Here is a 72,089-nt window from a genome sequence, read left to right as displayed (position 1 = left end):
TTCCCCACCACCACTGGTTTGGTTGACATTAGGCATAAAGGTCGTCTCCTTTATTTCTTAACTCTCCTATTAATCACTCATTCATTGCAGCTTTAGTTTTTGTTGCATATATGAACACTCATTGACTCCACCGGGTTCTAAGGAAAAGAGAAAAGAAAACACATGCATATATGTATATATATACACAACCAACAGTACTACCCAATTCAGTATCTTGTTTGTGGTTTAACCTTCGGTCAATACAATGTACCAAGATTGCAAAATCTCTGAAAAATGAAGATTATATAACAATACATCCCTCCCTGACTCCCTGCAAAACCACAACAAAATTTCCTTACATTCTTGTTTCTAACAACAATGAGAATCACCCATCTTTATAAATGATGAAGCTAAGTGGTTAGGAAGGGTGGAGTCTTAATTAGGATTAAAATAAATCAAGGCTAGCTTCAATTTCATCCAATGTAATAAACAAATGAAAAAGTAAAGAAGATATTAAAAACATATGAAGTAACTTTTCTCATTTTAATGTTGATCAACTCAATTTTATAGCTAGCTAAAAGCTAAAAGCCACAGATTACATGCATTTACAATAAATTAAGCAGATCGCGCGAGCTGATCATCCGCTAGTATTGCATGCATTATTTATAACATTCTCCTTCGAATGCCCATCCACACTATGGCATGTTTACTTATCTATACATTTCAGTAATACCTACAATTATTAAGGAATTACTAGAAATGTGAAGTTTAGGAATAGGATCTTATAGGAGACATAAAAATCCCACCATTAATGTACATTTTTTTTTTCTTATAATACAAGAGTTCACATATTAATTACTTTCTATAGTACCAATTCCATGGCGATTCTTTTTTCTTTCAACCCAATTAAGTAATTAAATATGCCATGATAAAAGAGGATACAACTCATATGAATCATAGAGTGGTATTTTTAGGATTGTGTCGTTATCTCCTTGAACAATTTAATTAGAATGCATCATTTCGATTCCTCTTCATTTTCAGTGAGAGTGTGAGACTTGCACCCTCTCTTCTCATAATCTCAATTGCCTTTTGTTGGCCGAAGGTGGCGAATGTCATGGCCATAATTTGGTCACGATCTTGCTATTAGCCTATAACTATAAGCGTCTGCATTAGGTTATCGTCTATATGTTTTATCCTTTTTAAGTAATTTTATGGAAATATTAGTAATGCTAGGTGGATTCCAATTGTCTATTGTCCTTGTTTTTACTTGTTTTAATAATAATAGTTTAATATAACCCCACTTATACAAAGGGTGCTACGAATTAATTTTATATTCTATTCTCTACCTTGATTATAAATATATGGCTAAAAGTAAAACTCACACAGATAACATGGATTTTAAAAAATAAGCTCCTTTAGCTATTGATCATTTCGATGTTAATCTTGTATTTATGTTCAAAACTATGCCATTTTGAAAATTTAGGATTAAGCATTTTGAGTTTAGAATTTAATATTCAAAAATTTATATTAAAATATAATCGGATGGAGGTTTAAAAGGATGTGTTTTCAGACATAAATACAAGAGGGCAGCGATAACGGAACAGCTTTATGCACTCCATTAAGTGCAATTTAAAAAAAAAAAATATATATATATATATATATTAAGCTTGGGATGCAAAAGGCTAAAATGGGATTACCATTGAATATTAAAACTATACTTACAAAATCAGTACCAAAAAAATCAGCAAAAAATTGTAACACATGTGATCTTAAGAAACATACATGCATGTAAGTTGTAACATGTACGTATGCATAGAAGAGCATTTATTAGAATTTGAAATGTTGTTCCATGTGAGTGATGTAGGCACCAAAAAGAGTTGTGGGTTGGGGAAAATGTTAATGGGCATATGAGGCCAAAAGATGACTACTGATTTTTCTTATTCTTGTAAATTTTTAGGGAGATAAAGCCTAAAAGAAATCAATCACCATGCTATATTTGGGCTGACAATGTCAAATGCGTCCTCCACTAGCATCCAGCTTTGCACCTAAACGTAGTAGATATTCAAATATCTCTCCTTCTCACTACGATTCTCAGTGAGTGAGTGACTATTCGATCAGCAGGCAATTGTTGGTTTGTTGCGTGCAGTTGAGCACCCTACTACCCATCCCTCCCTCTTTCATTATAATGAGTAACCTTATGACATTTGCATGACCCCCTTGTGCTTGAAGCTCTCTCTCTCTCTCTCTCTCTCTCTCTCTCTCTCTCTCTCTCTCTCTCACACACACACACCCTCTACTTTTCTTCTATGTCATTGCTTTGTCCTACAAGTTATCATAGTTTATAGAAACAAACAAGTTATCATGAGAGTTGAAAATGAATTATTATACTATGATAAATATTAATTCTTTAAATGCATAACTTTCTTTTTACCTTTCACAAATTATGGTCATAACTCATATGCTGTGCAACCAAACCAATTTACTTTTTTCTTTTGGGTAATAAGGAAAACATAGATCCACATTTTCAACTCTAACATTAGGTATAAAATCTTTAAGTAAATCAGGTATACGTCTGCAAATCACATATATTATGTAAATTAAATGTTTTTCTGAGAGTCTGAATTTAGGACATTTGTATTTAGGACTCGTCCTATGTTCACCCTTTATCATTGAATCGAATGGGATTGAATATCTTGAATCGTTGGTAATATGCAATCAAGACACAAAGGAAGATGCCAAGTTCTTCAAAAATTGAAAAGTATGACCCTAGCTAGCTAGTACTAATTTAATTAGTGGGTGTTGTGGGATTCTTTTGTCAAGCAACACAGGATCATTGAGTACTGAGAGCTTCTAGTGGCCAAGTCATAAAAGTGGCCTACTAAAATAACTTGTGAAAGGGCCAAAGGGGAGAACATCTTGGAACAAAAATAAAGGCGGCAGCTGGGAAGATAAGTATTTAGACCCATGATTGCCTACATAAGTGAGGCCATGGCCACCGACATGATGGCTAGCTAGCTTAATTTTTGTGCTATGCCTTTGATAAATTGAGGAACAAGTAACTAATTAAATAAATGAGCTACTTAGATTAAAAAACATGATGATGACTGATCATCACTGATGAGTGATGATCATAGAGTTGTCATGGATCACAAACAATGAGTTTTTTAATGGAATAGTAGAATTGCATACTTTGAAAAAAGGGTTATGAATGCATGCCATGAAGGCTTCCAAAATGTGCAGTACTGCAGGGTTAATAGGTTACATGAATATGGGCAATCGGACATAATGAGTTTTCAAATTAATTATGGTAAAGGCACATATAGGAATAGGGTCAGTGAAATCAGTGGCCAATAAACTATTTCAAAATTCACATAACCCAACTCTAGGAAGACAAAGATCATTGCTAATCCCTTTGGCCTAGCCCCACACGCATTGCTCATTTCAACCCATGAATCATCCACTAGCTATTTTAACTGGAAACTAAAGGGTCAGTACGTGCCAATTGACCTAGTGATCAATGGGGATCAAGAACATTGGATTTGATGTAGCCAACATGTGGCCCCACCTTGCTAGAGTTATGAATCTTGAAGCTCTTATGAACCTATATTTGTTTAAAGGAAAATAGCCTTTTTTTTTGGTTTTCTCTTGACAAAAGAACCTGCAAACTAAAAGTCTAAAACCACTGTGCTCCTATCACAACCCAGACCCCACAAATCAAATTTAAGGAGATGCTAACGAGTATCAAACTTTTTTTTTTTTTATTTGGTTACATAGGAGGTAATTGAACCATGTTGTTATCCTAATCTTAATCCTAATCCTAATTTATTACTCCATCCATCTTTACTACATTGATTAATCTTAAGAGTTTAAGAATGACTAATATTAACTAAAGTATCCTCTAAAAAAACAGATAGTGCGTTATGTGTGATTTTCTAGTAGTTTGCCATACGTACATGTGAATGAGTAAAGTGCTCTACCATTAGGATTATAGGTCCTAGTTAATTAGTATACTCAGATTAAAGATTTGGGTGGTTAACCGTGAAGCAGACAGGATGACTTTTCCAATTTCTCTAACATAATTGCATTGCTTTAATCTCACTTTTAACATCCAATTATAGGGTGAAATCCTAAGATAAGACAGTTGCGCGTGCAAATGAAAGATGTGGTAATCAAATCTAAATATCTAATATTCTAATCAAATCTAAGCATGGTTGTAAACAGTCTTGTGTTGAAGATGCTTTGATTTGGACATTATAGAGCAAATAATTAGAACCATCAAACTAGGATTTCTGCAAATCATTATTGCCGAAAGAGAGAAAACCATGCCCCACCACATGATCCCACATCAAAACCACGTTTTTGGGCCTCTAATTTACTTTACCTGGTTTGTGTTTAAACTTTAAACCAAGATTATGCACAAGCCCAAATATGTATATTAGGCCCAAATGGGGCTATGACCATAGAAGGCCCAAACACTTTTAATAAACAGGCTGATAATTTGGGCCAAAGTTTTCATAAATGCCCAAAGCCCAGGCCAACAAATGCCCTCCAGGTTTATTAAGAAGATTTGAAGTACCCAAAATACAGATAATTTTGGAATTGGCTGACGTCTTAGGCAGAATCTAAGGTCCTGTTTGTAGGTGCAAAACCGTTTAAATATATTTTTGGTAAATTCGCATTTGATCTAATATAAATTGGATTATAGATTTTGCAATTCAAGCCAATCCAATTCTATTAACATTGGATTAGATTGGATGGCCAGTTTTGTATGAAAAAAAAATTATTGAAACATAACAAGTTATCATCATATCAAATATAATGAAATTGACAATACTTCTTAGAAGCGCTAATAATCAGTAGTGCTTTTGTTAGAAGCACTTCTGCTCATAAGTACATATAAATTTTTATAAAAAATTCAAGTGTTTTTTACAAAAGCACTTGAAAGTGTTTCTTGAGGAAGCACCTGACATGTGTTTCTCAAAAAATCACTTAAAAACGCTTTTATAATCCAGAAACACTTTATTTATTTCTGTCAAACGCAATTAAAAGTGCTTTTGCCAATTTTAAAAACAGTATCAAACGGGTATATGTGAATAAAGATGAGTGCTAAAGAAAAATGTTTTAGTAGTTAATACAGCAAACAAAATCTTACCAAATGATAAAATTACCTATTATTTTATAGATATATAGTTTTATATCTGTAAGACCAAAAAAATCAAATGATGTCGGTTTTTGAGCTTAGAGATCCTATCCAATCCAAAATTATTGAAACCAAAAAAATTGAATTGGACGGATTGGATTGAATCTTGATCACCCTTAATCTAATCCCCTGAAATCAAGGAGAGCGTGACACATGTCCAATGACAATTTCCATCTCTTTCCTTTTCTATAAATAAGCTCACAGTCGAAGAGTTCATTGATGCCTTCATCAACTCTCAACTATACTGAAACTCTGCCCAATTCAATACTCAAAGCTTTCTAGCTAATTTCCTTTATTTCCAGACCTCCTGAAGATTGATTGTGCCAAATTTGTGGTTGTGACTCCAAGTTTTGGTTCTATTGTAAGGTTGGTTTCAACCTGTTCTTGATTTAATGTAGCCCAATAAATGAGTTTCTTCTACTCGCGTTCAAGTTAATATAACCTGCTTTTCTTGCATTATTTCAATTTATTGTTTGGCAATCCATTTGCATTGTTGTTTTAAGAGGAAATTATAGTCCTAAACTAGTTTTAGGCAATCCATTTCCCCACTTGGTTCACAATTTGCTTGAATTAAGTTAGATTAAAGACCATTCCATTTTACCACACACATCACATACACTTTGCAAGTCTCTTGTTGCTTGAATTAGGTGTTAGTGATGGTAAGTTTACTTAATGTCTATTTTTTTTTTTTTTATACACCCACACCACCACAATACAAAGTACAAATAGGCGAGGACCATCAGCAAACTCCCATTAATTTGGGGTTGTAATGTGTTAGAATCTCATGGGCTTAACTCAATCCCAAAAGCATAGTGAGGATTGCAGAATTTAAAATTGAGAAAGAGGTGTACCGTGAGCAAATTATAGGGTATCACTGGACCAGAATTTCCCAATCCCAAATACTTTATTGGCATCAGACACCAAGCAAACAAAGATCTTATTTAACTACAACACTGTTAATATATAGGACCGGGCAAGAAAACTATTGGGAAATAATGATCACTGGAGAACATATGAAATGACCTTAGTACCACCACCATGAAGAAAGACATAACTAAACCTTCAGCAGATACTATACAATTTCAATTTTGCAAGTCTGAAATAATCTCCATTCCAAAATGCCTATAAGAGTATAACCATATGGAAATTCTTAAATTACTTTCATCTCATTTTTCACAGGGATTTCAAAGAATTGCTAAAGTGTGGCATAAATTATCAAATGGTGAAAGATCGCACAATGTTACATAACTTTTTATCTATATAGTTCTGAGTAACATAACATCTTACGATGAACAAAAAGCAAAAAGTATTCTGCGCCACAAAAAAAATATCACACAGCTAAGCTCCGGGTTTGCATAGCTTCTTGGAGGCATTGCACAGCACCATCATAATTTAAGAATCCCATAAACCAAAACTCATGATTATCAATGGAGATAACCTGTATGTACTTTTCAGCAGGGTTGGATCTGCTTGATGAAGGATTCACTGCTTTAAGCTGATGTAATGGGATGACCACCTATCAATGGTGGAGTATATAAAGAAATGAGTAAAAAATTCTGCCAAATGTCATAGAAATAGCCAATTACAAAAGATCAAGAAGTATTAAGTAAAGAACAATAAACAAGTTACAAACTAGCTCACTCAGTGAAATAGATTAGCTATCTCAAGTGCTAAATAAGTTTATAACAATATGAGAGCATCACTCTTTGCAAAATGTCTCCCCCAAAATTGACCCCACTCCCCAATTCCCTTCTGCTCTTGTTCTCAAAAGGACTCAACTCCATATGATGAACAAATGATGTAAAATTAGCCTGCAGAAAAAGTCTGGTTTTATTTGAATATAATGTTAGTTGTTTAACTTACCTATCAGCATCTAAAAGCATGACAATGTAACTTGGAAAAGTTATTCCTCATCATTTTTTCACAACACCATGTGTATACACAATCTAAAGAAATCATATTAGCTCCAGCTCTTGTGCGGTATTACGGTATACTAATACATCTTCATCAAAAGGAAGGCAAAATATGAAAGGAAGATGAAACAAAAGTAAACACCGTAGACTTTTTTATTTTAAAAATAAAAAAAATAAAAAAAGTAAACTCTAGGCTCAGCAGTAACCTTGGAGAGATGCGATAAAAAATATTCATTATTATTACTGATCAAATAATAGCAGGCTACACAAAAAGGTTAGCCGGCAGCCTCCCCCATACACTAAAACATCCAACCCCACATTCAAAGTGGATTTATTTCTAGGTCTCATTTACAATACCAAGAGACTTTATTAGCTAAGCTAGCAAGCAACTTTAACAAGGTTCATTAGTAAGGAAGACCACAAGAGAACAAGTCCACTGACGATAACAAAAAATAAACCATCAAACAATGGATGCCCGAAATTCCACATGAAAATTGATTTTGAAAATTAACTTTCTTGCAAAATTTTTGGGACAAAAAATTGTTTCTTATCCATTGGGATCTAGCATAATACTCTTGTCAAAGCTTAGGTTGAACAGGCTAATTAAAATTTCACGCGAGCTTGAACCAAGCATGAACACTTTTCATCCATATCTGAGCTGAGACCAAAAAGGCCAATACTCAGCTCAGCACTTGCCCAACTCTATGGCACGTCATTTTAAGCCCCAACCATATTTAGAAAGAAAGACAGCTAGAGTTTTTCATAGGCACAATTTAATAGTAACATGGGTCCAAAGCAAAAAAGATGCAAAGCAACTTCTATTCACAAAACATAGACTTTTCAGCCCACTAGTAGAGCTGTAGTAGATTAGTACCCGCAGTAGCTCTATTTCAAAATAACCCCGCCATTCAAAACAATAAAAAACAGCCCTAATATGTTATCCCGAGACAAATTCTTTGACTCTCAAAAACTTTATTTTGACAAGAGCCTCAAATACTTGAATGTAAACTAAGTTGAAATTGAAGGTTCACAAGCTCTGAGTTATGAGAATTAAATCAGAATATATTATATATTCTCCCATTGCAAGATGACAAACAATAATAATCATACCAAATAGACATCAAGTATCACACATCAAATGCTTTTAATAACATGATATAACCCAATCACTGTCAAATTTGTATACCCTTGCAATACTTAAATGGAGAGTCACCATCAAATTGGAAGAAGAGGGGAAACTTTCGTCAAATGTCTTACACAAATCCTGATTCTTTATCTCGATTTTCTACTATATAATACTATAATGCAACCATAATAAAAAACAAAAAAACACACACTCAGATGCTTAAGAAATTGAAATTCCATATTTCAAACAACTTCAAAAGGCACAATAATAAGTGCACATGCAAACTTACCTTGTAATAGGTCCATTCAGTTTTGTCATCAGATTTATATGAAATGGGATTATCACTACAATAAGCAAGCTTTGCAGTCGATACATATAAAATTCCCATGACTGGACCTGCCGATGTAGATAGGTAACATGCAAACGAATTTTGAAGTTCCTCCTCAGGAACTGTCTCAAAGGTTGATTGAAAGATCTTCTCATAACCGCCTTCTGCTAGAACCTTTGTTCCTTGTGCAATTCTTCCCATGGCAGCATCAGCAAAACTAGGGCTTGTTTTCACTAATTTGAATGAAAAAGGGGGTCTCATTAGTCACTTGACCCATAAAAAATGTGATAAATTCAAGATTAACAAAAGGCACAAACTAAAACATAGAAAAAGCTAACATAAGAATAAGAAAAGCAAAACTGGCGAGATCAAGAGAGATCGCACTCCAATTTTTTACTTAAGAAAAACTATCAGGCAGACCGTACGGAACAACTTTAAGCATCTGTCTAGGCATTTTACAAGAGGGAGCTTGGAAAATCGTCCGCACAAATTTCAAACTTGCCCATTCTCATGTTCATAAAGAATGTACTAAATAAGATTAGCAAATCAATTCATGAACAATCCTACACCATTCTCTGAAACAGGCATTGATCAAAATATACACCAAAGAAAAAGACTTCTATAGCTACCAAATCAATTCATGAACATTTGATGATACTAGTCAACCAATATCTACAAGCAAAGAAATCAAAACTAACAAAATGACAAATTCAGAATTTAATCTCAGTACAATTGCTAAGACTAATCCTTCTGAATTGAAGCACATAATCAGAGATAAGAAACAAAGAATCCGAAACTCACGGTGCTGCCACGTGTTTCCGGCGAGATCCTCAGCCTTCTTCGTAGTTTCAGCCACCGTCTTTCTCCACTTCCCAAACACGTGCCGTACACCCTCCATCGAATCTGATACGCATTCACGCAAGCATAAACAAAAAATACGTATCGTACGCATAAATATACGAATGCAAATACACAAAAAAAACGTATTCATACGCATGATATACGGTAACTACTGACCTTTGAAGGAGAAAGAGGGGGAGAGCACAGGGGAAGGAGCGACGTAGGGATTGGGTCTCTGATGCGCATCGGGCACGGCGGTGTTGCTGTTGTTGGAAGAAGAAAGCGATTCGGACACCAATTCAGGGCTCCAGTGAACCGATTTCTTCGAGCCGGACCCGGTGCGGGTCGGGGACGCCTCGGGGTGGGGCTGAGCGCCGGGCTCCGATCCCATGACGAAGCTGTCCCATTTCCCGTCCCCGTTGGGAGGAGGAACATCGCCTACTGCTACGACCGGCTTCGGATTCGGGTCCTGATTCGGAGTAAGCGTCTTGATCTCGGTCTCGGCGGGCTTGGGCGGGTCCATGGTAGCTTCTGGAAGGTTTGGATGCGGATGATGGAAGATCAGGGTAGCGCGTGAGGCGGCGCGTGGGGGATTGGTTTTTTGGTATATTTTAGTTTGTTTGTTTTATTATGTGAGTTTTAATTTGAAAATTGTAGTTTTTGAAGTACGGGTTTGCCGAGAAGGACGGTACCATTTTCGCGTTAAAATTTAACATGAGGAAATTTTCCGCCCACAACTGCCACATTTATTTATTTCATTCACTTTCGATTTTTAAATTTTATTATTTATTTTTTTGTGACAAGGGGCCTAAAGGCCCAAATCAGAAAATGCTGGGCCTGTAACCTTCACTAAAGCTTTCTCAACTTGAGCTGGAAATTGAAAAAGAAGCGAGTCCAATAACCCAGCTCTGGATCCAGTCCGTACCTTGCAAGGCCGTCAACCATTCTATTTCTATCTAGCATGCAAGAAATAAAATTTCGAATTTTAAAGAAATTTCGATAAAAATTTCAACGAAAATTTTGAAGATTTTTAAATTTCGACAGAAATTAGATGAAAATTGCTATCAAAATACGGAAATTTTGAATGAAACTTTACCATATGTTTATTTAACATATTATTTACTACATTGATAAAAAACATTGAAAAAACTAAATTATACAGCAAGTTTTATGTAATATAAGATAAATATAATATGCGCTGGAGGTAAATATTGTTGAAAAAATAGTTCACTAATTAATAATTACATAAATTTGATTGAACAGACACCTCAGAGCTTATGTAATTTATTTCCAATTTTTTATAAATAAAAAGAACTTTTCAGAGTTTTGGATTATTGTTATTGTGCTTGTTTGAAGTTGTTCAATTATTACTTTCCTTGGGAATTTCAAGGACGAAATTCTTTTAAGGGGGATAGATTGTGAGATCCCGTATTTTTTTAAGTTTTATTTTAAAAAATATTTTAAATATTTTAAAAATTTATTTGAGAAATAAAATATTTTGAGTTAATTTTATAATTTTTGTTTTAAATTAGTTTGACCCGTTATTTGACTTTTCAAACTATTGGATTTTTTACTTCGATTTGTGGCTTGTTGGAAAGGTCTCGAACACACGAACACGTGAGCGCAAATTGTGTATTGATTGAAGCAATAGTTTAAGAGATATGAACATTTGAAACGAGGGATATTTTTGTAAATTTATAAACATGAGTTTTAAAAACTCAAAATCAAATTTTTTATGTTAGTTTCTCTCTCCTCATTACATCATTCACGCAACAAGTCAACAAACCACTACTCTCATTCTATCTCTTTTCTCTCCTCCCTCTTTTCTCTTTCTTTTCTTCTCTTTTCTCTTTCTTTTTTCTCTTCTTTTCCTTTCTCTCATTTCCTCCATCTGTAAGCTCAGTAGCCCACCGGCGGTTCGTGCTCCTTGGAGGTTCGTGCTCTCTCTCATTCATCTTTCTCTCTCTCTGCATCCCCATCCCCTCACCGGCGTCGGCCACTAGCCCACACTCATCTCTTTCTCCCTGCTCTTGCCCTCTGTCGCCGCCCCCTGCCGCCGAAACCCACCAAAACCCAACCTCCCTAAAACCTAGCCTCCCAAAACCCAGAAATCTCACCTAGTCGAAAACTTCGCCGAAATTCTCGTCGAAATTGAGACGAAATTTTGTTGGTTTAGTTTTAAAATTTTCATACCTGAAAAAATCGAAAATTTCGGCGAAAATTTCGAAATTTAAATCCTTGATAGCATGTGATTAAGGCCCCGTTTGGAATTACGGTGAAGAACTCAAAAGCTGCTGTGGATGATAATTCTCAATCACCTACAATAGTTTTGGTGTTTGGTAAAAAAAATAAAAAACTGTTTTTCCCCACAATTCTCAACTCCCTACAGTAAAAACAGAAAACAGGTTTCTAGGTACTTTTGAAAGCTGCAGTGACTCACAGCAACAATGAATATTTTATTTTACCCATAATACCTTCATTGAATTCTATAATTTTTATTTGTTTATTTTAAATTAAAAAATATGTTCATTGTTAGTTAAATTTTATATTATGATATTTTATTTATACGATTAAAATTATAATATACTTAAAAAAATAATAGGCATACTTATTTAATAATGTTGTTCTTAGAAAAATTAATGCTAATAAAAATTTGTAGTCAAAAATTTAAAAAACAAGTAAAAAAAACATTTTATTTTTACCAAACAAATAAGTGAAATGCACTTTCAGCATCATGTCCATTTTAGTAATTATATACAGTCACAACATTTTTATATTAATATTTACTAAACACTTTGATACTATTTTTTGCACTCACAACACTTTTGAAAACATAGTTTACCAAACATTCAACTGCTTTACTTTACAACTGACTTTACTTCACAGTTGTTTTTTCTCACAACAATACCAAACTGGCCCTAAGGTAGCAAAGTCCATTTTTGCTCATACGTGAAATTGCAGGCCTTCAAGGGTGTGATTTGGATTGGAAAATCCGAATCTGACCAATTTTGATCCGAAAATTTCTAATTTTAGAATATCCGAATCAAATCTAAAATCCAAAATTTTTTTAAAAAATTGGACTGGAATTGGAATGTTTCTATAAATTCCGATCCAATCTAAAAACTTCCAAAATTTTTCAAAGACATTCCGATCTGATATTTTTAAAATTATACCAATTGATTCCGTATTTATATTTATATTATATATTTTAACATTTATTTAGTTTATAAAAAGCAAATGCAAACATTACCTCCTTGTTTTCCATTCAATGAAAACTTGCTTGATTATTTTTATGGTATGGTATGGTTCTAAATGTTATTTAAATTAATATTTTGTATATTCTTTTTAAATTGGACATATAGTTTAATTACATTTTAATATGAACATTGAAATGCATAAGAATCTATTGTCTTTTGATTTTTTTTTGTTAATTTCATCATTATTCACACAAAAAAAAAAAAAATCTTAAGTTGCTCTAAAAAATAATCCAAAAATAAGAAAATGTGAAAATTTCGATTTTTTTCCAAAAGTTCCAAAAATGTGATATTCCGAAAAAAAAAAAAAATCCAAAAATTTAGAGAAATCCAAAAATTCCGAATCGGAATGAATTGTTGAAATTCCATTTTGAAATTTTTTTGATTGGAATTGAAACACCCTATTTCCGATCCAATCCGTCTCAAACACACTCCTACTTACAACCCATAGTTTACTTTTGAGAAGAAGTTCTCTCGATTTTATACTCATTACTAAACTGATGGAGAAAGACTTCAAATACATATATTTGTAGGGTTTAGAAATCTTGAGAACCAAGAATATCTTTTCTTTTTAAGGCCCTCAACACAAAACGGCCCACACAAAGTTGTCAACAATATCAATCCAACCTTTGAAACTGTTATTTACACAATGGTTTTGTGTCTTTTGTTACATAAAAATGTGAAAAATGAATAAACCAATATAAAAGTATAATCATTTGGAATCATATTCACACTAATATTATTAGTTATTGCTAGTTAGTTACAATCATTAACATTATTCCGTCTAAGAATGTAGCGGAAAACTACGTCTAGAACAACAATTAGTTAGTCCATTCTTTATATTTTAAGTTACTTTTTGTATGTATTAAATTAGGGAGACAAAAAAAAAACTTATTTAAAGTGCAAATAATTAAAATTTTTGTCTAAAAAATGAATGAACTTTACAAGGAATCGACCTTTTTAAAGAACAAATAAAGAGGTGGTTATAGAGAGGAAATATTTGAGTTCAGATTGCCCAATCATTCAGCATGTGTAACCATTACTAAAAATTTCATTAAAAAACCAATTAAGAATTATTTTTGGTGGGTGATCTGTTGAGGACGAAAAGACTAATTCCTAATCACTGAATTTGGAATCCAATTTACTAAGTCTAACAGTAGTTGGGAATGTTTCCACTTCAAATGGGAGAAAGGCATCAAGCCGGCCTTTTTATGTTGGATTGGGACATCTTTGGCGCCACATCAATTCCCACAATACATCTTTGATTGTTTGATTAATTCACAGAATCACAGATGAGAGAGGCATTATCTCCAAATTGTTTTTGATCATTAAGAAAAATATATAACATTAACTAAGGCCCTCTTCTTTTTCTCACCAATAATCATGTAGGGGTGCACATGAACATCCATCTCTTTCCTGCCAGCTTCTGCCAGCTCCTATTCATCATACAAGTAACATATGCTTGTAAGTTTCCAAATAAAATAAGACCAAATCAATTCAACTCGACTGGACCCCATGATAGGCCACCATACAAGCACCTAGTAACATGCTCTGCTCCACATATATAGAATGACTACCATGGCCTTACAAGCCTCTCGTGATGTTTTTCTTGATGATATTGTTCCCATGTCCAAAACGCCTACTTTTGAATTTGTTAGACATTTTGGGTTTAGGTTTGTTGATTCATATTAAATAAATAATTAGATGAAATTTTGAAACGATATAGTTTTAGACAAGTTATAAATTAAGAAGGAAACGAATGATGTAGTTTTGAATATAAACACGTACTACATCAATACACAATTTTTTATAGGTCCATTAACTTTAGGTACCAAATTATAATGTTTTTTTATTTCAACTACTAAAACATTTATGTTATTTTACTTTAGGTACTAAATTTCAGTTTATGTACCAACTTTAAAAAACATGGTTATATCGAACTGTGACTGTTTAACAGTCATAACTTTTTTATTGATTTATTGTTTTTTCAATATTTGTAAGGCTTAAACTTTAATATTTAGTCTTTGGGTTATATGACTTTATCCTCCAAATCTAAATCAAAAGTATGAAACCTTTAAAATTTTTGATTTTTTATAAATTTTAAATAGTCACAACTGTGATTGTTCGACAATTACAACTGTAACTGTTCGACAGTCACAACTGTATAACAAATTGATTTGTGACTTAATTCAAAATGTTTTACTCTAGGTTAGTACCTAAACTAAAAAAAATTAGTATCTTGCTACTTTGTTAAAAAACTAATGATATTTGGTATTTAATCCTAATTTTCTAATCTTTTATTATATTTATAATCACATTATTTAATTGTTAGTATATTTATTAACAGCTGAAGTTTCAACATTTGTCTTTTGTTTTCAATTGAAGTTTGAACTAATTTGCCCGTATTTCTTCCCAATCTTCCATGCTCGAAGTCAAAGGACGACAAAAGGACAAGAAAAGTGTGGAGGCCAATGAATTTTTTATTTTTGATGGTTGAAAGGAACATGTTAGTTGTTTTCCATTTGCAACGCATCAACGGTAACATTATTAAAAAATATTATATACCCTGAAAAAAACAATATTTATTATATCCATTTCTTATCAATAATTATCCCACAGACCGGCTAATCACACAGCTCACATAAACCAAAAATTAAATTAAACAGAAGGAAGCCTCTTGCATACAACAAAAGTCTTCAACCGAATGACAATAGACCGACACCGTATTCCAATTTTTTATTAGACCATTTTGATCACCTCATGGGTATTCACCACGGAGATTATTTTTGCTCACTACAAATACAAATGGGTGGTGGTAATGCTCACTATGCTGAACAAAAATGAATATATTCACCACGTGTACAATTAATGTTAGGTGGTTTATGGTAAATTTTAATCATGGTTATGGTATAATACATATTCTAAATCACATCTCTATTAGAAGACTTAATTGTATTTTTATCACCTATAGTTTTAGATGATTCTCATTTTACCATATAGATATTTATTTGTCTTATTTTATTTTTTACAATTATTTTCTATGTCTCATTTTACCGTCAGCATGACTGCATGACATGTTGTGTTTTATATGTTAGCAGTTAACATGATGATGATGATGATGATGTTGAACATTACATTGTAAGCACGGATGTAGTTACGTTACTTACGTACGTATAATGAGTCAAAGGGTCATTTCGGTAAAAGCACCGACCACGTTTTGGAGTTGTTGAAAAGGAAAACACTGGAACGCTGAATAGTGAATACATTAATACAGAGTGTTAAAAGCTAAGGTCCGCAATATTGTATTCCCAAAATGTGAATGCGCGAAGCTCACAATTGGTGATTTGGTGTGGTCGAAATAGACATTTTACTAACCTTGAGCAAACCCAACACATGTGACCTGTCCTCCAGCCCACAAAATCATGTTTATAACACTGTAATCAAATTACGAATAGGACCCCAATTAAGACACGCGTCGAAATGTAAAGATTTATGTTGGATTATTAGGTGGTTCTTGACCGTATCTGATCCTTAAAGAAAGTTCAAAGAAAGGAAGAGTGAGAAAGGCTGACCAATTATTCACACCGCCCTCGCTGGCTTAACCACATTATGTTATACATGGTGGGTGCATATGGCATATGCATATATACTGATAATTGTATAACATCCCTGTATATATATAATTCATATAACCCCTGTCCCTCATAACCCTCCACTTTTTATATTCTCCTCTTGAAACCCTTCATCTCACTCGCTCTCAAACTCTCAAACTCTCTCTCTCCCTCCCTCCTGTCTTTTTGAAACCCATCAAGGCATCAACCTCTCTCTCTCTCTCTCTCTCTCAGATTACTTTTTGTGAAGATGGGTTTTGCTAGACTCCAAGTGTTGTTGATTTTGGGCCTGTTGGCCGTCTCATGCATGGCCCAAGCACCAGGCGCCGCGCCTAAAGCCGCACCAGTACCCACAGCCTCACCACCCACCGCCACACCAACACCGGCCCCAACCACCAGTGCGCCCGTCCCATCACCAACCACTGCCCCAACACCTGCCCCCACTCCCAGCCCTACCACCTCAGCCGCACCCGGGTCCTCACCGACCGAGTCACCCACCGGGTCACCACCCGCACCCACACCTGGGTCACTACCCGCACCCACACCCACACCCACACCCAGCACCTCGGAGCCACCCTCATCTGATACCCCAAGTGCTGCCGTCAGCTTCAGCCGGGTTGCTATTGCTGGAACCGCTCTCGCTGGAGCTTTCTTCGCTGTCGTGTTGGCGTAGATTCATTCGTCCACGTGGAGACTCGGTGGCTCTAGATCTGGATTTTGATGGACGGACGAGATGGATCTATTCTCTTTAATTAATTCTGTTGTTTCTTTTTTTATTTTATTGTTTTTGCTGTGTTTTCTTTGATTCTATATGATTGGGTTTGAGTTTTGACTCATGGAGGACTTGGATTGGGCGGTGATTATGATGATGATGATGATGATGATGTGATTAGTTGTTAATTATTTGGTGATTCATATTGTTTCGGAGTTCGACACGTGCACCCATTTGTAGATGAGTCGTCTATGTACATCTTCTATAATTAGTTGAATAAAACAGTTTGTCATTCTTTTTCTTCTCAAATCTAATCTCTCTATTTTTTACGTTAATGTTCTTTAATTAATCTCTCCATTGCTAAAAGGATTGAATTCGAACCCTTAATTTGTCTAGTATACTTTCAAGCCTTGACGTTGACCCAACCATTTAAAAGTTGCCACCACTCTTGAAAGTGCTCCATTAAACTTTCTTTTCTGTGATTCCATAGAGTTTCACCCATGTGTAGTCCATTTGGATGAAAGATTATCAAAACAAATGAACTATTAGCTATTTATTTAGTTATAATATTTCTCTCCACTTTATTTAGATGAGGAGATCCCAACTTCAAATCTTACTAGATACAATGTATGAGAAATGCTTACTTATAATATAACATGTTTCAATATGAAATGAGTAAATACAATGAATCATTTGAAATTTTCATACAATATATTTAATGTTTATAAACACTAATTAAAATCCCTTGTTATGAAATTAATTAAAATCCTTACATGTAAAATCCCTTCAGTTTTGTGGAAGGGTACACCTTCGAATGAGTTGCTTCCAGCTTCTTGATGTTATTTGTCATGAATTAGTCTTGTATAGGGACAGCTAGTGATTCTTGTTGCTTACGAATACAAGTTGAAAGTGATTCTTCTGAGGCGGTTCATGAATCGTGAGGGAGAGCTAGTGCTTATCTTCACTACAAGAAATGTGAGTAAAACACACCCTCATATATTAGTGGCATAGAATGAGGTGACAATTAGGCAATAAGAACTGAAGTGCTTCGATTTTAATAAAAATATGTGTCAATTGGACAATAGGGACTAAAGTTTCCAATTACCACCCCATTTTGTGCCACCAATGAGGGGTGTGTTTTGCTCACATTTCTTGTAGTGCTTGCTATGGTGCTTTGCTGGTAGAGACTCAATCATTAATGCGTCTTTATTTCTCTCTTTCTCTATTTGTTTTCAGCCTCGGGTATGTAAAAGTGTTGCGCATAAGGTAGCACCTTACCTACAATTTAATTAGAATGTCATGAACTTGTGGTTTGGCTATAGGAGAGGTCGGCTTGGCTTCTCCCTACCTTACATCATGATGTAACATTTGGATGAATAATAATGTTTAAGTGGCCATGGGCCGTTTTCAAATTTCAAATGCATCTTAACTATGTATCATAACTAGAGGAAGCTTTCAAGTAATTTTTTTTTTTTTTGGGTCTAAAGAGATTCATTAAAGAGGCACCAAGCCAGGAAAATACAACAAAAGGGCAAGGCTCAAAGAAAAAACAAGAGAAAACAGCCCAAATCTGCAGCCCAACTCAAGAAGAGAAGGTGCAGGCTGAGCTTATAGATAGGAAAGAAAAGAAAAACAATAACCCTAATCCTGAAGCAGGGAGGAGCAGCCGCCGCCAAGACTGGATGCTCCTCCAAGACAGAACTCTGTCACCAACCACGAGGGTTCACTGCGAGATGAGCCACAACCACACGTGCACTCCAACAACAAAAATAGCATCCAAAACCCAAACATAAACCCCGACAAAAGCGCAAAGCCCAAACCGAAACTCACTAAGCAAACACCAAGATCCAAACATCACCTTCCAGAATGGCAAACATGGCCACTGCAAAATGGAGCAACATAGAGAGATGGGTATGTAATGGGGTGACGGGGACGTACCGCACGACACCCATTGAGACAACTCGTCGGAAAGGCGGGTAAGACAGGAGGAAGGCCCATTCAGATTTGGGGTTTGAGGAGTGAGATGGTTGAAGGAGAAAGTGGTAATGGAGGTGAGGTATTGAGGAGGAGAGAGAGGGATGAAGGTGTAGGCATGGAAATCTAGGGTTTCAAATTGAGGGTAGCAGGAGAAAGTATTAGGAGATAAAAGAGAAAAGGTAAAGGGTAAATTAGCTTCCATGGAAGGGAGAAAAGCTCTCATGGAAGGGAGATGAGCTCCTATTGAAGGGGGATGTGCTCTCATTAAAGGGAGAGTAGCTGAGACAGAGCTCAGGGAAGGAACACCCATTACGGGTGGAAAAGAAGAGGAGAAAGGGAAAGGGTAGGAGGGAGAGGGACGGAGGAGCACCCATCTCCCTCATAGAAGCTTGCTGATGTATGAAGGAGAGAGAACATAGGTTTTCTTTCTCTGGCAGCTAGCTAGGGTTTTCTTGATCACCAAGTTGTTTGATACATGAACCTTTCAAGTGAGGAAGTTATTACTTTCAGAAAAGTAAGAACATTCTTTATGGGTACTACCAATCAATGAAGTTTAATTATCAGAACCATCCATTTTTTAGGTCTCTCCTCAAAGATTGTTTCTGTAAAAAATCAGCTAAATCGGTAATGTTTGGTCATATAAACTATACACACAAATACAGTCCGTTAGATAAAATTGAAATGATATTGACACTAATAAATTGGCTAAACAGTTTTTTATTTGGCTAATTTTTTAAAAGTTTGAATGATGCCCTAAAATATAGACGATTTCGATAAATAATCTCAGCCCGCTCAACTTTAATGAGAAGTGCGCGACACGGAAGTCACGGAATTGCCACTGTGCCACAGTAGCAATTTGAATTGCAAAAAACACATGTGTTACTGTTATTAATTGCCACCGTTTGACAGTGGCACTTTGCCCAGTTAAAAAAAAAAAAAAAAAACCCCACCGAGCGCTTAGTGCAAAAAACACGAAAAAAACATAACGTGGGCTTTATTTGTACAGAGTGGACCTATTTATCATTGTAACTTTTTAGGTGAGTTTGTTTATCATTAAGAATGGACTTTAAAGTAATTTAATTTTTAATTTATCTATTTTAGTTTAAATTTTAAACCGTACAAATATTCAGTAAAAAACAGTAATAAGAAATTATACTTAAATTACCGACTCTTTGTGAATTGGAAAAAACTTATTTATAATAGGAATAGGAGTTGACTTAGCATTTTATGAGATATGTTTTATCTTGAAATTGAAAAAAAATTTATGTAATAAAATATAAAATTATATGTGTCATTATATTATTGGGTTGAGATACCAAATCAGTCATATATGTGTTAGAGAAGTTTTTCTCTTGTGAACTACCAGCTGAGGACGAAAGAAGTATGATATTGGTGTCATTGTTGAGCGTTGCCTTAAAAATGATAGATAAAGGTTTAGTACTTGATTGGATCTGTTCTATGATGAAGCAAAATGCCTTTGATGTGGAAGTAGAGATAGTGAGATATCCTTTTGCCAGGAGATTCCATATCCACGTCTTATGGGCCATGGCACATGGCTTATCACATTCTCACCATCATGTTTTTGGTTTTTAAATGTTTTCTTTCTTCTTGACATGTGTTTTTCTTCAATAGCATTTTATGTAATTTATTACACATATTAGATATAGAGCTAAATGACACTTTTGGTCCATGTAATTTTAGTCATTTTTCATTTTCATTCTATAGTTTCAATTTTGAGTTAGTCATGTACTTTCATAACAAGTCCAAAAATTTTAATACAGTTTACTTTGAAGATAGTAATTCAACGTGGTAAGCACCTATTTGACTTGTATATGAGTATTTTGGACATTTTTATCTTGAATAATTAGAGTTAATGTGCGTGTCATGTTGGATTTTTGTCAATAGACAATGTGAACATTTTGGACTTAATTGCTATCTTTATGATTGAAATTAAAACTAAAGAACGAAAGTAAAAAATAATTGTAATTACATGGACCAAAAATGCAATTTGACTTATAATATAAATTTGGGTAGACCTGAGCCAGATCCATGGATCAGTATGCCACGGTTGGATATGGCCATGAACTCGAATGGGTATGTAGAGCCTTAAGCTGAGATCAGATTTAGAGCTGAGCCGACCTGGGCCGGATCCCTAGTCCAGTTCTTTTCAGCATAATAACACATATTCTCTTATAGATGTAATGCATATCGAGTTTTGGCCCTGAATTCCACGGCTATATACCGAGTTTGACTTGTGGGCTAAATGGTGAAACCTACTTCCATTCCCGACATTCAATTTTAATCGGTTGGGCAATGGGATACAGGTTTTGACAATTTTCATTCATCATGAGGCATACAGGCCCAATTCAGAGAAAACTGGGCTTTACCCAAACACACTGAACAAGACCCACAAAACGATTACAAGAAATAATATAGTTCCAGACTAGTAGATGTAATGGATGAAACATATGAGCTCCCCAAAGTTGCTACAATATTGCATACTTGTATCACAAATTGATCATTAATTAACTTATCTACTTTTCTGCTAAATATGAACTTCATTTGAAATATGAGGTAGTTTTAAATATAGGAGGGGATTTTAGTTTATGTTTTATAAAATTATAATTAAATTGCTTGAATAGAATGTTTTATAAAATTATAATTAAATTGCTTCCATTCTCATCTAACAGATGGTTACTTACCTCAGGCTCACAAACAACATGTTTCTGTGGACTGCTAGGCCAATCAATTTTGGCATCATATTAAATGCACTCATATAAGGATATATTGGAAGCAATATATGGCAATTAAAATGAGGCATTAAAAAGTCATTCAAAATGCTTTGAATCCTTATATGCAAAGAGTCATGTCCATATCGGGCTGAAATCTATCGATAAGGAGAAATGATATCTCGTTACATGTAAAGAGCCAAGCAGCATTCTTTATTTGATAAACTCACATTAGCAGCATTCTCAGAAAAACTCACATTAGCTGGCTGGCCTGATGTGATTCTTCCATGCATGTGGATGGTTGGTGAAATAGTTATGCATAACCAAATTCAATAACTGAAAAGGTACATATCAATATCATACCTACTTTCTGTTCCATGGCCATTGTTTTTTTTTTTTTTTTGGCCAGGTTCCATGGCCATTGTTGAATAGACAATTTTGTCTTTATGCTATTCTTGTTCTTTTGGTTTTCTTCATGAATTAACAACATTATCGCTAGAAGTCTTTTGTTCGTTGTATTCTTAATTTATCGAGATTCAATAAGATTTAAAGGTAGGTCGTGCTTTGATTTTCCTTGTAGAAACTATTATTTTGCTCTTCAAAAGTAGTCTTTTACATAGAGCAATAATGTGAGATATTGCTTTCGACACCTTGAAGTCAAAAGTCTTGAAATGATCTCCACTTGATTAATTCCTATACAGTGGTATGAGCCATGAGCCAAACGTGTTCTCTTCACCCATAATTGAAGTTATTGGATACTCAGTTTTATGCTATATAAAATCTCAAATATTTTATCTGTCAGAAATGAATTAACAATACATATTAAGTTATCTAACAACTCACACCCAAACAAAAAAAAAAATATTGTGATAATAAATATACAGAGGTTATGGTGTGAAAATGTTGAGTGTGTGTTGCACATTGAAAATTTATAACCTTGTAAAAGTGCATTTAACGGTTTTGTGTCTCTCCTAATTATAGTCAGTTGATTTTGAATTGAATGCTTTGATTTCTTTTATAGTATCAAAGCATATTCACCTATATGTATTAGGCTGAGTAGCCACATGTGCTCTATATCACATTTGTAGGGTTATAAGATCTTGGACCTCTCCTTTTATAGTCAATTAATTTTGGATTAGAAACACTAATTTTTTTCTTATGGTATTGTTGAATGAGACTAGTCGATCTTGCATACGTTGGTTTTAGCTGATGTATGTATAAATGAAAAAGGCAGCCGGAGGTTGATTAATTGTCTCTCCATGGAAGGTGATTAATTTTGTGAAGGAAAGCTCACATGATTAATCAATGGCTACATTGATTTACTTTTTTATATATATGTAATTGACATGCCAGTATAGACCACAAGGATGGCTGATATAGATTTGCTCAGAGCTCGCTAAATATATATATATATATATATATATGCAGTGTCTTGTCTATTCAAGATGATTGGACTCTATATATATATATATATATATAAGTTATAACCCAGTATTGAATATTTATTCTGTTTAATCTATGAATTTTTTTTTTCTTTTTTTGTTGAAATCTATGAATTTCTTTCTTTTCTCATAAAAATTAGGAAAAAGCTGCAATAGCTTAGCCTGTATAAATGACATGTTATATCCTTTGTAAATAAAACAAATTAACCATGTGACTATGAAGCTGGATTTTCTATTTTTCTTGTTATAATTTGGCTTTTTAAACCTAAATCTGTTATATTACAAATCTAAGAATAATCTTTCATTACAAAGCTTTTTATATCCCAAAAAAAAAAAAAAAAACTGTTAGATTCAAGATACAAACAACTTTAATTGTCCATTCATATTTGAATTATTGATATGTTTGTTTTTACTTGTTTCAATTCTAGTCATGCATTGCAAATGCAAAAACTATAAATATCTAAATATAAGGAAAATTTTAGCTAAACGACTCCAATTATACCTCATGTTCATATTCATGATTTAAAGTTCACTTTATATCAACTGAGAACTCAAACTTTCATTTTGTTTCAACTAATGACTTTTTGCTAACAGTGTTACATTTTCCGTCCCTTTCAAGGGCAAAATCGTCACTTCTCCCCAATTGTCCTCCATCTCCAATATAGTTGTAAAAAAACTAAAAAAAAAAAAGTTTTTTAGAAACCCCTCCTAACAGGGAAATGAGGAAGGGAAGGGAAGGGAATGGAAGGAAAGGGAGGGGTCGGGTAGGTTGGTGTTGGGAGGGATTTTTGAATCCTTTTGTTTTTTTACAACTATATTGGAGATGGAGGGCAATTAGGGAGAAATGACGATTTTGCCCTTGAAATGGACGGAAAATGTAACACTGTTAGCAAATAGTACGTTCTTATTTGACATAAAATGAAAGTTTGATTCCTCAATTGACTCAAAGTAAAATTCATATCTTGAATAGTTGAATAGAAACATGGTGTATACTTGGAGTCCTTTAGTTAAAATTTTCCCTAAATATAATACCAATTATGCTCAATAGATAATATGAATTTGTTTAATTTGCTCACAAACTTAAATTTATAATATACAATTGAGTAAATTAAAAACAAACAGAGAAAAAATAGAAACCAAGAATCTAGATTCAAATTAAGGAGCATATGGACAAATTAAGCACACCTTTTTTTATAAATATTTTGGACCTTTGGCTGTCTACTTGGGTGAGAGGAAAGAGGGAAGGAGAGAGAGAGAGAGAGAGAGAGAGAGAGAGAGAGAGAGAGAGAGAGAGAGAGGAAGAAAGTGGTGGTGGCTGGTGCATGCGGGGAGGAGGGGGATGAGGGATTGGGAAGTGGCAAGGAGAGAGGAGTCGGAGAGGAGAGGAGGGGAGGGCTCTCGAGGGGAGGCGGTTGGGGTGGGGGAAGAAGAAGAAGAGAAAGGGTGAGGGTGAGCTTCGACGGTGAAGAAGAAAAAAAAAAAAGATGGGGATGGGAATGTTAGGGGGGAGATGGGGATGGGGTGTGTGGGTGATGAAAGGTGAAAGAGAGGCAAAGAGGGGAGGGCCAAAGTAATCTTTTCTCTTGAGTTTTTTTTTTTTTTTTTCTTCAAAAAAGGTGTGAAAAAAAAAAGAGTGCAAATAGCAGGCTCTTGTTAAAACAATGAGGTGCGTAAGCAGTGACTATATATATATGTATATATATCAGTAAGTACAGTTTTTTTGTCTTTTAAGTTTTACCCCTACATAGTACAAAGTACAAACTCTGCCTGCTAGTGAAGCAATATATTCATAGCCGACCCGGACCCGCCCCAAGCCCGACACAGACTTCACCCGCCGCCCTCGAAATTATATATACAGGACAAAACATGCAATTACACTTACATTCATATATTAACAGCCAAAACAATTGCTCTCTCTCTCTCTCTCTGCCCATTTCAGCCCAGAAAATTACAGACTAGTGTAGCAAAATTAAAAGAAGATGCCAAGTACGAACGGTTCACTGCTAGAGGAAGCAGAGGTTCCATTGTTGGGTGACTTAGCTTCGACAACAGTTGGATTAATAAAACAACAACAGAGTCATGATGAAGAAGAAGAAGAAGAAGATCAACGTCTTGCAAGGAGAGTCTGGATTGAATCACAGAAGCTGTGGCACATAGTTGGCCCTGCAATCTTCAGCCGTGTTGCCTCCTATTCCATGTTGGTCATCACCCAAGCCTTTGCTGGCCACCTTGGTGACCTTGAGCTCGCCGCAATCTCCATTGCCAACAATGTCATCGTTGGTTTCGACTTCGGTCTCTTGGTACGTCTTTATTTGCTTCTGTAACCTTGTCTTTCATTTACAAAAGCTCTTTTTGTAACAAACCCTTTTGTCATTAGCTTTTAGTTCTTACCTCTAATATGTTATGTTATCTGATTTTGATTTTGAATCGATAGTCTTAATTCATAGTCTGGTAACGTAATATGTTAGACTATTTCGTCTGACATGGTCATGACCTTTTACTAGAGAATTTCTTGTAAGTTATGTTATCCGACCATAAAGAATCATGATATTCTATTCTAATCAACATGGTCTTAATTCGTAGTTTGTTAGAATAACATGTCAAATTGTCCCTCTTTTGAACTTTTGCTAAGTTTTGTTATGGATTTTTGTTCAGTTGGGGATGGCAAGTGCTTTGGAAACACTATGTGGGCAAGCTTTTGGGGCCAAGAAGTACTACATGCTAGGAGTGTACATGCAACGTTCATGGATAGTGTTGTTCTTGTGCTGTGTTTTGCTTCTGCCACTCTATCTCTTTGCCTCCCCTATGCTAAAGCTCCTGGGACAGCCCACAGATGTAGCAGAGCTATCTGGGTTGGTGTCTATGTCCATGATACCCCTTCACTTCAGCTTTGCTTTTCAGTTTCCTCTGCAGAGGTTCTTGCAGAGCCAGCTGAAGACTGGTGTGATTGCTTGGGTGTCTCTGGTTGCTCTGGGGGTGCATGTGTTTGTGAGTTGGTTTTTTGTGTACAGGCTTCATCTTGGAGTGGTTGGCACTGCCCTTACCATAAACTTTTCTTGGTGGGTTTTGGTGTTTGGGCTTCTGGGTTACACTGTTTGGGGTGGTTGTCCCTTGACTTGGGCTGGTTTCTCCATGGAAGCATTTTCTGGTCTCTGGGAATTCACCAAACTCTCTGCTGCTTCTGGGGTCATGCTCTGGTATGGTATCTCTCTCTCTCTCTCGTTTTTTCTTCTTTTCCATGTTGATTAGTCTAACAGTTATGTTTTGTAATTGATTTACAGCCTGGAGAATTGGTACTATAGAATACTAATACTAATGACTGGAAATCTAAAAAATGCAACCATTGCTGTGGATGCTTTGTCAATATGGTACGCAAACTTGTACATTTTGTTACTATATCTATCGCTCTTTCTTGATTCAATTTATTATTTTTAGCTAATCTCATTAGTATCTTAAGGATATAAGAGTAATGCTAAAGGGAATCGACTACCATTTCTATTTATATTTAGTAGACTTCATGTCCTACATAATGTGGTCCAACAAAACTATGGGACCACATTAATTTATATATCAAATTTCTAATAGAAAATAGACTTACTTATACACCAACTCATTACGACGGCGTATAAATATAATTCACCTAATATTATTTTTAATGCGGTTTTAGAAACGTGTCTTTTTTCATGGGTATTTTACTTAGAAAACCAAAATAAGAAAGCGGCTTAATCCACAGTGCACTCGGTCCTACTTAACTTTTCGGACAAAATTCTTACCGAACGCTTGACAGTTCTTGCTAAGCACTAAAAGGTTGCAGATATAACTTACATCTGCAACTTAAATACGTGCATCTGCATCCTAAAAACTGCATATACAAACTTAAAATATTCTAAAAAGTGTATATGCAACTTCAAAATTAACCCCAAATGCTCAAAAAAACTACATTTGCAATTGTTGAGCGCTCGTCAGCTTTTTTACATTGCTGACTGCGCGCGCGCACGCAAAATAGAATATCCTTTAACTTAATTTTTTTTAAATGAATTTTCACTTAATAATCTTGCTCAATTTTTTCTAACATTACTACAAAGATTAATGCCCCTTTCACTCTCAAGATGGAAAGAAGGCAAGAAATTGGTTGGTTCCGTCCTCCAGATGAGTAGATGCACACAAATTAAAATTGTTGCATAGAATTCAATGCACTGAGGTTTGTCTTATTGTTGCTTGGCAGCATGACCATAAACGGCTGGGAGCTGATGATTCCTCTCGCATTCTTTGCAGCAACTGGGTAAGACCTCTTCACCACCTCGCTCTTCTTTTGTTCTTTTACAAATTATTACGTGAATTAAACATACCGTGGGGCCGACACATACCATTGGTGCCTGCAATATCTCAGAATTAACAATTCCTCACCTTAAATACACAAGAAAATTATTGTATGAACATGCAAAGTGGGTCTTGAGTTCAGAACTCATATACTATTGTTGTTAATTAAAAAAATATACATTTGATGTGATGTAGTTTATAAATTTATTTAGATTATAATATGTGTATAATTATTAATTTTTTTATCGCATATAATTATTAATTAATAATTAAATACAACATAATAGGATTAAAGTTTATCATCAAGGATATAAATATGAATAATTATATATGTGTTATTATTTGAATGAATTTATAAATATCATCAAGGACATACATATGTTTGCATACAAATTTTTTTCAAATATATACAAAATGTTGTTAAGTGGGGCCTGGAAGGGTCCAATTTCAGTTCAAGAATCATTCACGTACGTGGAGGGGTGGTCCATAGAAACAACACAACAGCTACTTATATATATATAGCAGCCACTCAAGTGTTTTAAGAATTTAGAGCCAAGGCCTCGTGACAAATATATAGAACAAAACAATGGTCCATAATTGTGAAGTACTTAATTGCGTCAATACACTCAGCATTACCAAATACCAAGTAGACAATTTCAACTTTGCCTTCGCAAATTGGCCCTATCTGTCAGATTGTGTGTCACAGCTTACATGACCCCCCATTTGTTTTGATGTCTTTTGGATTGGTATTCCAAGTAAGCATCAAATCCATTGGCACTGTTCCACCGCATATATGCTCAGGTTGTTCTTCAATAAGTTGTTATCCGAATTTCATATATTATTTTTGTTTTTTGGGTAGAAAACATGAAATAGCTCCACTTATATATATATATATATATATATATATATATATTCCTTCCTAATTTGTTTTGTATTCTACGTAAAATGATGTCCTTTTAGTTTTAGTGGTTAACAATATTTATTCTTAAATTCTAAGAAAATTAAAATGTAAAGTCAAAAAGAGATTTGCAACTAAAGAAACGTTAAATTTAAAATAATAAAAAATTAATCAAGGAGTGCAATCAATCAATGTTATGACACTTAATAACTTGTCCCTTTATAATAAAGTTTAGGCAACCTTTGTTGAATGTGTGGCTGTCTGCTCCAGCTCCTTTTTGACGGATTAGCTTGGGGACCAAGGATTGATTGGTTAATGCTTAATTAATACTTATGCATGAAGCATGAAGCTCAAGCACATAACTATACAAATGGGTTCTGCTTACGTTTGTTTGCTTAACTTGAGCTGTGAATTACAAGTGCAAAGGTTCCCATTTGATTTTACACACACACACACACACAAAAGAGTCCTGAATTCACACCTACATCATCTGCCCATTTGTGATAGGTCGACCCTGTGCTGTGTTTGTCTTCCATTATGCTCTTTAGGATTTTTGTGTAGCCATTTTCCATGCATAATATGGATAAGTATTATATCATTGGAGTCAGAACACATTGGATTTCAGACGCATTCAAAGATTGATCTTGATGATGTATGCTTCTGGTATTTTCTTTATAGTCGACTAGAAATATAATTTAGTGGGCTATATTGTATATGAATTTTACAAATTTTTTATGAAGTTTAAAAATTATGTGGTATTTAATTAAGATTTTTAAAGGCCTTTTAAAAATTCAGTAAAAGTCTCTGTGTATTAAAAAAGTCATTGATTTTTATGAAATTTATTTAATGATAGATTTTTAAAGACTTTAAAAGACTTTTATACGTAATTTCAAAGTTATTATAAATCTGACCTCTCCCTTGCAGATTTTTAAAGATTTCTATAGATTTTGTAGAATTTCGTAGAATTTTGTGAAAATCTTCAAATTCTGAAAAAGTCTATAGCTTAAAAAAAAACCTTTAAAAATCTATATACACTACACCCCTTAATTTGTGTGTACATCGTTATCTTGATATATGTTGTTGGTTTATATTTTAACAATTTGAGTTTTTGAGATAGAGTAGTCAATTAATATGGTATCATAACCATATTTTTATGAATGTCAATATGTATGTGCTCTCCGCATGTAGATTGAAGGTACACGTGAATGAAGATATTAGTTCAATATACATTGACCAAACATACAAGACAAACAATTACAACAGAAAGTTGGGAGCAAAAAGATAAAAATAATATCTATACCTTTATGGCATTTTTAGCCAATAGAGATCTTTGTAAACAATTATTTTAGACCTCTTCTATGATGTTCCTTTTTGGGTACAATTTCTGTTGCTAAAAATATTTTTGTTGACAATTGACAGAGTGAGGGTGGCAAATGAGCTTGGAGCTGGTAATGGCAAGGGAGCCAAGTTTGCCACTACAGTGGCAGTTGTGACCTCTGTTATAATTGGCCTCTTCTTCTGGCTCTTGATTATGATGTTCCACGGTGAGATCGGCTATATATTTACTAACAGTGAAGCTGTCCTTACTGAAGTAAACAAGCTCTCCCTCCTCTTAGCCTTCACAATTCTCCTCAATAGTGTTCAACCTGTTCTCTCTGGTAATCCCCCCCTCCTATTAGCTATTAATAACCCACATTTTTCATTTACATTTTTCTAAAAAGAATAAATTAAGTTACTTAATTATACCGAAAATTTGACATGTTATATTGTGAAACTGTTAATGTAAATACTAAATATATGATATATGAATGTACAATCTTGATATACAGTTGACAACATAAGATGTTTGATATTTAGGAAAACAAAATATTACTCTGCAATGCAGTATCCCAATTAAATTTTGAGACAATTAATGTTTTATTTATTTATTTTTTTAACAGGGGTGGCTGTGGGATCTGGGTGGCAATCTTATGTGGCATACATAAACTTGGGTTGCTATTATCTGATTGGGGTGCCTCTTGGGTTTGTCATGGGATGGTATTTCCACCAAGGAGTAATGGTACGTATTGTTGATTAAAACTCGCACATAAAATTTCCCAAAAACCAAAAAAAGAAGAGAGTATTTATTGAACCAGTGAAGCTATACTACAGCTTTTTTTTTTTTTTTTTTTTTCCACACATGCTATTATGCTAATCTCATTGCATTGCTAAAACTAGTAACTACATTAATATATGCTTATTATTTGCATACCATATTTACTGTGGACTCACATCAATTTGGTGATAAAATGAACTCAATTAGGGAATTTGGGCTGGAATGATCTTTGGTGGGACAGCAGTCCAAACCTTGATATTGTCCATCATTACCATTCGATGTGACTGGGAAAAAGAGGTAGAGATGGTTTAAGGAATTCTAATACATTTAGTTACTTTTTGTTTCTCTTTTGTATATACAAATTTGATAATTAATTTGATTTCTATCTGTTTTGCGCTAAAATTGCAGGCAGAGAAAGCAAGCATTCATATACGGAGGTGGGCAGAAACAAAATAAGAACATTAATTAACTTCTTTTGGAATATGAGAAGTTAAATATAGGGGATTTAGATGATGTTTTATAATTAAATTGCTTCAATAGAATGTTAACAAGACAAATATATGTTTAGATTGTATGGGATGAAAGAAAATAAAGAGAATTTATTTTCTCCAACAAATATAATTTTAAATGATATATTTATACCTCAATGGTTTTTTCCCCTTTCTTCGTCATTGCCATCATAGCATCCCTATGTCTTAATTGGTTGACTAATCCTAAATTTTCTTGTAAGTACAAAAAAAGTTTCTAAAAGAAAAAAAAAAAAAAAGTTGGATAAATGAGAAAAGAAAAAGGGAAGCTTGTGAGTAAAGGGAGTGAAAAATATTTGTTTTCCTGATGCAAATAGAACTACCCTGTGATTATTGAAGTCTAAAATGACCAAAAACAAGAAAGAAAAAAATAGCTCTAAATGGGGAAACAATATAATTGAAGTGTAATTACAGGCATAGAGACACTGCCCACATAGATGTGAAGTGGGCTTGTGTTTTGGAAAGAGGGGAGATCCAGGCCCTGCCTAGTCTCCGGCCATTTTGGCCCATAGAAGTGACCGTGTAAGGCCTTGCTCAATTTTATTTGACCCAAGCCCTGTCCCTAGGCCAAATAATATGTTGACAAAATGTAGCAAGGTCACATTGTGTGTTACCGTAATACCATGTGTTATAATTTAAGTAGATTGATAAATATCACGGTAGCACACTATGTGATGTTACAGTTATACAAAAATTTCTCATACACTAGTTAGAAAATTGCGCATGTTTGAAAATATGGACACTCAAGCCCCTAACATATAAGCAACATCAATCCACCCAATCAATCAAGCCATAATTGTTTATGCAACTACTCGGTAAGCACAGTCCAAATGTGATATAATTTCATAATTTGAACCATCTCTTTAAAAAAAAAAATTCATCCTTGCTAAAAAAATTGTTTAGTTATTACATCTTTCAATAATGTAAACGAGATATCACTAAATCAATAGCTAATTGCTTTATTATTACCTATATTGGTTTCAAGCTAAATTTTAGCCTTTGCATGATGACTTTAGCCTACTTGGACTTTTGTTGTTAATATTGAGTCTTTTACATGTTAAAAAGAGCGAAATGCATCATTGGTCAACTTATTATGCGATTTTTTCATGTTAATCCATGAACTAATTTTCGTTTCATGTTGGTCCATAAATTTATTAAAATGCCCCAAATTGGTCTGATCCATCAAATATGTGTCAACGTCTGTCTACCCCATGATGTGGGTTTTTGAGAGGGCAAATAAGGGTTTTCACACAAATAAGGGAGTACAAAAAAAACCTAAAAGAAAAAAAAATTGAAGGATTCAGATTTCCCTGCACACACTCACCAGTGACCCGACCCTTCCCCTCCCACCTTCCTCCTACCTCCCTCCCCCTCTCCGGCCATCTACCCTTTCCCTCTCCGCATTGGAAACAACTCTCCCTGGTCGCATCGCTCAGTACGACACCGTTTCAGCAACCTATCTCTCTCTACCGAAAGTCAAAAAGCATAATACCCCTCTTTGTTCCTATTTTGTTTCACATAACACAACAACACCACATCGATACCTTCCCTCGTCTCCTTCTCAATTTTCCCCTTCGTAAAAACCTCTGTCAAGGTACGATTTCTCATCATCTTCTTTTCATTTTTCTTATAATTTATGGGTTTAGAATTCGCGCCATTGAAGAATGTATTGTATTTTCCAGAGCTATTGGTTTAGAATACGACGTTTTCTCCCTCATACCCCTCTTCTCACGTGATTTCTTACTCTTAAAACCTTCAAAGATTGAAAAAAAGCCCTAGCTTTCTCTGATTGAGGATATCGGCAACAACCCATTGGCCTGGAGGTATTTTCGGCGGCAATCGCGTAGGTTGGAGCTCATTTAAGCAGAAACCCAATAGGTTTTTGTTCTCTTTTCTCTTTTTTCTAGTTTTGGAAACTTTGATTTAGCTGGGTTAGAGTTTGATTTTGGGTTGGTATTTGATTTTGCTGAGTTTTTTTTTTTTTTTTGTCTGAAAGAAATTCATTTAAGAGAGGGAGAACAAAGAGCAGTACATGAGCTGAAATAGTAAGACATCAGCAAGAGCTAAATAGAGAAAAAAAAAAGTTTCAATTACAAATGCACCTACCAATTATAAAGGGTATTTCAAATTGGTCCACGAACAAAAAAATATTTTAAATTAGTACACTAACAAATAGAAAATTACAAAATAGCACATACGTTACAAATTCCGTCAAGAAAGACGGTTAAATGCCACTTTGAACAACAATGACGTGAATTTTTTTAATGATGTGGACACCAAATTTGCTCTACATGGATTTATAATGTCATATTGATAAAAAAAAACTTAAAAAAGAAAACTACAAAAACTTTTAATCCCTTACAAATAAAATAAAATATGACATCATTAATCCATGTGATGTAAATTTAGTGTTCACATTATTCAAAAAATCATGTTAATATTTTCTACACTAGCATTTAACGCCCTTATTGACAGAATTTGTAATGTATGTGCTATTTTGTAACTTTCTATTAGTTCGTGTACTAATTTGAAATATTTTTTTGCTCATGGTCAATCTGAAATACCCCCTATAATTGATGAGTGCATTTTGTAATTAAGTCAAAAAAAAAAAAAAACAAATCATAACTAGCAAGCCCAATGATCTAGGGAAAAGGGACACTGCAGTAGGCTATTTGGATTTTGCTGGGTTGTTAATTCTTATTTGATTTTGCTGCAACTTTGAGTTTGAGTTGCTAGTGTTAGTTGGGGTGGCATTGTTGGGCAGAGAAGTTCTATTTGGCTATTTGGGATTTTGTTTTTTAATTATTGGTGATGAGGAGTGGATATATAAAGTGGATTTTTTCATTTGGGTTTTCTTTTCGTATGTTTTGTGAATGATCTTGTGATTCTTGTTGTATGATCATTATGCTTGTGTGGATTCCTATTTAAGTTGGAATTGGAAGGATTGCACTAAGAAGCCGCCGTCGAGAGAGAGAGAGAGAGAGAGAGAGAGAGAGAGAGAGAGAGAGAGAGAGAGAGAGAGAGAGAGAGAGAATATAGTGAAAGACAAAGAAAGAGTAAGAGAGAGAGAGATACGGTCAGGGAGAGTTGTTTCCAGCGCGGGGAGGGATGAGGTAGATGGCCGGAGAAGGGGAGGGAGGTGGGAGGGGAAGGGTCGGGTCACGGGTGGGTGTGGGGAAGGGGAATCTGAATCATTCCATTTTATTTTATTTTATTTTGAGAAATTTGTAGATTTATCTTCTAGACTAATGATTATAGGGGGTGTGTGTATTTACTACCAAAACTAAAAAACATTTACTATCCATTCAAACTTTGTGTCGTATAGCAATGTGGCATTTCCGTCACATTCCGTCTATTATTGTGTTAAATCATAAGATTGTTTTTCGAATCATATATAAGGTTTTAGAAGAAAAAAAAAATTCTCAGAAAAATATTTATTTAAAACTAAAATTTCTAAAAATTAAAAATAATCAATTAAACCCAACCTTCCCCTTCCCCTTCCCCTTCCATGCCCAACCCAGAACCCTGAAGAGCAAATGAGGATTGCTTCCATTTTGGTCAGTGAATATTGTCTTTAATTTCCCTGTCCCTTGGTTTGCCCATCTTTTTGTTATTTCTGTTTGGATCGAACCCGTTTTCCCCAAACTTTATAATTAAGCCAACGCTCCGCAGCCAGTGTTTTTGGGAAGGAATGGAGCTGTACTGCTGTAGTACGTACTATCAATTTGCTGCCAATGGCTTGGGTAGCTTTGGATTTTAGACCATCCTCTCCACTCCTCTTTTCAATAGTTATTGAACAGAAAAAGGTCTAGGTTTAGGGTTTTCAATATGATTTCTGCTTAATTGAATAAAACCACAAAATGTGGTTTATATACATGGGCCTATAACTAAAATACAGGAATTAATAAATCACCTAATTAATTCTAATAATTACACAATAATCACACGTGTTGACTCACACCAACACTCCCCCTCAAGTTGGTGCATATATATCGCACATGCCCAACTTGTCTAGAGAGTCCAAAAACACCCGATTTGCCACAGCCTTGGTCAACACATCTGCAAGCTGATCTTCGGACTTCACAAATAGAAAGTTAATAATCTTCGCTTCAAGTTTCTCTTTGATGAAGTGTCGATCAATCTCAATGTGTTTTGTTCTATCATGCTGAACAGGATTATGTGCTATATCAATAGCAGATTTGTTATCACAAAACAAGTCCATAGGTTTGGTAGGTGGACATCCTAAATCAGTCAATAAATGTCTCAACCACAAAAGTTCGACTACTCCAAGTGCCATACCTCTATATTCAGCCTCTGCACTCGACCTAGATACAACTGATTGCTTCTTAGTTCTCCAAGTCACCAAATTTCCTCCTACAAAGGTAAAGTAGCCTGAGGTAGACCTTCTATCATCTGCTGAACCACCCCAGTCTACATCAGAAAACCCTTCAACATTCACATGACCATGATTAGCAAATAACAATCCCTTACCAGGTGCAGATTTCAAATACTGCAAAATTCGTTCCACAGCATCCATATGGGGTTTACACGGGGCATGCATAAACTGGCTCACTACACTAACCGCATAAGCAATGTCAGGTCTAGTGTGAGACAGATATATCAATCTTCCAACAAGTCTCTGATATCGCCCCTTATCTGCAGGCAAGGCCCCCAAACACTCGAAAAGTCTATGGTTTTGTTCCATAGGAGTGACAGCTGGCTTACACCCAAGCATACCAGTTTCAGATAACAAGTTTAAAACATATTTCCTTTGAGATAGGAATATGCCATGTTTAGACCGAGCCACTTCTATCCCAAGAAAGAACTTCAAGTCCCCCAGCTGCTTCATTTCAAACTCTTGAGACAAGTACCTCTGCAAATTAGAGATTTCCTCATAATCATCTCCGGTCAGAACCATATCATCAACGTAAATGATAAGAGCAGTAATCTTCTTCCCCCTTTTCTTTAGGAACAAAGTATGATCAAAATTACTCTGCCGATAACCATAGTTCTTCATTGCACGGGTGAATCTCCCAAACCAGGCTCTCGGAGATTGTTTAAGACCATACAAAGACTTCCTTAGTCTGCATACTAATCTCGTATTCTCAAACTCTGGTATACCTGGAGGAGGATCCATGTATACTTCTTCAGTCAAATCACCATGGAGAAAGGCATTCTTTACATCAAACTGAAGCAGTGGCCAATCTTTGTTAGCAGCCAAAGATAACAGAACCCGTACTGTGTTCAACTTGGCCACTGGAGCAAACGTCTCCAAGTAGTCTATGCCATAGGACTGTGTATAACCCTTTGCTACCAACCTTGCCTTATACCTTTCAACTGACCCATCAGCTTTGTGTTTGACTGCAAACACCCATCTGCATCCCACTGTCTTCTTCCCCTTAGGTAGAGAAACCAATTCCCAGGTTGAATTCTTCTGTAATGCCGCCATTTCTTCAGCCATAGCTTTGGTCCATCTAGAATCTGTAAGAGCATCCTGCAATCTACTAGGAATAGAAACAGAAGATAATTGCAGAACATACGATTCATATGACTTTGAAAGCCTAACAGACGACACATGATTATTAATTGAGTACCTAACTTTGGCATTTGGATCTGGCTCATATTTAGCTGGTGGTTGTCCTCGGTTAGACCGAGGAGGAAGTGTAAATTTAGAAGCATGAGAATCAAGATCTGAACCAGAAAGTGAATCAAGAGTATTGTTGGTTACCTCAATGGACGAAGAAGATTGATTCAATGGAGTAGGAGAGATGGCGGTACTATCATGGAGTGGTGATTCCTCAGTCTCAAAAACCGTGGGTTCTTGTCCCACCACATTCTCAGTATTATTCTCAGTAAATTCTGCTGTCTCAGTCTCATCCTCAGATTCAGACACTGGACGGTCAGTAGTCTGTTCTGATCCTTCCTCCCTACTAGACTCCGACACTAGACGATCAGTAGTCTGTTCTGATCCTTCCTCACCACTACTACCAAAGAACAACAGATCATCTCGATTCTGCACTTCATTATAAACCTCCCCCTGAAGGGTAGAATCCAGTGGACGTGGGGAATAAAAAAGTTGATGTTCATGAAAAGTGACATCCATAGAAACATAGAAGCGCTGAGTAGAAGGATGATAGCACCGATACCCCTTCTGGGATGGACCATAACCAACAAATACACACTCTAATGCCCGAGATGCGATCTTGGATCGCTGATGAGAATGTAAATGCACAAAAACAACACACCCAAAAACACAGGGTTCCAAATGAAGGATACCTGGTAGAGAGACAAAATCCGAGAGAACATCCAAAGGTCGCCGAAAGTCAAGGACACTAGATGGGGTCCGATTAATCAAATAGACAGCAGAACTCAAGGCATCACCCCAAAACAAAGATGGCACGTGACCACCCAGAAGAAGGGACCGACTGACTTCCAATAAATGTCGATTTTTGCGTTCAGCAACCCCATTCTGTTGTGGAGAATGAGCGCAAGAAGTCTGATGAAGGATCCCCGCAGAAGCAAAATACTGAGTCATCTCTGTATTAACAAACTCACCGCCATTATCTGAGCGCAAAACCTTAATAGGACAGGCAAACTGGGTGAGGACCATATGATGAAAAAGGCGAAAAACAGCACACACATCACTTTTATGTTTCAGAAGATACACCCAAGTCATTCTAGTACAATCATCAATAAATGTCACAAACCATTTCATTCCTTTATGTGTACCACACGGGGCCGGACCCCAAACATCCGAGTGGACCAAAGCAAAAGGAACATCCATACGTGTAGCACTAGAAGGAAACACTGAACGATGGCTTTTGGCCAACACACAAACTTCACAATTACAATTGAAAATGTTCAATCCACAAAATAAAGAGGGAAATAAACGCCGAAGATAACTAAAGGACGGATGACCAAGTCGGCGATGCCACAACCAAATCTTCTTCTGATTTTCAGAGGAACCATCACTAACTAGACTCACAATGCCACGACCATCTAAAGCGGAAACCCCACTATCCAGATAGTACAATCCACCACTCTTTCTACCACTGCCAATCTTCTCCTTGGTATGAATGTCCTGGAAAACACAATGGGTAGGAAAGAATGTGGCCACACAATTATGAGTTTTGGTTAGTTGACTAACAGAAATAAGGTTACAATTCAAGGAAGGAACAAACAGCACATTAGGTAAAGACAAAGCAGAGGAAAAGGATACCGTGCCATCTCCTAAAACAGGAGACGACACACCATTGGCATTGACAATAAATGGCTTAGAACAGACAGATGAAAAATGACTAAAAACATAACGATCAGAAGTCATATGATCCGTAGCACCTGTATCAATTATCCATGCACCATCACTAGTACAAGCAGAAGTACTCAAAACAGAGTTAGAGATACCTGACTTGACAACAAAGCTGGAGGAACTAACAGAGTTCACCCTGGGATGCAGCATTTTTTTTTTCCTTCTCCTTCTGCTTGCACAAAGCAACACAGAGCAAGCAGCAGCCAATCACTCAGAAGTTTGCTCAGTCGTAGAGGCTGCCACTCAGTCTAGTCGCACAAATCGTCGCAGCAGTCGCACAGTGAAAGTCACCGCCGCTCAGACCACCGCACAGCAGCAACACCCAGTCGCGCGCCGTCGCACAGAGGGTTGCACTCGCATCGCTCAGACCTGTCGCGTCCGATCACTCGCGTCACCCAGATCGTCGTAGTCGCGCGCCGTCGCACATAGGGTTGTGCACTCGCCGTCGCTCAGACCAGTCACGTCCGAGCACTCCGATCACACAGCAGCAACGCCGCCCAATCCAAACCGGAGCAGCACACAGCAAAGAGAACAAAACCAGGGATCTATGTCGCGTCGGGCAAGCAAGTCGGCAGAGGTGGAGGTATCACCAGCGTCGGATTTGGTTGACTGGCGCAGCAGAGGTTGGCCGTCGGCAAGGTCGGCTTGTAGACGATGATGCCAAGGTTAAGGTGCAGTGAAAAAGAAAACAACACCTTTATGGAAAATTTGTTACCCAAATTAATCACGTAGTGCAGCGGAACCGAACAATTTTATGGAAAATTGTTAACCAAATTAATTCCGAACAATCTACAAGCAGTAGGATAGAGAACCATGCTCTGATACCATGAACAGAAAAAGGTCTAGGTTTAGGGTTTTCAATATGATTTCTGCTTAATTGAATAAAACCACAAAATGTGGTTTATATACATGGGCCTATAACTAAAATACAGGAATTAATAAATCACCTAATTAATTCTAATAATTACATAATAATCACACGTGTTGACTCACACCAACAGTTATAGCCTTCGTGAATCTCGATGATATTAATTAAGGCTGTGCTCGATTGTTTGTCCTATTTGGGCTGTTGACCCAAATTCCATTTGAGTAAATTTGCAGGTTTGAATTTATTTAAGCGCCGGAAAGATGGATGGGCTGGGGGCTGGGGCTGGTTGCAATCACGCTGGGGCTGGTTATTAATTTTTTTTTTTGACCAAGGGAAGGGTTACATTAGGTGTGTAACACTGTAACGCGTGTTTTTTTTTTTTTTTCTAAAATTTGATTCAACTTTAAAACTAATATATTTGTTAAAGAAAAGTGAGTGAGAAAAAACTTTAATTTTTAAAATTTTTATTTAAGGACAAAATTGGAAGTTTGGTGAAAAAATATGATGATTCAACAGAAAATGTCAACTTGGTGCCACATTGCTACAAAGTATAAAGTGTGGGTAGCAATTAGTAATTTTTTTTTGTTTGGGTGCTAAATGCACACACCCCCGTATAGTCTTGATAATATTTGTGTAAAATTTTTTTTTTTCTATTAGGTTTTTTTTGTCCTCCCTTATTTGCATGAAAACCCTTATTTGCCCTCCTAAAAACTCACGTGATGTCATGCGGTTTGATTTAGATGGACGTTGGCACATATTTGACGCATCAGACCAATTTGGGATATTTTAATAAATTTATGTACCAACATGAGACAAAAATTAATTCGTAGACTAACATAAAAAAACCACAATAGTAAGTGGACTTAGTGTATAGGATTAATATTAATTTTATTATCTAAAATGTGTATAAAATATAAACTAGTAATATTTTTAGACTTTTTTGCAATAATAATATTTAAATAGAGACCTAAAATAATATTTTCAAGTGCAAATGAATGATATATAAAATATATTTAATTTTATAAATTATTATATTTTAAGTATCAGTATCCTTATAAATATATTATATGTACTTGAATATCACAAGTTATTAAACGGTGTAGTAGAATTCAAACTTTGACTTTTCTCAAGTGGTCCTAGATATATTTGTACATAAATAGGTAAGAAAAGTGGTCCTGCGTTTGAAATTTTGAATTGCTGGTGCAGAAAATGCCTTCCACCTTTTTTATGAATATATTATATATATAACTTTTATATAATATAAATATATAATAAAATATAATATATATATATATATATATATACATAAATAGGCTAGTCCGGTCCGAGTTGAGTAATATGTGTGTAGAATCGAAACTGGAACCGAATAGGATTGGTCCAGTCCGATTTTTTTTTTTAGTGTTGACCATTTCTTGATCAACCGGTTTTTTTTGGTATTTTTCCGGTACGGTCTGGCCAGTTTTTCCGATCCAAATGCCCACTCCTAACTGCAACCACACACATCCTCTTTTTTTAAAGCCCAATAACTGTTCACCGAAATTTTTTTTTTGGTTAACTTTTACTTTAGTTCAAATCTTTTTTTCTTTTATTTTTTAAGATACCTCATTTAAGGTTTCTCAAAAGTGCTTTTTTTTTGTTTTTTTTCCACGTTCTTCACTGTTGTCCAACAGTGTTGGCCGTGACTGGGTGGCGATCTTCACTGTGACTGGGCGGCCATCTTCCCTACTGAAAATTTTAATTTTATGGTTTCTTAGTCAATTCCGAAGTGGATGGTTAGTACAAGGCAGGTGAGTTTGAGGACTAATTGAGGTTTTACAATTTGCTCTGTTTTCTGTTTGAGAGAAATTGAATTAGACAAGATTTTTTTATTTATTATTCTCTAATTTGGTTTTCTTGAGCCTCTTTCAATGCACATATTTTGTTAATGCAATTGCTTCAATAATGTTATGCATCTGACCCTTTCATGCAAGTAGAAGAAAACTCAAAGAATTTTGTTCTTTCTTTTTTTAGCTATTCTGGACTTTCCTATATATATATTTTTTCTTTTCCAAGTTTTTCCTGTAATTTTTTTTATCATTTATATTTCTTTAATAGGTTTAACAATTTATCTTTTTATTAGAAATCCTTTGGTTTGTAATTATAGTGACTATGGAACTCGAATTAGATAACTAATTGTTTGATTGGTGCAATTGTTATGAAAACATAATGCTGCAACTTTTATGCATCATCTATCCTTTTCTTTTTTTGTGTGCAGTATTCTTATTATGTCTTTTTGTCCTGTTTTGATGTTAAGTTAATTTGTATTAGAATTTTTAGGATCTTTTGAATTACAATTTTACTAGATTGTGTTTCATTTAATTTTACCCTAATCCTGATCTATTAATGAAAAAAAAAATTCTTTTGAGTTTTTGTCTTAACTTTAATCGAGGTATCTTAAAAAATAAAATAAAATAAGATTTTAACTAAAGTAAAAGTTAACTCAACAAACAATATTTGGGTTAAGAATTATTGGACTTCAAAAAAAAAAAAAAGAATGTGTGTGGTTGTGCCACATTAATGGGGACCGAGTAATTCTTCCTACCATGGACTGAGAGAAGTATTATCGTATTTTCATTGTTTCAACACCCTTTAGTTAACATTTTAGGCCGTTAATTAACTAATAACATACCATATCACATTTCAACAAAAATAAGTCGGCAAGTTTTGCAATTTGTAATTTTATCTAGGAGGTTACAAAGAAATTAGGTTTTACTATAATCTCAAATGAAATCGAAATCCCTACAAGATTTAAATTAGACTATCTTAAATAATTACAAAAAAGATACAAATAAAGAGGGATTCTAAACTTGTATTCCAAGTTGCATTAGTCTGTCTTGAAGGCTTGGCATGATTGTTAGAGATACTCATATGGATGAGGTTGAGCTTAAACACATATTTTGAAGCTTATGGTTTTTATTTAACTTTAGCATTGTACATCAATACAATGCTAAAGTTTTTTTTTTTTATTTACTAAATTTGATCCTATGCAATGCATGTGACTTTTTTTGGAGGCATTTTTTGGCAAATGACAGTTTCACCTCTCTATTGGTGTAGCACAAGGAAACTTGGCGAAAAACTTTTCATCTGAGCAGCGCGCGGCTCCATACTTTTTGATCCTCACATTCACATTCACATTCATATTCTTTTGATTGGGAACCTTTTGTTAGGCCATTGATTAAGGGGTTTTCTCTAACAATGAAAAAGGAGTAAATTATGTTGAAAAATCTACTAGGGTCGACATCATATTTTGTTTATTAACTACTGTTATAATCTCTAATTGATTTGAATAGCGTTCCAACTTTATTTATTTCTAACAAGATACTCTTACGTGTGCAAATACATTATGTAGTGAAGAAATTTAACAAATAAATTTAGTGACTATAATACTATTACTATTGGTTATGTAAAAAAAAAAAAAAAAAGAGTGAATAATTGTCCAATAACTTAGTCCATTGGACGCTGCACTCTCAATTCAATGGTGGAGACTACATATGTATTATTTTTTTAATAAAAGTACGTTAGACTCAAGAGTTTGTTTGATAGTATTTTTAGAAGATTTAAAAGTGTTTTTATTTTTATTTGGCAAAAGCAATTAAATGTGTTTTTGAATTATAAAAATATTTAGAAGTGTTTTTTGGTATTCATGAAGCGCTTTTAAGTATATTTATTAAAAAATAATAAATTTTTTTAAAAAAACTTATGTATTTTTAACAAAAACACTACTAACTAAGAAGGCTTTTTACAAAAACACTCTCAATTATTGAGACATATCTCGACAACAGTGGAAGCACGGCACCTAATCGGCTAATCCTTCTAGAATCATAGTCGAAAGTGAAAGCAACTTAATCAAAGGCTTTGTTTACTTGATTGAGTCTTGATTGCATTCTGAAACTAAAAACTATCGCATCAATACGACCCCACTTGTCCTTTCTGTAAGTCTAAAGCTCACCGCCGGTCCGCCTGGCGCATCCAATCCAATTCAATGCTCTTAAATGGCTGGGGCCTATTTCATCAGAATCTGCTTCCCAAAATATCACAATAACCTACTTCTCCACTTCTTCTAGTTGCTGTTTGCTACCCAACCAAATCACAAAATGTCACTTTCAGGCTTTTGGCATTATTCCAAATTAATTTCTGCATTTGTACTCTCATTGTCTCATACTCTCATTTCATTTATTTAATTATCTCATCCTCAAAATGAGCTTAAACAAATAAAAATGGATAATTCCTAATATACTGTTTTCCTTTTTTTTCTTTTTTCTTTTTTCCTACATGAAACACATCTGGATGTTCATTCAAACAAAAGTTTGGCTAGCTTCTTTTATTACCAACAAGAAAATGTAAATTGTGCATTTTGTTTTTTATTATTGCTACAAATCATTAAAGTATTAAACTTAGATGAATCAGTTATATATTACAATATTTATTTCATGAAAGTAATTAAACTATCCTTTTACTGGACACATTCGAGTTAATTTCTACATAGGTCGAAACAATTATGGGACTTAAATATTTAATATGTATGGCTAACCAGTTTTCATGGATCTAATAAATAACCTCTCAAAGTCGGGTCAAGGGAGAAGGTACATAAAACAACACTCTTCTACTGCTCTCTGTGCATAACCATGCAACAATAAATTGACCAATATAGACATTGATACATTTATTTATGGTAAGATTTTCGACGTACTACTTTATGGTTATGGCATGTATGAATTTCATATGAAAATTTGCTCCTTCTTTTTGTTTTTATTGAAAAAATCAATACAAAATCCTACACAAACATAGTTTGTGAGTCAATGAAGAAGGGAAAAAAGGAAGACCTGGAAAATCTACAACTTCACTAACTTCTCTATATTTTGCCCAATAATTAATGTTGATACTGTATTTATACCTAAAATGATATATGTTGTTTGTTTAAAGATTGATTAAACATTTTAGATTTTAGATTTAGTATCAAAGTTTTATATTGAAAAACGTAATTCAATGAAAGTAAAAAATAACGCAGTTCCGGAAATAATTAAGTATAATAGAACAAGTACGTGCAATTTTTATAATGAATTTCACAGTATATTTTCAATAAAAGAGAGAATTTTACACTACGTTTTATTTTGAATGAGGTTTACAAATGTACGACAGTACGAGAGAGAAGGAGAAGGAGGAAAAAACAAATCACAGCTCACCCAAAAAAATATCACAATTTAATTAATCATCTTATTTCATCGTGGACACGAATCCAATGGCAAATTAAACGTATTGATATTCAATATTCTTCCGGATGAGAATCGGACCGAGTCAGATGACCTCATAACTCGGTCCCCAAACCGAGCCGACTCACTCCCACCGTCTCTCCTCACTGTCATCACCAATTTATTTTTGTCCTCTTTGATTTCCTTCCCAACCTTCCCCTTCGTCTCTCTTATTGACCCCCAGAAGCTCTCAGCAAACTCAGTCTTCATCACCGTCAGCAGCCTCTCTTTGCAATCCTCGGATCTGTTCAACGCGCTCAGCAACTCGACCGACTCGCCGAAACTCAGACAACCCAGTCGCTCATTGAACTCGCCGACTCGGACCGAAACCGCGTTCATCGCCGAAATCTGATCCTCACCCACCAAACGCATAACCTCACCCACCAATCTGTTCCCACTCACATTCATTAACTCGGGCAGCTTGGAAATCTCTCCGAGTAGACTCACCAGCGACTCGATCTCTTTAACCAAATCGGAGTTCATAACCGCTGAGACTCTCTCCTCCTCTCTATCTCTATCCGCAATGCAAGAAGCCGACCCGAGAAAGAAGCCCAGAACCCGAGAAGTGAGGAGGAGGGTCTCGAGGTACTGACCGTACCATCGGACCCAGGAGGAGAGGTGCCACGTCACGGGGGTAGAATTGTCCCGAAAGTTTGAGAGCTTGAGGTAGTTTCTGCCGCCTGCGGCGGGGTAGACGGAGAGCTGGTCTTGGAGTATGAAGGAGCCGTGCTTGATGACGTGGTGGACGGCGAGGAGGGATTTGAGGGCGACGGCGGAGTCGTGGGTGGTCTGTAGGCGGTCCATGAGGGCATGGATGGCGGCGGAGGCGGTGGCGCGTGAGGAGTTGCCGGAGGAGAGGAGGTGGGAGAGATGCTTGGGAGGTGGCGGGGTGAAGGGGTCGTGGGTGGTGGCGCGGAGGAGGGCCAGGTGGAGAGAGTCCAGGTGGATTGCGGCTCTGCTTTGGGAGGCTTTGTCTTTCATTACTCCTATCAGGTGGTCTCGAAGCTTTGTTGTTCGTCGTCCCATGAGAGAGAGAGAGAGAGAGAGAGAGAGAGAGAGAGAGAGAGAATTGGAGTCGGCTGTGTGAAACCCGAATTCAGAAATGGGTGGTGGGTTTGATTATGACTTATGAGTGGCTTATGATATTCTTCTACAGTTGCGTGTGCTCACTTTCATGGTGGAAAAAATATAAATATTGGGAAGGAATTTGCCCAAAAAAAATAAATAAATATTGGGAAGGATGCCGATATCATTCCACACGTACGTACTAGTACTAAATTAACTGCCAATTCTGTTTTTTTTTGTTTTTTTTGTTTTTGGACTGACCAATTCTTTCACTAGACTAATAATGATATATCATTTTATGTGGTTATGTAACTTATGTGCCATTACAATTTACCACGTACCATTCTGACTATTTTTCACTTATCCAGATTTCTCGTATGTGAACTCTAACTTTTTTAGAGTGATGATCCGTTAGATTATCGATTGAGATAGTACAATAGTTTTATTAAATCATGTATGAGTACACATGTTAATTAGTTGTCTACTTCTTTGTGCATTCTTTTTATGCTTTTATCACTTTTTCTTTTTATTTCAAAGTATAGTCGATCTTATAATTAAAACGGTACATTTTTTATATCACTATTTAAAAATTATTTATGTAACCACATAATAATCATTTAGTCATAAAATTATTATCAAATAAATAAATTGTGAGTTTAACTACTATTAAAATTCTCTATTTATTTATTAATAGTTAGATAACTAAACGATTTATAAGTTAATTAATTAATTTTTTATAAAAATGATCTTAAAAAGTAATATACAAAATTTATTGTTTTTTTTCTTTTTTTTTGCCAGGGAAATACAAAATTAATGGTTTCAATCATGAAATTAGACTCGATTCAGAATGGTTACTCATGTGTAAGAGTATTGTTTAGATTTTAGAGTTTTAAATATTAATAATTTTATATGCACGTGTTATTATTTATGTTAGTTGTACGTGCCACATGGTGTTATAGTCACACCCAATAATTACTATTCTATTAATAATTTTTGTTTCTCATTCATGTATATTGTGACCTTTCATCATTAGTGAAAATACAAAATACTCCTATAAATATATTCTAATTAGATGAGTCATGATTACCGTTTTACTTTCTTTGTTCAACTATTTTTTAGCATAAAAACCCTACTCCTGGTTAAGAATAAATAAAGTTTGTTTAATGAATAAACATCTTGTGCGTAATTGCTATCGAGGTTGGCTCTCTCTCGCTTTCACCATCATCATGTACAAGAAGCTACTAATCAACTAAGTCAAATTTGGAAACTGCAATCGTGGGTGGTCCATCTGATCACTATTATTGCATGGTCACACATTAATTCATACATACATTTTCGTTTTAAAAAAAGAGTTTCGTTTTCTTAATTTGAATGGACTGTCCACATTGACAATTTGATTGTGTACCTAAGCTAAGACTACCGGTTAGCAGTTGCCGTGCTAGCTTATGGTTTACTGGTCAATTAAAAACATCAAATTAGTGATTTTTTTTTTTTATAAGGGTATTTCTGATTAATTTTAAAACAAAGGATAATCCTTTGACCCCTTTGATAATACTTTTATTTTTGTTCATTTTGTTTATGGTCAAAAGCTCTATTTAGCATCACTTTAAACTTTTAAAGACTTTGAATCATCTTCTTATCTTTTCGGTTTTAATTTTGTATTTATATATTCAAAGGACGTCCTCGTTTTGCACTTTTAATTAAATTTCTAATATTAATTATAAATACTAGAACTTAAAATATTAAACTTAAAATGTTTAAACTTTTGTTTAGGCCCAAAATTTGCATTTTTCAAATGGGTTGGGCTTTTTAGAAATTAGTTGGGTCATGTGCATAACATATCCATTTATTGGGAACAATGAAGCGGGTACATCAAGAAATTAATGAGCTGTTTAAAGGCAGGCCCAAATAAAGCGAAGTGACCAACTCATGGGTCGAGCCCAACAATGGACCAACAGGCCGAGCCCAATCACGAGGATCAAATCAAAGAAGGCAAGTCCCACTAGAACAAGAAACCAAAATATCCTCAAAAAATTAGAAGTCGATCATAACCCTTCAAGATTCTTGCTGGTTACAACCTCTTGAAGAATCGTAAGTCTTGGAATCCAAGGCACCCATTTGGGTTTTACCACTACAAGTAGAAACCTTGAGTCACCAAGAATACAACCTTGACCCCCAGAAAAAATCCTAAAGATCACAAGCATTAAGAACCCTTGTTTTTCGACTTCCATAGGTTGTTACTATGTTCTTTTAGTTTTTCTTTTCAATTTTTAAGTGTTTTTAAAAAAATCTTATGGTTTCTCTCAAGAACTTAGGATCAAAACCTTCATGTTCTTTGGTTTTTGTTGGAATTAATATGAGTATGTTGCTTTGATTTGCATAATATTAGTTTATAATTTATTTTTTTGCTCTTCAAATTTTGCATAAGTAGGTTTATTATTTTCTTAGATTAAAGTAGTTTTAGATCATGTGATTTACAGTTCATACTCATATTGTTACCATTAATACTGAAGATTGCTTGTGTTTTGATTTCATTTTTACAGTTAATTGTTATTTGCTTGATTTTGATTTTAATTTTGATTGTGCACCCATCACTTACACATTCACATTCACATTCACTCACTGTATCACTGATCATCAGAACCTTTGCGACCGAAGGATGTTCTTTCCTCGGTCCACGATTGCCTGATCGGAAATCAGTTTCATGCAACATCATCACTTGTATGCTCGGGCTTGCGGCCGCGTATTGGCACGCCCAACGCAAATTTGAAAGACATAGTTTCCTTGATCTACGGTCTAGACAACACATGCCCGTAGAGATTTTGAGGCAAACAACTTTGCAATTTGAAAATAATGTTTTGAATATAAGTAAAAGTTCAGTGTTGAAAAAATTAGCAGAGAATCATTTTTCCACTTGTAAACCTTAGGATGGGCTCAACTTCACTACCAATTTGTAAGTGTCCCTACTTTTATCAGAAGAAGCGTAGAAAGAATCCAAGTGAGGCACATTTCAGCATATCTCTTACTCAGTTATTCTTCTTTTATGTTAAGATTTTTTTAACCATATATATATATATCATTCTTCTCCTATAGATTTGATATATATATATATATATATATATCATTAATTAATTCTTCTCCTACAGATTTCATATATGTCATTCATTCTTTCCCAATGCATTGTCTTTTCAACTAACCCAGAATTAGCAAGTTAGAATCCCACATTTGTCACCATGATACTTGAGGAGGACCAAAAAGAGAAAAAGAGTGCGTTTAGGTTATCTATAAACAATGTTGGTTCTGAAGCACTAGAGCAAACGGATTTCCTATGCTCCCTGCTCCCAACTCCAACTCCCTCACTTCCTCCATTCCTCCCTCGTTTTGTTGGGATTATAGACTATAATGGGGTGCTTGGGTTTAATTGGGCTATTCACTTTGGACTTGGGTTACGTACTTACGTGGAAGTTACATGCCTGCTAGCTTTTAGATGATTCTTCCTCTTCCTTAGCAAACTCGACATTAGAGACTCATTATTGGCTCAACATTTATTTGGTCTTTGTACGTATAACCCAATTAAAACCAAATAGCTCATGATAAATCCATAATCCCAACATTCACCCTTCACCAGACCAGAAAAACTTTGGTGGGGAGCCTCTTGCCATGTCACTTTGCTGAGTGGCGCAACCAACCCACTTAAAACTTTACACATGTTTAACTTTTAATTACCATTGTTATTTCCTTAATTTTCTCTAAATCCATATTTCTAACTTTGCCGATCTCTTTCATGCTCCATGTTTTATTTTCTGAAAATTAAAGACAAAGGTGTGGTCGGGTTTGAACTCCCAATTTTTTAAACACAAATAAAACTCTCGACTAACTAAGCTAGATTTGAATTTGTTTTAATCGATCGACTTGAATGTAGGTGATTGTGCCACTCAGCAAGAGGAGGTGGCAAGAGACTCCTCACACAAGTTTTTCTCTACACCCGACCATTGCCCTACTGACTCCGTGGACATCCAAGATTGGGTCTCCATCAATTTGCTCTATTTTCCTCTCGTTCCTTAGTTGAGGGAAAATTTGTAGTAGGTAGGCCCAAGGAACAAGTGTTTTGTGACCTCGATAACTTGTCTCACCCACCAAGGAACGTGATAAGTATGAGAGGTCGAAATGTGATGAATGTGATTTCACAATGTGTATTAATTAAGCTAGACAATTAAGAAACTTTAAGGTTTTCTTTATTCGGAGCTTTTAAGAAACTTAAGTTGAAACTCCACCAGAAGTATCTTCGTCCTTTTCAAACGAAACTTACTCATCACATGTTGCCAAAAAGAAATGCTAAACTTCATGAAAACTTCAAGGCAAATAGATGAACCACCTAGCCCAAGTTAGGTCAAGTACATTAAATATAAATAGTTCTCCCCGGCCCCTACAATATCTCCATCTGTTTGGTTAGACTGAATACTCTCAGTCTCTGCCTAAAATTTGGACACAGTACCAATCAAATTTGGGCCATGACTCATGACAATCAACCCATCACTGGTACATTAATCAGTATCTGTTGTAGCTAATAGCCTAATACAACAGAAAAAACAGAAAATAGAACGAATGCAAAGTCTTATTCTTGTTTCAAATGGAAATTAACCAAATTTAAAATTAAAATATTATGTACAAATTTTATGGACAAAATTCAAACAGGAAGCCGAGATTTGGATTCTTGGCACCTCTCCTCCTTGACATTCAGACATTCTAACGGCATTCTAACGGACGTTAGCAGCGGCCTCCCAACCATCCCATCTCCATCACCACCCTTAGACGAAGACTTAACGGAACCTGCCCTCGCAAAAAACGGCGGCGTCATAGTTAAAACCCACGGCTCGAACCGCCCGCTACTTTTCCCCACTTCTTCATACCACCTATACCCCTTCCTGGAGCTCCCTAGCCTCGGCAAAACGACGCCGAAGCTAGTGGTGCGCCTCAGCTTACAATTCCCGCTAGAACCCAAAACCAGCTGCCTCCTCACCTCCTCCGGCAGTCTCAGCGTGTACCGCTCCGTGTTCAACCCGGGTTTGGGTTGAACCAGTGAGTGACCCGTCGAGTGCGACCTCGGGAACTTTCCAGAGAATATTCGCGACTTCGCTGGACGGTTCACGATCTCTACCGCTTGTGGTGGGTCCCTACTCTCACTTGCATTCACATGGACAACTACGACGTCGTTTTGTGGCGAATTAAGTTCAGTGTTTGTACTCGAACTTTCCTGGAGGTTCGACTCGGTTGCTGGAGCGTCCGACTCAGCTGGTGGCGCGAGCTTGGCCCGGCAAACTGGACACGTCACGTGAGAGGCGAGCCACTCGTCGATGCAGTCGGGATGGAACACGTGGTCGCATTTGGGGAGCAAACGCAGCGTTTCGCAGTCGTCGAACTCGCTCAAGCACACCGCGCACTCCAGAGCTCCTTTCCCGATCTTGAGGTCCTTGACGGCCGAGTAGACGAAGACCGGGAAGCTGTCGATCACAGCCGGGTCGAGTCCCCGGCGGCGGCGAGAGGGGGAGGGGGATCCGGCGGCTGCGGGAGCGAGGGACGCTCCGGCGGCGATGTGGGACTCGGCGCAGCGGCGAATGTAGATGGAGAAGAAGCCCATGAGGAAGAAGGCGCAGACGAGGAAGACGAGGACCATCGCCATTGAGGAGTTGAAGTTGGCGAGGTAGCCATAGTTGTTGGTCTGTAGTTCGGTGGTGGTGATTGGCTGAGCATTGACGTTGCGGTGAACCGGGAAGAGGAGAAGGAAGAGGAGTAGGTGGGTCCAGACCGGACGGTGTCTGAGATCGAACCGGTTCGCTCTCATTCGCAATTTGGATCGGTTAATTCTGAATGAGAATTGGGGATTGGTAAAATTGAGAAATGGGCCGGTACTAATTATTAAAGAGAAGAGAGAGTGAGAGAGAGAAAGCAAACTTGGAATTGTCAGGTTGTGACACGTGGCGTAACGGTAGCTACCGGCGGCTAGAGGTGGTGAGATGAGGAGTTTGCTTGGAGAGCAAGTCTGAAGTCTTAAGAATTTAATGAATCGGTGGGCCAAAATGTGAGAAAATGAATTAGTTTAAGGTTCGACCAAAAAAAAGAATTAGTTTAAGCAGTGGCGGATCTAGAAATCATTGTTTATGGGGTCAAGATTCAAGTCGAGTGCGTGAGAGTCAACGGCGGCGACACCTTTTGTGACGGCGAGCTTCACCATATGCGTGAGAGTTGAATTGAGTTTGGGTGAGACTATAGTCAAATTGGGTTTGGGTTTAGGGCCCTATTCTTTCTCAATGTGAAAGACAAAAAAGGATTGTCGACATATGTGTTGTTTGAATGTTAAGTCTTTCAATTTTTGTTTTTTAAATAAAATTGTCAAAACGACGTCATTTTGACAAGTCTCTGAGTTTAAAAAAAAATAAAATAAAATAAAATCACACCTCCTAGACACGTGATCCACTTTCTTCTTCTTCTTCTTGTCTCTTTCAAACATTTTCACAAAAACTTTCCACCATTTCTTGCCCCTGCAACTTCAAGGAGATGCCATGAACCATGGGGTCAAAAATTTTCATCTAGAGGGAGATTTATGGGTTCATGGGGTCAATTGACCCCATTGACCCCACCTTGGATCCGCCGGTGAGTTTAAGGTTAATTAATTAAGGTGAGACTGTGAGAGTAACTGTAAGGGATAAGAAGAGGAAAATGTCTGGAAGAATCTGGGAGGAAATTGTGAAGTGGACATAAAGCAAAGACGAAACCAGTGGGCGGATAAGTAGGGAGGAAAGCATGAAGCAAAAGGCTGACAGACTTGACAGTAGACATGCAAAAATGGATCATCTGTTTTTGTTTGGTTGTGTGTAGGTTTTAAATAAGTTAAATTGATCGGTTTGGGTGTGGTGTTTTGTTTTGGATGATAAAAGTGAGATGAGGACAAAGAATGAGAAAGACATCATCTTAAAACATTGGTATGTACGTCGTTTTGGCTCACTCTCATGTTCACGATGTTTCAGTTTATTTGGACTGGATATATGGTGGGTGGAGTCTAACCTCACCACGCGCTACTACCCACCCAGCTAATCCAATTTCAATCATTAATTTTATCCCCCCTTCAATTAAGTTCATTGGTGTTTTGGGCTCAATTAGATTCTAGGGTTGGAGCACTAATAATGTTGGTAAGAAGAACAATCAGCTTAATTACTTGAATTTCATAACAAAATTCGAGCTGCATTTGTGGAAGTTGAGTTAGTATCTCAATGTCTTCCTTATCAAATTTATTAGTAGTTTGGTAATAAAATCTAATTTACTGTTAATAAATTCGTCGGGTCTTAATAGACTTGTGCATTAAAAGCCCAAGTTGCTTGTTGTTGGCCTAATAATACAATCAAACAAAAAGTATATATATAGAAAGTGCTGGGCTTGGGCCTTATCTAGCTACCTAACGAAGCTTGAACAGTTTTTTGCTTCATAACAAACCCAATAAGCTTATTGACTTTTGAACAGTTTGATTGGCTTCTCAACGCTTCACATTTACGAGAGATTTTTCAGTTGGATAGTCATGCTATGTATGTGGTACAATAGCCATTGATATACTAACATGCATCTTTATTTAAGTAGAAATTACAATTTTTTAAAACAAATACAACATATGATGCCATAATATTAGATGGTCTTACCATCTAGACTGTCCCGTGCAAAACTTTTTTTTTCGATATTTACATTTTTTTAACAGAATATATATGCTGAATTCATGCAACATGTGACTGCAATAGAGAATTTTCCCATGCTTCACATCATTTATAAACTAGGGTTAGAGCCACAATACAAAATCATTAGTTCTCAACTCATTCGCGAAAAACAATGGTCTCAACAAAATTTAATTTATTTTGCAATGACTGAGTTACCACTTGTAGTTAATTTGCATAATTCCTTCTTCTCTTCTTTTGTTCTTAGGAAAAATTAAAGTTTAGTCCTTCTAACATTTCTTATTTGGAAAAAAATCATATATATATATATATATATTTTTTTTTTTTGTAAATAAAGCTTTTTGACCATTGCCTTGTCAAAGAAATATGTCATTATTTGTTTAATTTTTGAGGATATATGGGTTCACCTCCAAAATCTTAGAGTTAAAACCTAATATAAAGCCGATACATTAGCACTTGAGAAAGAAGTGAAAATGCACTACCAAACGCTCAAAAATGGCCGCCGAGCATTTGACGCCTGGTATGTGTGAAAAAAATATAAACTAATGAACTAATATTATGCAACATGAAATGGTTACAATATTATTAGACTTTGGTTATAATTTTAAAAATCATAAAATTTTAGTTAATGAATTATAAAATTAAAGTAGCAACATGCATGATGTCTTCCTATAATTTATTATTTCAAACAGTTAAGCTGCACAACTTCACAAGTAACAACAGGAAATTACATACAAACTAACAGCAGGAACCCAAGAAACAGTGGAAAAAAGCAGCAACTATTCCAAACTACAAGCCCCAGTTGATTTAAACACTTCCCCAAAACTCATATTTATTCCTACTTTTAGTATTCTGAGAGAGAACTTTAAAACTAGAAATTCTACATCATCCATATCAACTCTCCTCCAGCACTGAGAGTACATTTACATGAGTAATGTGAAGTTTTCTCTTACAATATATGACTTATTAGTTATTACTAATTACTTTTGAGGTTTATCATTTTTAGCTTTGTATCATAACCTTTTAAAACTCTACAATATACATTATAATTTTAGGTCCATTTTCATTAGTACGTACTCTTCGTTAATTTTACCATATTCGACCATTCTTTTGAAGGCATTATTCATTTAAGTAAAAATTATATGACCAAAGTTTTCTTATATTGCTATTAGAGCATCCGCCCTAATTTCAGTTGGAGATGTACCATATAAGAGAATAAGAGATGACACTTGTAGATTAATTGGATGAGAAAGGAATATTAATTTGATTATACGCGTGGATATTCTAATTTTTACACGCAGCTCCCCTCCAATCAAATGCTTGTGTTTTAAACCCATATATGAAAAGCAGATTTTGCCAAATTCATGTGCTACAAAAAAACTGAAGGTAAACAATGGATAGTGTCGTGATTCAAAATGGTATTGACAAAGAAACACATTGTTAATTGCATGCATAATGCTTCATTTCTAGCTAGTTAGCTATTCTTGGTGTGGTGGACAGGACTGTCTGTTGATATGGATATCAAGTGTCATATTATGAAGCTATATTATCCTTTAGAATTAATTGATTATTTTTAATTTTTCTGATTTGGCAGTTTAGATTCTTAATCGAAACTATTTATTTTCTAGATCACTATTTAAATATCATCTTTACAAAAAATTAACAAAATTGAAAAATTATTTAATTATGTAATTGTGTCAAATAAATAGACGACTATTTTGATAATAGTTAAATGAGAGATTTAGAATTCAGTCTATTTTATGAGTCTTTCTTAGACTAAGACCGGTAGTGATTTAGAGTTTTTAATTAAGTCATTTTATTTCTTTGACGACTTTATGTTAGGTTTTAACTCCAAGATTTTGGGCTCTGGAGTTAAAACTTAACATGCAGCCTCTACAAAGCCCACTATACAACTTAGGAGGAAAAACCCTTCAAATTGGGGGAAATGCCCTTCAAATCAGGGAATGACTTTATTATGAATTAAAAGGATTTTCTTATAAATTAAAGTGACTTTATTATGAATTAAAATTTTTTTTTATAAATTATTATGAATTAAAAGAATTTTCTTATAAATTTTAAAACACCTCCGGTCTTTATCTAAAAATTATTTTTTTAAAGGATGTAAGCCTAATTATTTCTGGTTAAATTCACCAGATTTATTTATTTGATAATTTGTAAAATATAAATAAAATAAAAAATTATTTGATTATGTAATTATATCAAATACAATTATTTTGATGACAGTCAAATTCACCACGTTTGTTTATTTAATAATTTTTATATCATTAAACGAGTTTTGATTTGATTATATTTGTAAAAATAATCTTTATTCAATGATGTTAAAAATAAACAGTATCGATGATAAGACTACACTACATGATCAAAAAATAAAAGACAAGATTAATTGAGAAGGTAGACGACGTTTCTCGAATTAATTACTATACAACGCAACACAAGTAACAGTACCACCAATCAAGTAACCCCCACAAGCTAAAATAAAACAACAAGAGTGTCGTGGCATGGCTTAGATGGCCCCAGACGTAGATGGCACACTTTCTTTTGTCTCGGGCCCATTTCTTTTGTCCATTTCTCATATAGCCTAGAAGTCTAGAACACAATTGTATTTTATCAATATATCATGGCCCCAAAGTCCAAACACACAGCCATATTTGTGCAATATGCAAAAAGAAATAAAAAGCAAAAGCAGAATGCCTTGTACTGTACATATAAATTTGTTTTTATTATTTAACCCTATTTGTGTTTTTTGTCAAATAAAAGTTTAAATAGCTGTCCCCACTTTAAGAAAAAAGGCAAGATGTTTCATCAATTTCCTTTAAAAACAAGGCACTTTATAAGTATAGAGATCGAAGACCGATGCATACTTGTTTTACATGTTCAATTTCATAAAGGATAATATTTGGGTCACTCCCAAGGGTATTCCAAGGTCACCCCGTCCTTTCATATTTCGATTTCGGCAATGCCGGTGCATGATCGAAACCGTTTACTTTTTAGACAATTAATTAAAGATCATTTCTGTAAAAAATCAAATCAATCGGAAATCATTTGGTTATATAACTGTTGTCAATTAAGTAGAAAAAGTTGATGGTTTTCAATTAAAGAATGATTTTTTGACCAAACCGTTGATTTTTTTTTATTTAATCAACAACAGTTATATAACAAAACGATTTCCGATTAAGTTGATTTTTTACAGAGATGATCTATAATGGGTGATCTAAAAAGTGAACGGTTCCGATCATAGCTGGCATTACCAAAATTACGATTTTGGGGGAAGGGGTGACCTTGGAGTACCCCCTAGGGGTGACCCAAGTAGTGTCCTTTCATAAATGCCTTTATCACGCCTCTAATGAGAAACTTCTAATTTTTCTACTCTTTATGTCTAAAACTACATTATTTCAAACGTCTGTTTAAGTCATATTCTAACATAGACTTTAATTAGTTAGTAAACCATAAACCCTAAAATCACAGTATTTTGGCTGTAGAACAATATCAACACAAAATGTGGTTGAGGATGCCAATATTCTAGTTTTTGACCATGGTCATCAGAAATTTAAAATTTAAACATATATGCTGCAAATTTCCATTGGTTGATATATACCCATTGAATGTTAGATTTCATTGGATTTTAAAAGTCCAATGAAATTTAGGTGTACCCAACTTAGATTTTAATTTATTTCAATGAACTTTAGGTGTCCCCAACTCAGATTTTAATGAATTTTAATAAAATTCAGGAGTCTTCAAAAAGTCATGAATTTCATTAAGTGAAGGATTTTAATAGATTTTGATGGATTTAGATGGATTTAGATGGATTTGAATGCATTTTTTATACATAACAAATTCCATGAGAATTCTACCCAATTCTTTTGAATTTTGATAGATTCTATGAATTTTAAAATTCATTAAACTCCTTTAAAATCTGAGTTGGGGACACCCCCTAAGGGAAGATATTGAAGATATATATAAAAGAAGGGATGACTCGTCTGCCTCAACAAAGACCCAAAAGCAATTTGGGAGTTGTGTCATTTTCTGGAAATATACACATGGAAAGAGAAAGGCAAAGGACATGAGTGGAGAAAACAGACTAGAAAGCAGAACAACCCCATTTTTTTGCTCCCATCATACAAAGTACCCTTTTGCTTCAAAGTCCTCTCATGTGGTATAGAAGAAGACAGCAGGGAATAAAATCTAGTGCTAATTTTGTGCCTGTTTTTTTAATATAGTCCTCAATATTATAGAGAAAAAAAGGTCACAAAGATTCTTGTATAAATTAGTAGTTGAACAGTTGTAACTTGGAGTTAAATATGTAGAGAGAGCACGTACAATATAATTCTTTTTTATTTTTTAATAGCAGCACAATATTATTCATTGGCCTAATGATTAGTTCAGCGACGTGGGATTGCTTTCTTATAAATAATATGGTCGTACGGACTTTTCATTTTCAATAGATTTGAATTTCTTTGGAGCAGAAACAAAAGTTCATCAGACATGCATAAAGAGGCAGTCCAATTATATATATGGCGATAATTTTGCACAGCATGCATGAGTGATTGCTTTCAATATCTTCAGATGCTCCACCAAAAATCGAAATAGAAAACACATGTTCATTGGAAGTATTTGAATTTTTAAAACAGCAAATTGATTTTTATTTTGGTAGAGTTACTAGAGTATCAAATTGATTAATTTTCCAACAAAACAGAAAACATCAAATTGATTTTCTCTTCTAATATAATGCTTCTCTTTTGTGGCATCATGATCACTTTTTTATGAAGAAAAAGGAATTTAGGGAAAAGTTATCTCATTGACTGATTCGTTTTCTTATTACTAAATCGATGATAAATTGCCTTGACGGGTTTTGGTGATAAGATCGATTTTTTTTAATCAATGATAATTAAGATCGATTTAGTAAAAATGATTTGATGTTTTTCTAAACTTTTTAATAATTACAGATAAATTGGTATGGACTGACTAATTTGAATATTTCTTTCCGTAATAGTGGAAGTGTTTCAAATTTGAATCCCTCCCTCCTAGATTAATAAAATAATAATTTATTTAAAAAAAAAACAGATAAATTAATAGGTGATTGAGTGATAAATTTTGTTTTTGGTTTTCTATCAAAAGATATTGACGAAAATGAGATTCAAACTTAATCACTAGAAGTCTAGAACGACAAGTTCTCACATGGTCAATAGAATAGGTAAAATATATTATTAATTAAAACCTAACAACGACCATATAAATATACCCATATTTCAATGGAGCCAGGTTCAAGTAATTCCTATTATGTGACATGGGGTTAGGTCCATTTATATGACTTTTGCAGATAATTAATAATAGAGGAAATTACAGATTTAGTCCAGTTATTTTATACCTAGTTCAATTTTGGTCCACAATCTTTTTTAAGTTCTGTTTTGGTCCACTAATTGTTTCACTTGTTCAATAAAGGTCCAGATTTGTTTTCTCAAATTTGGCCTGCTTTTTACCCTATCAAATCTCACCCAAATTCAGCAAATATATACTTGTTTTAAAGCTATGCATTTCTTCTTTACAACCATATAAAGATCATTCAAATTGGAGTTCTAAAACTCAAGATAATTGACCCTAAAGTAGGGTACCCAAAACTGCCAATTTTTCAAATTTCACCAAATCTCAATTCTCTTAGATTATAATACTCCAAATTTGTTTTTATGACTAAGAAATGATGAAATATAACTTATACTTCAATTATAATTGAAGAAAACACAACCCAAAAGATTTAAAGTCACAAATCTGGACCTTTATTGAACAAATGAAACAATTAGTGGACCAAAACAGAACTTAAAAAAGATCGTGGACCAAAATTGAACTAGGTATAAAATAAGTGGACCAAATCTGTAATTTCCTCTTAATAATAAAGTAGTCATTTCAACTCTTTAATTAAATTACAATATCGTTCAATGATCTTAATTTACGTGCCAATGTCATTTTCCCATGCGGCCATGCATCATTTTGAGAATATCGTAATAATTTGGGTGGTCTGACCTTTTTTTGTTTTTTCTAATCCCTTGGGGTCAGAATTCCAACACTGTTTTGGTTATTAAACTTGAACAATAATGTTACACACCTGATTAAATTTATTAATTAAATGATGTGTCAATATATGTATTAATATGAATATAGTCCGTAATTTTAAAATCTCCTAATCACTTAAAAATTTTGTCAAAACTCCAACTCATTTAGAAACTCTTTTAAAACTCCATATAACTTATAATCCTAAATTACCTTTCTGACGCGCGCTGACGTATGCTGACACGTGCTGACACACGCTGACATCACTGTAACTAAATTTTGGTGAAACTGTTTTTTTATTTTTTTATTTATGGAATTGAAGTTTTTGCTAAAACTCAATATTTTGCTAAAATTAAAATCAAACACTGAAAATGAATTTCATTACACTAAAACTGAATTTCAAGAAACTGAATTTCAAGAATTCAATTACACTGAAACTGAAATTCAATTACACTAAATTGAAGAATTCAGTTATGAATTCACTTACTGAAACTGAATTAAGTGATGAAACAATTACACCTTGACTAAAATGCAATTACACCTTAATTAAAAAAACAATTATACAGTTACTGAATTCCGTTTCACTAAAAAGAACACAACAACCTTATCAAAAAAAAAAAAAAAAAAACAACTATACAACAATCCATCGAGATGAAAGGAGTAGCCAACACAGCAAGCCATCGATGTGAGCCTATCAAACAACTATAGACTAAATTCAGTTTCAGTCTGAATTCAATTTCAGTGAATTCAGTTTCATTGCATTCATTAAATTCAAATTCAGTTCACTGAATGCACTGAAACTGAATTCAGTGAAATTGAATTTAGTGAAACTGAAACCCTAGACAACATCGTCCGATCACCTCACGCACGACGAGTACACTGCTTCAATCTGTTTCTACCTGCAAATTTGAATCATCATATTTCAGAACCATAATTTCATTCAAAATTCATTTAAAACTCATGTTTCACGAACTGAAATTGTTTCACGAACTGAAACTGTTTAATCAATAAATGAAGTAAATTTGTATATACTTATAAATCAATTAAAAAACCCACATTTCTATCCGATTAATAACAAATTCAATTAGAACAGATTCACAAACTATACATTTCACAAACAAATTCACAAATCAATTTCAACTTAGGGCTTTTGAAATTCAATGCAATTGAACCAAAATTTGTATACCAGTAGAGAAAGACTGTCAAGAAGAGAAGAATGAGACCGGAACCACTTCAATCCGCCGCCGGAATCGCCGGCAACGGCGTCGATTCGCCGTCCACGGTGGTCAATTGGAGAATTGGAGACCACCATCACACTCACCACGTCGAGAGGAAGCTTCTGGAAGTGGAGAGCGGCTGCGACGTCGCTGGATTCTCGAAGTCACCGCCGAAGATGACGATCGAACTTCGGGCTGCATTTGGGTTTCTGTGGATTTTATGGGAAAGAAAAGGCCATGGATAGATAGAGGAGGAAGAGGCGAGAAGAACCCAACCGGTCCGACACCTCGTCGTTGCCGGAATTGACGGATATCCGGCGAGGGAGCTCAGGTTTGCCTAGACCGATGTTATGCTTCGCGGAGAATGGAGGGCAATGAGAGGAAGAGGAAGGAGAGGCGAGTGTGATGGGACCGGTATCGCCGGCAACCGTCGCCAGACGGCGGCGCATGCGTCGGCGACATCAGCTGGGAGAGAGAGAACGTAGAGGGGAGAGAGGCACGCATATGGGAGAGACCGAGAGAGAGAGAGAGAGAGAGAGAGAGAGAGAGAGAGAGAGAGAGAGAGAGAGAGAGAGAGAGCACCCATAAATGGAAAATGAAAAAAAAGGGTAAAAATGGAAAATTAAAAGATAGGGAGTCAAACTTGGCTGGGTAGTAATTGACTAGGGGGTTTAGGAAAATATTAAGTGTAAAATTGCGGGCTATAGGAGAGTTAGATTTTGGGTGCAGGTTATGAGAGATTTTATCTCTAATAAAGGGGTTTATAATTATTAACATTTATTAGTTTAGCTGTATTTTTTTTTTCTATTCCTAATACTAGAAGAGATTTGATTCATTTGAATTACGAACCATCTTTCACAAATACAAATATAAGAAAATAATTTAATTAGTGTGTGAATAAAGTATTTTGTTTATTTGTTAGCTGAAGAGGACACACACACCTGCACAATAAAATATATAGTACAAGGGCAAGAAAACTCCCTTCACTATATAAACCCTACACACCCTCCTTCAACTTCCCAATAAGCTTTGCTTGTTCACATCCTTCCCAAAGAGCAATTAAGCGCCAGCCAGCCATGGCTACCTACCCAAGAATTGGTGCCACCACCACCACCACCACCATAACCACCGGTGTCACCGCCGTGGACTGCCAGAAACAAGTTCGGTCATGGCGGCTTCTTCGGTCTCTCATCGAACTCCTCATCCCAACCTGCAATCGCACCTTCATAGAAGATGATCATGATCATGGTCATCACCAGCAAAGCAAACAACAAAATTACATCAGCAGAAGCTACTCTTATCCCCATAATATGATAACCGGCACCATATTCGGATACCGGAGAGGAAAAGTGAGCTTCTGTATCCAAACAACCTCCAAGTCCAACCCAATTCTTCTCATGGAACTGGCCTTGCCCACAACAGTTCTGGCCAGAGAAATGCAAGGAGGGTGCCTTAGAATAGCGCTTGAGGCTTCTAGTACTGCTCAAGGGCATAATAGTAATTCTAATAACTCATCATCATCCCTTTTGTCCACCCCACTATGGACCATGTACTGCAACAGCAGAAAAGTTGGGTATGCAGTGAAGCGCAGGCCTTCAAAGCATGACTTGGAAGCACTGAGGCTGATGGGTTCAGTTGTGGTGGGTGCTGGGATTATCAGTGGGATTAATATTAGTAAGGAACTTAATTATGATCATGATGATGAGATTATGTACCTCAGAGCCAATTTTGAGAGGGTTTGTGGTTCACCAAATTCCGAGTCCTTCCATTTGATTGACCCAGATGAGAGTATTGGCCAGGAGCTTAGTATTTTCCTATATCGATCGAGATGACCATGATTGATTTTTTATTTTTTTTTCTCTTTTCTGTTTTGGTTCATATTGGAGCTTGGTGGTGGCCATGGTATATGTGTATTTTGCTTAAATATTGCAAGCAAATTAAACCCATGATTTTTTTTGAGCTCTGCTTTGAGTAGCAGGGCTTTGTTGTGGGGGTACCAATTTTTAAGGGTTCTATGTTTTAGTACTTTAACATGTATTTCGTGTATAAATAATTAAGTACTTTTGAGGTGTTTTAATTAATTACATATGTCCATTATGCCTCATACTTAAGAAACAAAAGATCGAAGATATTATTTGTGAGAAGTTGGAAGAGAATGTGTAGCAAGAAAGCTTTTTAATTTCTCTGATTATCCACCTTCTTTTTAATGGTGTGTGGAGATGTTGAATAAACTTCTTAAGTATAATTTATTAAAAATTGAAGGCGCCCATTAAGGTTGACATAAGAGAGTAAGAGACCAACGGTTACGTCACCAACCAGAACTTCATGGTTTTTTTTTTGTTTGTTAAATTTTGGATAAGAAATCAAGAAGTTCTTGGTTTAAGTTTAAAGTGTGTTTTCTTCTTGATCATTGGGTTTGATTTAAAGTGAAAAGCATGGCAAATGTTTTTTTTTTTGGGTCCAAATTATGGACCACCACCAAAATATATTTGGGTCGAAAACAGATTGCTTTATATTGCTATTTTTGTACCCCTTGGCACGGTGGGGAGGGAGAGAGATATGACCTTACCTTTTGGTATTATATATAAGTGTTGGTGTTGGTGTTGGTGTGGGGCATGCAATTTCTCAAATGGGTATGTAGTTGCATGAGCTGTTGCTGATTCCTTGTGTCGTTGCATTACAAACTGGACAGTGGACACGGGGGGTTTTCATATTGTACTGCTGTCTCTGCTCATGACAAAAGTGGTTCAACTATTTATGTATATTTCCACAGTAAAATTTTTAACGAGCGTATATATTTATTTATTTTTTATTTTTTTTTTCATTACGTGATTGTTATGTGATAGGAGAGATAAACAAATAAGATGTACAAACTTATGATAAATAATTTTTTTTTCTTTTTTCATATATGACATATATATAATTTTTGTCTTAAGAAATTAAAATATGAGTTATTTATACATGTTAATAATTATAAACCCCCTAGTTAGAGATAAAATCTTTCATAACCTCCACCCAAAATCTACCTCTCCTATAACCCCCAATCTTACACTTAATATTTTCCTAAACCCCCTAGTCAACTAATACCCAGTCAAGTTTGACTCCCCATCTTTTAATTTTCCAGTTTTACCCTTTTTTTTCCAATTATAACCCTCCAAAAAAATATCAAGCCCACATTTCTAAAATTTCTCTCTCTGTGCGTGCTTTCTCTCTCTCTCTCTCTCTCTCTCTCTCTCTCTCTCTCTCTCCCCCGCGGTTGTCGTCGGCGCGTGCGCCGCCGTCCGGCGACGGTTGCCGGCGATACCAGTCCCATCACGCTCACCTCTCCCCCCTCATCCTCTCCCTGCCCTCCACTCTCCGCGAAACTGAACGTCGACACCGGATCGGGTCTAGGCAGACCCGAGCTCCCCGCCGGAGATCTGCCAGTTCCGGCGACGACGAGGTGCCGGACCGCCATGGATGGCTTCCTCTCGTCGCGACGAACACGGTGGTGCCCACCGATCATCCAACCGACCCTCGACGGCGATGGAACGACGCCAAACAGCAGCGAAGCCTCCGCCGGCGATCTCCATTTTCCGGTAGCGTCGCGGTCTAACTCTGGCACCAATAGCTTCCTCTCTTCGCGACGAACACGGTGGTGCCCACCGATCATCCAACCGACCCTCGACGGCGATGGAACGACGCCAAACAGCAGCGAAGCCTCCGCCGGCGATCTCCATTTTCCGGTAGCGTCGCGGTCTAACTCTAGCACCAATAGCTTCCTCTCCTCGCGACGAACACGGTGGTGCCCACCGATCATCCAACCGACCCTAAAAGCTCAATTCGAGGTCCGAGAATATTTTTGGGTGAGTTCTATAATTTTCTGTGTGTTGATTGGGGCTGGGCAGCCACCAAGTGTGGTGGTCACCGCCCGACTCGGCCGTTGAACGATCAATTTTATGAACCCTGTTTGATTTGTTGAACTGTCTGGTCTTAAACAGGTACCTCGGCGATTAAAAAGTGCAACTGAATTCAACAAATTCAGTTTCAGTTTCTAGCTTAATTAGTGTAACTGTGTAAATTCAGTTTCAGTTCTAGAAAATTTAGTTTCACTTTCTGAAAATTCAGTTTCACCCCAAATTCAGTTCTAGCTTAATTATGTTAATCGGATAGAAATGTGAGTTTTTTAATTGATTTATAAGTATATACAAATTTACTTAATTTATTGATTAAACAGTTTCAGTTCGTGAAACAGTTTCAGTTCTTGAAACAGTTTCAGTTCGTGAAACATGAGTTTTAAATGAACTTTGAATGAAATTATGGTTCTGAAATATGATGAATCAAATTTGCAGGTAGAAACAGATCGAGGCAATGGCGACTGTCGTGTACTCGTCGCGTGTGAGGTGATCGGACGACGTTGTATTGTTGGCTACTCCTCTCATCTCAATGACTTGTTGTATTGTTGGTTTTTTTTTGGATAAGGTTGCTGTGTTCTTTTTAGTGAAACGGAATTCAGTAAAGGTGTAACTGTTTTAGTGAAGTGTAATTGTTTTAGTAAAGGTGTAATTGTTTTTTAATTAAGGTGTAATTGCATTTTAGTCTAGGTGTAATTGTTTTATCACTTAATTCAGTTTCAGTAAGTGAATTCATAACTGAATTCTTCAATTTAGTGTATCTGAAATTCAGTTTCAGTGTAATTGAATTCTTGAAATTCAGTTTCAGTGTAATTGAATTCTTGAAATTCAGTTTCAGTGTAACTGAATTTTTGAAATTCAGTTTCAGTGTAACTGAATTTTTGAAATTCATTTTTAGTGTAATGAAATTCAATTTCAGTGTTTGATTTTAGTTTTAGTGAAATATTGAGTTTTAGCAAAAAAAAAAAAAAAAAAAACAGTTTCACCAAAATACAGTTACAGTGACGTCAGCATGCGTCAGCGCGCGTCAGCATGCGTCAGAAGGGTAATTTAGGATTATAAGTTTTAGGGGGTTTTGAAAGAGTTTATAGATGGGTGGGGGTTTAGACAAATTTTTTTGGTGAGTAGGGTGTTTAAAATTAGGCACTATATTTATACTTATATCTCCTGAGGCTTATCATTTTTTCACATACACTCCCTGAGATTTTAAAAATTACATATACACTCCCTTGAAGTTTTAAAACTGTTGCACATAACCTCTTGCAAGAGAAAACAATAAATAAATAAAGAAAAAGATATTTGTATTGAGGTTGAACCTTACACCTTGAGTAATCTTATTAGGCCATTACATCCTCTTAGCATGCATTTTTGCATATATTCTCATCATTTTTCGTCTCATTGTAAGAGGTTATGTGTAATAGTTTTGAAACTTCATGAGATGTATAATTTTTGAAACCTCAAAGAGTGTATGTAAAAAGACGATAAATCTCATAGAATATAAGTGTAAATAACTTTATTATAATACTCCAGTAAATGGCGTTCAAAAGGAAGAGAACTTCAAATAAATTAGATTCAATATCAACTTGTAATATAAGCAACATTCCAAGAGTTTAGAAACAATAACAATTTTTTTTTTTCCTGTACAAATGAAACAATGACAATCTTTGGGACGAAGGGCTGGACTATGAAGTCAACTTTATCAATACCAAGCCCCATAGGAAAATATAGCAGCTCTCTAAAGTAGTGGGCCATAAAAAAGACTAACGAATACAAAGATGTAAACCCCTAAGGCCCAAGCAGTTTTTATTTTTGCTAACCCAATATTCACCGAGAAAAAAAGTAAGGAACAAGAATAATGAGTGATGTTTCACATTCACACTGGATTATTCATATTTAATCCTTTATACAGAAATTTTTTATATTAATTACATATAATAAGTTTTTCATGCCTACAAAATTTAATTATATGATCTCGTTCGGACAAGCTTCCTATATAAAATTAATAAAAAAAATTTCATATAAAATTGTTCCCGAATCAGATGTAAATGAGACGAATGCAGATGAGAAATCCCTGTAAGATGAAGAGGGTCATCCTTCAGTTACTTCAATAGGAATCAACATGTAGATGCAAAAAAAAAAAAAAAAAGAATGGAATAGGCCCAAAGAAAAGAAACAACACTAAAAAGTAAAATGTAAACTATTTAAAACCCCCAAGTTTGAACTTGGTTATTTATAAACCTCCACCCTTAATAAAACTATTTTCTAACCCCCTATTGGACATTTAATCTCTCCAAAAACCCCCTAGTCAACTAATAGTTTGACCTATATTTTTTTAATGTTCCAGTTTTACCCATATGTTTCAGTTTTTTCAGACTCACTCAGACTCACTCTCTCTTCGAGTGTACGTTCTCTCTCTCTCTCTCTCTCTCTCTCTCCCCCCCGCGGTTGTCGTCGGCGCGTGCGCCGCCGTCCGGCGACGGTTGCCGGCGATACCAGTCCCATCACGCTCACCTCTCCCCCCTCATCCTCTCCCTGCCCTCCACTCTCCGCGAAACTGAACGTCGACACCGGATCGGGTCTAGGCAGACCCGAGCTCCCCGCCGGAGATCTGCCAGTTCCGGCGACGACGAGGTGCCGGACCGCCATGGATGGCTTCCTCTCGTCGTCCCGAGTCCACTGGTGCCATCAGAAGATTTGGACGACCCCTAGGCCCGCCGTTTCGAAGGAGAGAAGCCGGCGACATCATTGTCGGCGATCTCTATGTTCCGGCGACCATTTCCGTCGAGTCAGGTAGCCATCTTCTTCTTCTCGTTGTGCTCTTCAATTCTATGTGTTTGGATTAGTCCAATTGTTAATGAATCAAAAAACCCCAAATTGATACCTCACAGCCACTGCGGCGGCTCCGCCGCAAGTGGTGGCGATTAAGACCTGGTTTTGTTGCATTCCTTTAATCAGATAGAAATTTGACTTACTAATTGCTTGACCTTGCAGTGTGACTATTGTTGTTGCTTATCTGATGAAAAAGCATGGTATGAGCCTATCTCAAGCTCTTGAACATGTGAAGAGCAGACGACCACAGGCATCTCCTAATGCTGGTTTCATTTCACAATTGCAGGACCTTGAAAGGTCTCTTCATGGTGTGTTGTTATAGTAGTACTCTTTTTATCCATTTAGGTTTAGAAATTACAGCCTAAAATAGCTGGACCAATGTGGCATACTCTTGGTTTTACTGAAATATTTTCATTTTCCCAAGCCAAACTCTAATATAACTGTTTCATGCTGACTGGTTGGAACTTCTGAATTTGAGCTTAGTATTTGTTGCTAATGATACTGTTGTTGGCAATGAGAACATAGTTGTGTTTGGAAGAGAAATTGCTCAATCTAGAGTCTGTCAAGGGTAGCATGCAGGTTTTCTGCATATAATAACATGAAATAACTTTTTCTTTAAGGAAGTACTCTTATGTGCATTCTTACTTGTGTACCATACTTCCATGTTTATATTTTGCAATAACTTTTGGTCTTTAGAGCTAGGTGTGAAAGTTTGTTGGTCTTTAGAGCTGGGTGTGAAAGTTTGTTGGTATGGTAATTGTTGCAGGTTGGTTAATTGTGGTGGTGGTGGTGCAGTAAATGTCATGCTTATTTAATTAAAGATTAAAATGTTATTTAAATGCTCCTTAGCCATCTTTTTATTGATGGCTAAGGAGCATTTAAACATTTATTGATGAAACAGTTTCAGTTCGTGAAACAGTTTCAGTTCGTGAAACATGAGTTTTAAATGAATTTTGAATGAAATTATGGTTTTGAAATATGATGAATCAAATTTGCAGGTTGAAACAGATCGAGGCAGTGGCGACTGTCGTGTACTCGTCGCGCGTGAGGTGATCGGACGACGTTGTATTGTTGGCTACTCCTCTCATCTCAATGCTTGTTGTATTGTTGTTTTTTTTTTTTTTGATAAGGTTGCTGTGTTCTTTTTAGTGAAACGGAATTCAGTAAAGGTGTAACTGTTTTAGTGAATTGCAATTGTTTTAGTAAAGGTGTAATTGTTTTTTAATTAAGGTGTAATTGCATTTTAGTCGAGGTGTAATTGTTTCATCACTTAATTCAGTTTCAGTAAGTGAATTCATAACTGAATTCTTCAATTTAGTGTAACTGAATTTCTGAAATTCAGTTTCAGTGTAATTGAATTCTTGAAATTCAGTTTCAGTGTAATTGAATTCTTGAAATTCAGTTTCAGTGTAACTGAATTTTTGAAATTCAGTTTTAGTGTAATGAAATTCAATTTCAGTGTTTGATTTTAGTTTTAGTGAAATATTGAGTTTTAGCAAAAACTTCAATTCAAAAAAAAAAAAAAAAAAAAAAAAAAAAAAAACAGTTTCACCAAAATACAGTTACAGTGACGTCAGCATGCGTCAGCGCGCGTCAGCATGCGTCAGCGCGCGTCAGTATGCGTCAGAAGGGTAATTTAGGATTATAAATTTTAGGGGGTTTTGAAAGAGTTTCTAGATGGGTGGGGGTTTAGACAAATTTTTTTGGTGAGTAGGGTGTTTAAAATTAGGCACTAAAAAGTAAAAACCAACCTCTCAGCGTTGATAAGCAGAATGTCGTCAATCAACTCTTTCTCTTTAATTAATGTTACTGAAATTAAGAAAAGGTCTCATCTCAGCTTATCACAATTAATGCATGCCTCATTCCAATACTTAATTCGAGGATGTCAGTGGGGTCGGTTGGTGCCACACTGCCACCGCATCAGATTAAAAATTTAAAACTACTTTTATTTAACTATCAGATTAAAACTACTTAAATCAGTGTATATGTGTAGATTACTCCAATCGTGTTTGGCCAATCATGTAATCTCCAGGATAAAATAATTATGTAATCCAAATATAGGTGCTATATAAACTCATAATTAGAATCTATAATCTAATTCTATACCGAGAAATGTTTAATCATGCCAAAAATGAAATAAAAAATGAAAAAAACTATCGTCCATTCTGATCACGAGATGAACAGAAGTAAAAGAATATTCAAGAAGCAAAGGAAAATGAATGAAGAAGAAGAAAGAAATGAAGCTCTTAGATTGATTAATGAGATGAAGTTACAGAGAATGAGAAATACACAAAGCTTATATCAAGAGCTAGCTAAAACCAACGAAACAGACTAACAAGACTAACAACAATTCCAACTAACTCATTCCTTTCTAACTGAGTAATCCTTTTAACAACTAGAGCCACTAGAATTCTGACAGCTGTATACTTAACATCCCCCCTCAACCTCAACAAGGGGACCAAGTCTGAGGTTGCCAAGACACAGGATTACCAGCAAAAATTGTGTGCTCCACTTCTTCAACCTTCAATCAACATTACTACACTCTTGACCAACAATTTTTTACACTACAAGAATCACTACCACACAATCCACTACAACTACAATTCCTTTGCAACTTCAATCAACTTCAACTTTTTATTTTGTTTTTTATTTTTTACAACTCCTTTGCAAGACAACTTCAACTTCAACTTCAACTTCAACTTTTTATTTTTGTTTTTATTTTTTTACAACTCCTTTGCAACACAACTTCAACTTTTTTATTTTGTTTTTACTTTTTTTACAACTCCTTTGCAAGACAACTTCAAGAAACCACCACATGACAACTACAACTTCAACTTCAACTACAACTTAGAACCCAATCAACTACAACTCAGAATCCAATATGCTTGACTCCCAAGCCTTCACCATTTCCAAGTTCAAAAGGTTCAGCCATTGTGAGATTGGTAAGATCAGCTGTCATATGATGAGTAGCTCTTGTATCTGCAATCCAAACATCTTCAGTTGCAAAACCAACATTGGCCTGAGCAGTAAGAGCATTCAAAGTCTGAGGTGGTGCTGAGCCTTGATATGCATAGTTGTATCGATTAAAGCAATCTAAAGCCACATGACCACTTTTGCCACAAATTTGGCATTCCACAACCGAGGAAGCAGTATTCTGAGATGTCCTATCCCTATCAAAGCAGTTCACAGCAGTGTGTCCTCTCTAAGAACAAATCTGACACTCAGGAACCTGTCTACTCCCATTGTTCCAATTATTGACATTAGTGTTACCCCAATTGATATGCCTACCACCATTTCCTCCAGAATTCCAACCTCTACCACCATTAGAATTGAATTTGCCACCGCTAGTATAACCTCCACCACCAGTATTATAACTTCCACCACTGTTATTATAACCTCCAGAATACCCATTACTCAAATGACTGCCATAACCACCATCTCTATGAGAACCATTCCTTGTAGAAGTCCCAGAATTACCAGTACCAGTATGAGAACCACCAAAACCAAGAGTAGTATGATCAGTGTGACCATTAGAACCGTCAGTGTAACCTAATTTAGGCACTGGAAGTTTGGCAACCATAGCAGATATTGTGTGATTAGAAACCAAGGTAAGAGAAAGCTTTTTATTAATGTCTTGTTCAGCAGCAAGAAGTTGAGATCGAAACTCCTTCATAGACATAGAGCCCTGATGACCACGCAGTACAGCTTTCACAGGATCAAATTCATCAGGGAGACCATTTAAGGCAACTACATAAGCATCATCATCTGTAACCTGCACCCCCACAGCAGCTAATTGAGCCCTGACATGTTTAATTTTCAGTAAAAACCTCTCAACACTATCAGCACCTTTCTACAAGGTTTGAAAGTCAGTCTTGAGTTGCATAATGGTTGCTCGAGAATCAGTGTTATACCTCTCCCTAACATTTATCCAAGCTTCATGAGCAGAAGAACAGTCTAAGATGTATTCCATAGATTCTTCAGTAACAGATGCCATCAACAAACTAGTCAAAGCCTTGTCTGTCTGATCCCATTCAGTAAAAGCTCTATTAACCTCCAGTGTACTAATACCATTCTCATCCAGGACAAATTCTAGTGGACAAACAATTGACCCATCTAAATATCCAAACATTCCATGACCTCTTAATACTGTTTTTACTTGAAAACTCCATTTGAGGTAATTAGAATCATTCAACCTCAAGGTCAGAAAAGGAAACAAACCATGAACTCTACTTGCAATCGACATGGCTACAGATCTATTCCAACAACAATCTCACAACACTTACAACAATATTTCAACACTCCAACACTCCTGAAAACTCAACACTTCAAGAAAATGCACAATACTTCAAGAAACATTAATACGGTCAAGAATTTATCAGAAATTGACACAACCAAGATCTATCACAGCAACAAAGAACAATATGATCCCCAATCAGGACAATTACTTGAGCAAAACAAGAACATACTCCAAGAAATCACACTTATCTGATCAATTAACAAAGACAAGAAGAGAGACACAATACCCAACGACGAACGATAACACAGCCGACGAAGTTCGCAATCACAATTTAAAGAACTCGAAAAATCCAAAGCCCACATTGCGAAAAGAACCAAGCACTGAACAAATTGCAAAATCAGTAGACGAAGCACAACACCTTTACTACGCTGCAGAAACCAGAGACGATCGGACGATCGGAGAAGACAATCGGAGAAGATCAGACGATCAGACCCATGGACCCACGGACGAAGAGGAAAAATGAACAAAAAGGAAGACAAAGACAAAAATGAAGTCGAAGCTAGCAGCAAAAGCAAAAAGCAAAAAGCAAAAAGCAAAGGGAAGTTCAAGACCCATGGACCAAAAGAGTGAGCTAGGGGCTCTGATACCATG

The 72,089-nt window shown here is 35.6% G+C and overlaps 6 protein-coding genes across 6 annotated transcripts; 3 read left to right on the top strand and 3 right to left on the bottom strand.

Annotated features, from left to right (window-relative positions):
- Positions 1–6,331: 6,331 nt before the first annotated feature.
- Positions 6,332–10,063, bottom strand: GEM (GRAM domain family protein). The gene is made up of 4 exons (XM_086243974.1): positions 9,564–10,063; positions 9,348–9,449; positions 8,508–8,779; positions 6,332–6,695 (listed from the first exon to the last, which is right to left on the bottom strand). The coding sequence occupies exons 1-4, from the start codon at positions 9,907–9,909 to the stop codon at positions 6,510–6,512; spliced, it is 906 nt and encodes a 301-aa protein (XP_086100100.1). The 5' UTR covers positions 9,910–10,063; the 3' UTR covers positions 6,332–6,509.
- A 6,285-nt stretch (positions 10,064–16,348) lies between these two features.
- LOC147284118 (uncharacterized) lies at positions 16,349–17,272 on the top strand. The gene has a single exon (XM_086244883.1). It carries the CDS (start codon positions 16,502–16,504, stop codon positions 16,922–16,924), a length of 423 nt encoding a protein of 140 aa, XP_086101009.1. The 5' UTR covers positions 16,349–16,501; the 3' UTR covers positions 16,925–17,272.
- Positions 17,273–24,956: 7,684 nt separating this feature from the next.
- On the top strand, positions 24,957–31,079 carry LOC147284117 (MATE efflux family protein). The gene is made up of 8 exons (XM_086243471.1): positions 24,957–25,411; positions 25,767–26,308; positions 26,393–26,479; positions 27,337–27,393; positions 29,749–29,987; positions 30,270–30,388; positions 30,632–30,721; positions 30,833–31,079. Exons 1-8 carry the CDS (start codon positions 25,091–25,093, stop codon positions 30,878–30,880), a joined length of 1,503 nt encoding a protein of 500 aa, XP_086099597.1. The 5' UTR covers positions 24,957–25,090; the 3' UTR covers positions 30,881–31,079.
- A 13,199-nt stretch (positions 31,080–44,278) lies between these two features.
- Positions 44,279–45,582, bottom strand: LOC147284116 (ENTH/ANTH/VHS superfamily protein). The gene has a single exon (XM_086244864.1). It carries the CDS (start codon positions 45,440–45,442, stop codon positions 44,387–44,389), a length of 1,056 nt encoding a protein of 351 aa, XP_086100990.1. The 5' UTR covers positions 45,443–45,582; the 3' UTR covers positions 44,279–44,386.
- Positions 45,583–49,911: 4,329 nt separating this feature from the next.
- On the bottom strand, positions 49,912–51,351 carry LOC147284115 (E3 ubiquitin-protein ligase ATL31-like). The gene has a single exon (XM_086244949.1). It carries the CDS (start codon positions 51,321–51,323, stop codon positions 50,169–50,171), a length of 1,155 nt encoding a protein of 384 aa, XP_086101075.1. The 5' UTR covers positions 51,324–51,351; the 3' UTR covers positions 49,912–50,168.
- A 10,175-nt stretch (positions 51,352–61,526) lies between these two features.
- On the top strand, positions 61,527–62,439 carry LOC147284114 (protein MIZU-KUSSEI 1-like). Its single transcript, XM_086245314.1, has one exon. It carries the CDS (start codon positions 61,556–61,558, stop codon positions 62,309–62,311), a length of 756 nt encoding a protein of 251 aa, XP_086101440.1. The 5' UTR covers positions 61,527–61,555; the 3' UTR covers positions 62,312–62,439.
- The last annotated feature ends 9,650 nt before the right edge of the window (positions 62,440–72,089 follow it).

This window comes from Dryas octopetala, chromosome 5 (assembly GCF_963921425.1).
Source record: "Dryas octopetala chromosome 5, drDryOcto1.1, whole genome shotgun sequence".
NCBI classification, from domain to species: domain Eukaryota; kingdom Viridiplantae; phylum Streptophyta; class Magnoliopsida; order Rosales; family Rosaceae; genus Dryas; species Dryas octopetala.
This window is presented reverse-complemented; position numbering and strand designations above follow the sequence as displayed.

Excerpts from the sequence above, each read along its gene's own strand:
- LOC147284115 (XM_086244949.1), bottom strand. The coding sequence starts at position 51,323 with ATGAGAGCGAACCGGTTCGATCTCAGACACCGTCCGGTCTGGACCCAC.
- LOC147284114 (XM_086245314.1), top strand. The coding sequence starts at position 61,556 with ATGGCTACCTACCCAAGAATTGGTGCCACCACCACCACCACCACCATA.
- LOC147284118 (XM_086244883.1), top strand. The coding sequence starts at position 16,502 with ATGGGTTTTGCTAGACTCCAAGTGTTGTTGATTTTGGGCCTGTTGGCC.
- LOC147284117 (XM_086243471.1), top strand. The coding sequence starts at position 25,091 with ATGCCAAGTACGAACGGTTCACTGCTAGAGGAAGCAGAGGTTCCATTG. Across the intron at positions 27,394-29,748 it reads GCATTCTTTGCAGCAACTGG|AGTGAGGGTGGCAAATGAGC; the intron begins GTAAGACCTCTT and ends GACAATTGACAG. Across the intron at positions 30,389-30,631 it reads ATTTCCACCAAGGAGTAATG|GGAATTTGGGCTGGAATGAT; the intron begins GTACGTATTGTT and ends GAACTCAATTAG.
- GEM (XM_086243974.1), bottom strand. The coding sequence starts at position 9,909 with ATGGACCCGCCCAAGCCCGCCGAGACCGAGATCAAGACGCTTACTCCG. Across the intron at positions 9,450-9,563 it reads CCCCTCTTTCTCCTTCAAAG|ATTCGATGGAGGGTGTACGG; the intron begins GTCAGTAGTTAC and ends AATGCGTATCAG. Across the intron at positions 6,696-8,507 it reads CTGAATGGACCTATTACAAG|GTGGTCATCCCATTACATCA; the intron begins GTAAGTTTGCAT and ends CACCATTGATAG.
- LOC147284116 (XM_086244864.1), bottom strand. The coding sequence starts at position 45,442 with ATGGGACGACGAACAACAAAGCTTCGAGACCACCTGATAGGAGTAATG.